Raw genomic sequence first — 60948 nt, 5'->3', positions numbered from 1 at the left:
TGGCCCCTTCCTGGCTGGTGGGTGCCTCTGTTTTCTGTTGGCTCAGTCTTTGCTCACCTCAAGCAATCCTGAAACCAGTATGAGAAGGGAAAGGAGTAAACATGCTTGCTGCTGTTTCCTCACCTGCAGGTATGTCTTTGCTATGGAAGCTTCCCAAATGGGCATTTCTTAGATTAAACTTTCCACTTGGAGAAAATATTGAAGAGATGAGATTAAACTACAATGTTACAGTAAAGGGGGTCTGTTTCTGAGGGGAAGGCAAGCATTATTTCCAGCTCGCTCTTTCTTTAGGGGGAACAATATCTACCAAAGAAGAGGATGCTGTTGGTTGGATTGTGTTTGATCAAGAAAAGGAAAGGGTGGTCAGCCCTAAACTCTTCCAACTCAGAGGAATGTTTGATGTCTCCCATCACACCCGCTGAGCCAGCCGTCTCGGTGCCCTCTTCATTGACTTCCATGTACGCCTCATGGATGGCCTCAGATATCTTCAGGCTCTCTGCTGAAGAGATGCCAGACAGATTGGCCGAAGGGCTGAACAGGTCGGTCATACCCAGGGCCATTAAGACAGATGTGAGGTTATATTTTTCCTCAATCTTCATGCGCGGGAGGTACACTTTCACTCTCTTCTTTTCCATCACATTGGGACTGGTCCAGTCTGTAAGTTTTTCAAAGCTGATTTTGTTCTCAAGCTGCAAAGAGAGGCAGGGAATCAAATGCCTGGGATGCAAATATAACTTCTTCCTACTATTCATTTTAATCAAGGCTATGATAAAAAAACCAAAGCAGAATGGTTCCTGAAGTGCATCCTATCAACATCCTTCTTGTAGTTTATTATTTGCCTCTACAGTACTGCCTGTGTCACTGTCCTTTTATTCAGTTCGTTACACAGCTGACACATCCCCTTCTGTCCAACTAGTCTTATGTCTCATGAGACACAACCCAACAGTTTCACAGCCTAGCAAATTAGTCAGCTTGTGAAAGCGATTGCAAAAATAGGCCATGAAAATTTACCTACAGTTGACAGTACGTAAAAAATGCAAACTCTTCTACATCTTTAATAACTCTACTTTATAACATAATTCCAAAAAATTGCTGAAATAAGAATAATGGGTTATATAATGCAGGCTGCATCACTTTTTCTTGAGTATGGATAGGTAATTAGATAACAGCTTGATAAATTTATTTTAAATGATTGACATTGGAATTCTGATTTTTTGCTACTTCTTTAAGAAATCCTGCATGAAGATAATCCAGTCCACCTGGCTGAAGAAAATTAAGGTTTCGAGTTTTGTTTCTCCCTTGCATCTGTCCATTTTTATTTCCTCTTTGCTGCTAGCATCCTGCATTCACTCAGTTGTTTAGCTTCATTTTCTTCCAAGACCACGACAAAAGTTTCATTTAATTTTGCACAGTCAGTAGATTATATTTGTGTTCTTGCCTCACTGCATACCGGTCCTACTTTTTTCTTTTTTTTCTTTAAAGGACAAAACCAATTTTTTTACTAGTTTTCATGCGTCTGGCAAAAACTGACTCAACCTGACTTAAAGCAGTTTTGATGTTTTCTTTTACTTTCTACGCTGTTCTCATTTTCTGTCCTTGTATGTTCATGGATTCTTTGTGCTGTTGATGTTCATCCCATTAGACCCAAGTTGCTTCTGTTTTCTTTGTTTGATGTGTAATTGTCAAATATCTTCCATGCATTTCCTTTCCATCTCTATATTTAAGACTCTTTGAAATCTTAACTGATGAAGTGTTATTGATCAGTTAGTTTAGCTTGATTTGTTTCACCATTTCAAAATCAAGAATATTTTAAGAACATGCTTTATCTAACCTTGTTTTTCTTTCCATGATGACATAATCAGAGCAATTTTTGAAAGCAGTCCATTTATCATGTTTAATGATGATTTTATTTAAAAAAAAAATCATTAGTGATTCCTGCAAAGAATGCCTAATTCTCACCAGTTTTAGCAACATTTCCACAACATTTTATAAGGGGAGGTGGGTGAAATTACGTCTCAATGAAAAGAACCATATCTGCCCATACATACATCCTATTCTGCAGGGCTACAGCAGCACTATGCTCCTTTACCTTTGTTTTATTAGATGGAGTCCAGGGCTCTCCTAAGAGGCCAGTCTCTGCCTGAGCACCTGGTAGCACCTGGGGGCTTTTGTGCTCCCCTTCCTGCCCAGCACAGCCATGGTGTGGGCAACTGGGATGTAAATGGACAGCAAAAGGTCTGATGGCAGCCAAGTCCCACTGAAATGGTAACTCTTCTGCTTCCCCTGCCAGGGCCATACCTGCTCCAGGCCAGAGACGTCGTCAGGCAACAGCACCAACATGCTCAGCTCTCCGCTGGCATACGGAAGCTCCAGGATCTTCATTTTCTCTGCAGCCACCGCTGCCACTTTGAAGGTACTGTTCTGACACATCATTTGCACAGGTCTGCTTTCTTGCTGCAAAAACAGAAATGTGAGACGATGTGACCGGGGAGCAATTTTTTCTTTAGGCAGGCAAATGTACAAGCCCTTTGAAAGGGTCAGGACTCAATGTTCAAGCAAGTTGCCTTTGAAGAAGAGCTGTGTCTCCATTTTTCTCTCTTGCCTGCTGGTGTGCCCTGGTCAGACACAGCTCTTGCAAACCTGACAGCGAGGGGCCCAACTAAATCACCTGGCCAATGACCACAGCATGTTGTATGTGTAACACCCAGCCTGCTGGCTGTGTGAGCCAACAGCCTGGCTTCCTGGCCAGAAGCTGTGTCTGTGCCCTCCTACCTCTGTCACGCTGAAGGGCACTTCCCGAGTGTGTTCTTCTTTAAATGCCGTCTTCCATATCCCTTTGAAGTAAATGGCATTAACAAGGACCAGCATAGTATCGAGATCAACAGAGCCTGGTTCAAGGAAATCTTGGATCTGTCCTTTAAGAAAGAAGCAGGGCAGAGAGTGGTAAGTTTCATAGCAGTAGTCTTGCATTTTAGAGTTCAATCAACATGCTGCTGCTTGACTTGACTTCCCCTTCTTCAAAGGTCTGCATGTGGAATTCAGGTTCATGAAGATGATGTAATACACAACGACTGGCACCTGGCCAGACATTTCTGCAAGAAGACAGGTAGGTTCAAGAGTGCTATACATCCCCAGGAATATTTCTAACCAGTGCTTGGAAAAAGATTTATGTAGAAAAGAAGGAACAGGAGAGGGAAGCAGCGATATAGATTTTCTGTTTCTCACTGTGCTTCTTTCTCACGCTTCACTCTTGTTTTTCCTCCCACCTCAGCACAATAAATGTACACAAGCTCCTGAATCATTCCTTTCCCACCATCAGCCTAGTGCATGCATTACTTTCTCCCCTGGAAGCCTGTTTCTTACCCATCCAGGACATCCTTGTAAAATTATGCCAATATTCTAGAGAAGCTGCAACTAACCTTGCAAGAGTTAAGCTCTCCAGACACAAGAAGTGTGCATATAAAGTGTGCATACCCTGGCACCTCTGCCTTTGCCAGACATGTTTAAAACACAGTGTCACTGCCACACAGGTGCAATAGAATCATCCCTTTCCACAGGAAGTATCCACTAATGGGGGCGGGAGGAGGAAATTTCTCCTCTAATGTTTAGTCTTTCCAGAAGTTGTTCAAATACAGTTGCGAGAGGGAAGTCTATTTCAAAGTCTTGTCTGACCTTACCGTTTGTCTGATTTTCCACCCAGGAATTAATGAGCTGTCTGGCTTGATCTGATGCTGTTTTGAAGTTGACCATTTCCAGACCTGCTCTGTACAGTTTCTTCACACATTTTAAGTAGATCTGTAAAGACAGCAATTGTAGTCACCAAACTAGTAATTTTTTAAAAACAGTGTGAAGGTGAAATAAAATATGACTAAAAGGATTTTTGTAGTGATGCCATGGTTAGGCTGTTCTCATTGTTTAATTCCTGGAAGAACCTGCTAAAACTGGGCCAGAAAAATTATTCTGATCCATGACATTTTCAGATCTGACATTTTTATTACTTGACCAGTTAAGAGTATATATTAGAAAAGTTTAAATATTTTCTTGAAGAAAACCTGATCCAAAACCACTGTTTCAGGTTCATTTCAGAGTGTTTTATTATCATTATGTCCACTCCTTTTTTTTTTAAAGCATTTTTTCTTATTTTTAAGATAAGAATTTTCTTTGATTTAGAATATTTGTATCTTTTGTTTTGAAAATGTCAAATGAAAGATCTTGACACTTTCAAAAGTTGTTTTTGAGGTGAGGTTTTCAAGTGAAGAAATGTGCTGAAGTAAAATTATTTCCTGAAAAAAACCAAACAACCTATTAAAATGAAAAGACTTTGGGGGAGCAAACAGAGAGGGGGGAATTACATTACCAAATAGTTTTGTTTATTACTCCCTTCATTTTCAAATAGGGCCATCTTTTTGCCTGGAATTGCTTTCCATTCAGGCTATTGTCAGGGCTGTGGCAAAGGGAAAAGCCGTGGAAGTCCACACCAGTGGGGACCACTGGATTAACAGATCACCTACTCTGGCGAGTCCTCCTGAATTACACGTTTATACATGGTTTAGCAAGAAATCACTCTAATGTACAACTCACCGGTAGGACTGGACATGACTTTTCAGCATAGAGTCTGTTGGCAATGTGGAGTGAATAATTGGCTTTTGGTGCAGTGATATCAGAGAGAAGTTCTTTAAACAGTATGTGGATATTCACAGACTTGCCACACTGAGTTGTTGATAAGAAGATAAAAAGGTATAATGGTTAGCTTATTTTACTAGGAAGAGAATTATTCATAAGGTACAAATAACATGGGAAAACACACAGCATTTGGACATTTGCAAATGAACATGTACTACAGTCTAAAAGCTCCATGGGAGGGATGTTCAATATAAGCAACTAGTGACGTAGAATTAATTCATAGCGCATGATGACACTCATTCTGGGTGATAACAAGCAGAAAACCTCAGTGATGAATCTGAAACCGTATGGCTCAGGAGTGAGGTGACAAAAAGAAAAATTCAAGTGTCAATGATTGCAGTTGCGAGTTGTCATAGATACAGAGCCTCTAGTTCCCAGCTTCTGCTTGCATTTTCATGCAGCTTTCCGCTGAAGCTGCAGATGGGAGGAGAGAGCTAGATGACAAGGGAGTCAGGAGGTGTCTCATAATATAGTGAAAAAATGGATCAACTGTCTAATGCCCCAAGAATAGTATTCTAGGTGACAGAGGCTAAGAGCATGTAAGAAAAATGCACAATGATAAACAGTGGCTAGGACTTCATTTTATGAGAAGGACAATTGTGTTGAACTGCTCCTTTCTAAATGCTTAACCAGCCACTAAATGTTCTAGCTGATATTACCTTTATTTTTCTTTATTAAACAAAAAAAAAGTCTTCTTGTTCTTCGCAAGTCCCACCTTGTGCTTGTGGATCCCAAGTGGATGGGGACAGGCCAGGGAGCATGGCTTGTGTTATCTTTACAGAGGCAGCAGATTAACACGGAGGAAATCACACAGATGGTATTAAGGTGCTGGGACCCCTCATGCTGCTCCTGGGGTAGCAGTGGGAATCGGAGGCTGGAAAAGTCCCTGTAGCTTTTGGAAGAGTGTGGTTACTTTTCAGCCTTTGAGGCTTCTGGGCTCTTTTCTGCCAAAGCATCTTCCTGCCCCACTTTGGAGTCTCAGCTGCAAGTCTGACTGCTGTACCCTGGCTCCAGGTGCTGAGCCCCTTTCAAGTGCTGTCCCCCAGCAGCACTTGCAGGTGTGCAGATGCTCATCTACACAAGAAGGTAGCTTGGTGCCCAAAGCATCCTGTCCTGTCCTGACACTTGTTCCGGTGCAACATGTGCAGCCTGTCTTCTTTTTCTGTTTTTTTTTTTAACTTACATCTCTTAAATTAAGAGCATTAGCAAGTGTTTGGGAAGGTGTTATGCCTACTTGAAGCACAGTCAGAACAGTCTATTCTCAGGAGAAAAATGTGAAAGAGAAATAAATGTACCTTAGATTTCTGTACCTTGGTCTGAATAGTTCCTCCAAGTCCTGCAATTTTGTCAAAGTGAAGAACCTGCAATTGAAAGTAGCAATAGAAGAAATTAAGTACGTGAAGTCCACTGAGAGTCACTGATGTTTGTGTTGAAACTATAGGTTTGGACTAACCAGGTCTGATTAGCACAAAGAGGAACTGAGAAGTTTCATGTGAGCTTTAAATCAGTTTTTTTACTGCATGTGCCACACTGAAAATTTGTGACTATGATCCTCAGCTTAGATCTCTTCCTTTCCAGTTAATAGTATTCAGTCTATAAACCAGCTACAACCTTACCGTATTGTATTTATAACTGTGACTCTTGTTTTCTGAATGTTTCATCTTTTGTATATTACAAGGTGTCCTTTCCACCTGGAAGGAATCCAGTCTCTGAGATAATATAAGCTGAAGCAAGAGGCCTACCTTAACCATTCTTCAAGACTGCTCTTTCTTAATGGAAACCAAAGGCCGTTCTTGCCCTTCATGGGGAAAAGCAATGCCAAGTGAAAACTCAGCTCCAGATCCAAACCTCACGGTTTGGAATGCCATTCTTTTTCTAGGCAGGTTTGAATCCAGTGCCAAATGTGACTATGTGACTTTCTCCCCTCAAATGGAGAAAGTCCCAAAGATGTAAATGGATAATCTGTTGCTGTGTTGAATGGGATCAAAAGGAGTTTGTATCCATTTATGTAACTTACCTTCTCCATCTGATACTCAGTGTTACCTCTTGCTCCCAGATAAACCATGGCCAAGGCTGCAATGATGCTCAGGGGGGAGTAGAAGATGTTGTCATTGGCATGGTGGACTTTCAGCTCTTTGAATACATCAAAAGAAAATTCTGCATTTGCTGCACTGATGGAGCCCATTGTGAAATCAGTGTTGTCTGAAGCAAACAGAAATATGACTGTATAGTGGTGATATGTAGCGCTTGTTATAAAAAGTACTGTCAATAGCCCAGAAGCTGCTAGTTCATTGCTGGTTTTGTGATGCTGAACCAATGAATGATGTGAAGCCTACAAATTGTGTGATCATTGGAAATATTGTAACTCCTGACCCATTTATCTCTGAATGCATGTTTGTTTTCTTTCAGCAAGATACTAGCTCATCGTCAAGATAGTATCTTGTACTTGCCTTTTAGGAAATAGATAGTTTCATCCATGCTTCAATATGATAAATATAACACTGAATGGATGAGTTTCCATATGGCCATCCAGAGGACTCTGAATGATGTTTGAGACAATGCAAACTTCATATTTCATTTCTTCTGTGGCTGCTCTGGACCATGCTCTTGATCTTTAAATCAAATGTAGTCAACTCACTATACTCTTAGTGTACTTCTTACTGTTGCTTAGTACAACCAGCCACAAATTTGGAGGTTGCTTTTCTGTAGTTTATAGGAATAACAGGAGTAAGTTGCTCTGTAAACCCAGCCAGTTACTTGGATGCTGAACTATAGATTTAGGGAGGTTCTTTCCTGTAGTCCCATTTTGGACATTTACTCTCTGCTGATGCTTTTTTGTTGAGAAAAAGCACAAGCATATATATTATAAACTCAGGTTTGGCAGTACAGCTTGAAACAGCGTAGAGCTGCATTCATTCAGTCAGGTGCGAGTCCTGTACATGCAAATGAATGTGACATGTTAAGGATATTCATTGAAACCCACAGTCATTCTCTCTTTTGACTCTGAGACCAAGAAAGTTGCATACTGTTCTTGCATCTCTAAAACAGTTAAAGTTGGAGGAATAGCAGCATATTCATAGTCTGGAGCAGATGTGGTTGATTATGTGACCTGAGAGGCATCTCGTGTTAATGACTGTGAAACGACAGACTCTGTGACTCGTCATACTGTACCTCACCTGTGTTCTCCAGAGAGTGAGACTGAGAAAAGAGAAATGCCTTTATTCCCAAAGTAATTATTAAAATTATAAAACAACGGGTTTAATGGGACACCAGATTTTCAACGAACAAGAGGTATTTCTACTCAAAGCTATGGTGTACAAACACTCATATTTTGCACACCTAAAAGTATTTGACAGTCAAACAGTATAGGATATATTGATAAGGCAAGGTAAAATTACTGTATATGCTGTCTTTTTACATATCTGTCTTATACTTACCTTAAAGTTCTTAAACATAATATCACTTTTTTCCCCATATTAAAGAATACAAATTAGAAATTATATTTTACTTGGAGAAATACTTACCCCACAAACTTCAGAGGCACGTAATAATCCAGCTTGCCAGCTGAACCTAAACAGATTCTCTGAGTTCTTGGTGATATATATCGTACCATTTGAGACACTCCCACTGTTAGCCTTCAAGGAGTCATCTTTTGAGTCACTACCTTTCGTCACGACCTTTTGATTCATTGCACTTTGAAACGTTGAGTAGACCAATGTTAGACTGGTACTTTATCTGCAGCAAGTCAACCTTTATTTACTGAAGTAAAACCTAATTTAAAAAATGAATTATTTAAGCTTTTTCTGTAACTTATAAGGCTGTACCAAAGCAATTGGAGTTCAAGTCTAAAACTATGTTTCATGCAGTTCTTTTGAATTTACACATTAATGTGATTGGGCCGTATTAGGTAACTAGAGCCAAATGAAAAACAAATGCAAAAATCTGAGGAAAAACAGTGTTACAAATACATCCAGCGGAACATAATGCATTTTTAATAAACCTAGCTGTAACATCAGATCAGGTGATTCTCACAGTCAAGTGAAGCAAAAGATCCCAAAATATTACAGGAAAATAAGACCTAGTCATAGTGCAGTGATCTGGGAGTGAGCAAACAGTTCCCACCACAGTCCATCGTTAGGGAGCATCGACGGATGTAGCTGAGGAAAGAGTCTTCTGTTACCAGAGAGTGCAAAAAAGTGCATCAGTCCCTGAAAACGTAGCTGTTTCTCTTCTTCTCACCTATGAGGCACTGTGAGTACAGAAAGCACTGTAACACAGTACTCCCACCAAGCGTGAAGGGACAAGTGGATACTGGGCTAATTGCTGACGGTCTGATATATATGCAACAACTCACTACAGCGTCTGTGCAGTGGAACAGAAGGAAGTTCCTCATGGACAGTGACCATCTGATGTTGCCAAAATAATACAATTCCAAGCACAGCCAGATGCGGGATGGTCATTCTATGCAGAGGGTTTTGAAATGGATTTTTTTCATGTGAGAACTAACCCAAAACTTACTGTTTATTTTTCAAGACCAAAATAGTACTGAAAAGTGTTTTGGTCTGCCAAAATGCAGAAGTGTGTTCCTGGAGTCCAAGGACTGCTGTGGTTTATAGCTTGTACTTGTTAAAAGCACAGCCACATCTATTTCTGTACCTAGGAGAGACCAAAGTTTTTTACCTGAGGTCAAACTATAGGGTCTACAGCATACATGTGTAGGAGAGGAGAAGGGCTCTGAGGAGAAAGCATGTTTTGCTAAAATTTCCTTTTGATGAAAACATTCAGAGCAGCAGTGTTGAGGTGAATTAGAGGTCTGAGGGTGGGCATGGCAGAGGAAGAGATTTGAGGAAGTCAGGCATTACGTATTTGCTGGGCTGTAAGTCAGACCTCAGAGTATTCAGATATTCAGAAACTGATTTTAACCAGTCAGTAGGATTTAAAGGATGACTGAGGGTCAGCTTTTAATTTTCATTCTCTGCAGGTCATGGCAACAAGGGCCATGGTACCTGCACAGGCCATTCTCATAGATCTTCACTACCTACCTTTTTACTATGGCAGGTGAATAAACTACACAATCTGTCTGCAGGAACATTCATGGTCTGCTAGACAATCATAATGCACAATATCAAATATAATTCAGTTGTAAAAAGCGATTACTCTTCATTGAATAATAGACTTGATGAGCAGTAAAGAAACAAATCTGGCATCTGTAAAGGCCATAGGGGTGGATAATAGAAATCCCAAATTTGTACACATTAAGTCACAGACCATACAGCAGTAGGTGCACCCTCTGTGAAAGGCAAAGGGAGCTACTTTACCCTTAACAGTGTGTTTTGTTTTGCTGAAATGCAGGCATGTACGTGCAGAGCCTGATAATTAGGGTGGCTTTCAGTTTCCCAAATCAGAATGAGCTTTTCGTCTGAGGATGTTACAGCAGTGATGAGGATGGGAAAATCTAAAGACAGCAAGCAGCTTTCCTCTCACCTTGTTCAATGTTCCTTATTCTGTGAGCTGGGCTGCTGTAGCTTTTACTTTATCCTATCAAACTGTTACTGCCCGAGGGCACAGGTTTTGTGTGGAAAGAGCTGTAGTGTGTCTTCTCTTATTCCCCCATTTTCACATATTCACATTAGAGTTCCAGCTACTTGTCAGCAGTTGCTCAAACATGCCTTTGGGGCTTCCGTGAAGAGCTTTCCTGGGCACCCACACTCCTTTGTATGCTCTGGTTCAATGTGTTTGTCCTGTGTGGACATCTGTGGAGCACGCACCTGAAGGACACAACTGGCCCTGCACAGATGGCCAGCTCTTTGCCTAACGTCCAAGATTTTCTCAACAAACATTTTGTTGCACCAACTCCTCTAGAAGAGGGCATGTAGGTGTTTCTGGTATGTTCTCCCAGCCAATATATTTGCTTTCTTTGTACACTCTACATTTCATACCTCTGCAGCAGCTTGATCACCACAGCAGTTCTCCACACAGGTAAGCTGGTTGAACGTCTGATAACTGTTCAGTTTCTGAATTATGCTAGCTACCTTAATGTGAAAAACTATTTTGTCAAGGCAGGCAAGATAGTTTAAAACACCCAAAGTAAATGAGCTCATGGAAGAGAGGAAGCTTGGTTCTGCCAGTAGTCATGGATGGGGCAGTACAGCTTCTCCAGAGAGTAGTCTGTCACTACACACCCTTCGGTTTGTTTTGTATTTTTTTCTACACTGAATGTTAGTGCAAAAGTGGTTGCAAAAGCAGCCTGTGAGTAGCTGAAAATTTTGATCAGAATAGGCTACTATATGCAGTCATCAGCAGACAAGTACTCTTTTGTAACTGCCTAGTTAGGGCATTGAGCCTGGGGAAATCAGATGCTTCTCCTGAAATTCAAAAGCTAAGAGTGTAGTACTGTAAAGCAAGACAAACCAGTTAAAATCTGTTCCATATCTATGTTTGTCCCAAGAAAGAGGTCAGCAAGGGCTCTGCTGCCCTTTGTGTCTAAATCAGTTCATGGCGTTTGCCCTTCTTCCCCAACATTGGCATAATCGAGGAGATATTAAGCAGCAGAAAAAGCAGCTCTTTCCAGCATTTCTCTGTTCAGATTTTCACATTTCATTTCTTATGGTTGCTTAGCAACTACTGTGCAGAATTTGGGGGTAATGTTTTCTTATACTTTGGATGGCCTGTCCACCTGCATCACGCTTAGCAGAGGCATTGGCATCTCTCAATGACCTTAAATGAACTGAGATGCGGCCAAAGAAGTCCCACTTACAGGATTTCAGATGCTTTTTATTCAGTCATGGTATTTGCTGTGTGGTGTACACACAGTCCAAGGCAGACTGTCATTGCTATTGGTGCTAGCGCTTTTAAGACAACCAGCACCTTGTATTAAACCTCTCAGAGAGTCAGTGTGTCAGGCCCAGGGTGAAGTTAATGCCTAATGTGTCCTTTCCCCTTCAGAGCTAATAGTAGCTGGTATGTCAATGTGTATTGTGTTTGCACAGCAACCCAAGGTAAAAGGAGGCCAAGCACATCCACCAGTCCTCTATGCCCCTTGATTGCTGGTTGGCTCCAGCAATAACTCAATTTGTTATAATAAAGCAGCAGTAAAATGGTGACTTTTTTCCTGCTGCACATGCTTGCCAAAAGAAAGGAAGAGGCTTGCCCAATTGCCACTCCTCAGGTAGCTGGATCTCACTCACTGCAACAGTGTCATGCTTGTGGTGCTCTCTGGCAAGCGGTGCTGCTCTTTGCCTGGTGCACACAGCTGCTGAGTAGCTCATCTGTGCAGCCTCTGAAGGGACCTAAGTTTATCAAGGCTTTCTTCTTTTTCTTTATAGCATTAGCTCCAATAAATGGCATTTGAAGCGATACCTTACAGAGTCTGAGTGCCTTTCTTACTGGGATCATAAGGAACCAGGACTTCCTGGCATAAAACCTTCTACGAGTTATAGTTTGAAGGAAATAAGCACTAGTCTTCATATGGGGAAAAAAGTATTACTCAAAACTGCTCTCTGTGGCTTTTTCAGTGACAACCCAAAAATCTTCCTCTGCTCTTCTTGTTCATCCATTGAAAATCTTTTGAAGATACAATAACAATTATGTTATACATAGGTACTAAGACACAGTTTAAAGGAAAGCAAAATATCAGAGAAAACTGAGGAGGACTGCAACCATCAGAGAGATTAGAGTCCAGTGGAAAGGTGAATATGTAAATTGAGAGTTACTCAGTAATCAGACCGTGGAAAGACACAGATCTGTCTAGTGTGGGACAAATGGGCATTATCTTTCCATGGATGCTCATGCAAATAGTATTTGACTTCTTTTGCTTTGCTTTTTGGCAGTGTACATATTTGTAGGCTGTGAGGTCTGCTGGTGTGGTTCAACAGGCTGTGCAGTAACACTTGGCATCAAGCCTGTCCCTGGGGAAGAGGCAGTGGCATCCCCTTCAGGATTGTGTCTGCTCCAGGCACCATTCAGAGTCTCCGGCTTTTCTCTGCTCTGCAAGCTCTGTTGTTTGGCATTGCACATTTACAAGCTACAGTTCCCCACAGGAGAAGCACTTGCTGCCAGAGTAGAGGGTTTGCCTTCTATTTTTAAGTAAACATCTCTGATTTTGCAGGAGCACTGCACTCTACACTAGGAGCTGCTACCACTACACTAGCAGCAGGAGGCTAGTTTCCAGCTCCTGGTTGTTTTCACCACATTTTTTAGATGTTTTATAAATTAAGATGGCAATTAGAAAAAAGATTATGTGAAGAGAAAATAGATTTTTTTTTTATTTATACTGTATTTTGTTCCTGGTTTTTGAAATTATCTAGATATCCCTGGAACAAGTTTAAAAAAAACACAATACAAAAATTGTAAGTGACTACTTCTGCTGGAGTAAGCTAAGTGACAATCCCTGTTTCAGCTACACCTTCTCCTTTGCTCACACACAGAAGTCCTTTTCCTGTTGTGAGACTCGTGCTCTTCGGGATAATATTTTACAGCACTTGCCTTTATCACATATGCCATTAATTGTTTTTCTTTTACATTTTATCTCAAAATATATAGGTCTGATTATGCAATCTAATACATTCTAACACTGTTCATTTCACTCTTTTTTTTTTAATGTAAGTAATTTATATTTGAGACAAACCAGATATACACAAAATACTGATGGCAGTTGTTGAAAAACATACATGGCTATTTTTTGCATACCCTATTCATCAGAAGAGCCCACAGCCTGTGTTTGGTGTTCTGTTCTCCTACCAGCTAATTGACATGAAAACTGTGCCTCTACTGGTAATTTTACTATTTCAGGCTGTATTTCATACTGAAATTGCAGCCATGTGAGACAGCTCCACAGACTATCATGAGTCTGCTTTATTTAGCAATTGAATTTGTGTTGAGTACTGCAATTTACTGTAATTTTTCCCGCATATCTCAGCATTTGGAAGAGCCCTTTGAATCCGCAGTTCTGAAATGGCACTAGTATGCTCCTAGCATTTACCTTCTTCCCATCAGCGAGCAACAGGAAAAGGAGAGTGAGTCATCAAAGAGGTGGAATATTTTTCCTTTAAAAGCAAGTATTTTTCATGTAGCTGTGGATTTTGGACATTCCCTGCTGCCAAACTGGGCAGGCTGCTCTCTTCTCTGTAACCCCTCACTATGCCTTCCCACCACCCACTCCGCAACATCCAGGAGGTTGCTTAGGGAACTAGGTCATCAGCAAGCAAATTAACTTTACTAAAAATTTTCCTCTTGATTTATGTGCCAGAGAACTGCTCGTCACCAAGTCAGGCAAGTAATAGTGGTGGCGTAAGGGAGGGAGCAGAAATACATGGAAGGAAGGAGACAAGGGGAGCAGTGTCCTCCTTCTCAATGGCATTAGACTGGCTCAGACATGTCCTAAAACTGCACTCTCAATTCCCTGGTAAAATCAAATGCAAGAGAGGAGCAGTAGGTGAGGTTCAGGTTTTACCTATCCTAATGTTGAGTTGTCCAGTGCCTAAACTTAGCATGATGAGTATTTAAAAATGGGAGGTAGACTTCAGTGTCATTTACATTTTTTGAAGGATTACCATTATTTTTACTTGCTTTATTAGACTATTCCTCTGTCCACTTAATTCTGCAGACTACTACATTTAATATTTAGTTTGCAGTGGTTTTATTATGATAAATGGAACAAATACAGGCTACCCATCTAAATACCATCACTATAGATTTCTTTATTAGTTTTTTATGCTAATGAGGAATAAAACAGATGGAACAAGAAACTCGTGGTATCTGAGGCACAAAGAGAGTGGGTTTTTAGAAGTGAGAATGGCTGATCACTGCTTAAAGTTTTATGTGGGAATTAAGTGTCTCATTCACAGCCATCACAGAGCAGGCCTTGTCAGAAAAGGCTTTCCATTATTCTGAAACCCTGTTTTTGTTACGTAGAAGTTTATGAAGAAATTGGAGAACTTTCTAGCACATAGTGTTTCTCTCAGAAAAAAATAAGCAATGGGTCTGCCCTGCTTGAGAACAAGCAAAATTACACCAGAAAAGTTTTCTGCTTTCTCTGCTCTCTGAGAACAAATCCCGAGAGTTCCAGCTTGAACCATTACCCCCGATCAACATTTAAAGGAGGGGTCCCACAGGAACACTTTGCTACTCCCACACAAAGTGACATTTTCCTTGAGACCTATACAGAGGTTGGGTAGGTCAAGCTAAAAGAGACTGAGTACCTGAGTTTATTCTTTTAATGCAGATCCCTATCCTCCTGTCTCCTTCATGTCGCAGAATGTATCACTCATCTTTAGGGCACTAAAATCATGGGTTTATTGGAGACATACTAGATTAGGAAAGGCTCAAAACAAGATTTTCTATGCAGTTGTCTCTAGAGGCCTACAGCTCTTTGGCAAATACCATGTAGTGTATTTTAAGGTAGATGTCATTTTAGTGAGGCCTCCTAAAAGTAAAACATGCCTAAAGTTGATGTTAGAAAGGAAATAGTTAATATTTTTTAGGTTTTTATCTCTAATTTGGATCTTATCAGATAGCCTTTTTTACAGCAAATTAACACATTAGGATAAAGCCTAGTGAAAATGTGCTTGTCTTTTGTCCTCAGTGCTTGCCAATGGGGATGTTAGTGGGGAGAAAGATCTAATTTCCAAAATAACCTCCACTTAAGGGGAAGAATATCTTCCAAAGAAGAGAATAGTTTTGGTTGGGTTGTGTCTGATGAAGAAGAGGAATGGATGGTCAGCTTTGAACTCATAAGAAATTGGGCGACACAGAGGCACTGCAACAAGCCCCATGGCACCAGCTGCTTCAGTGCCCTCTTCGCTGACTTCCACGAATGACTTCTGGATGGCCTTGGACACAACCAAACCATCTTTCCTAGAGATTCCTGACAAATCAGCTTTTCCCCAGTCAAAAACATTCATCACTCCCATCTCCTGGAGAGTTTTGTTGAGAACATAACTTTCCTCCATCTTGAACTGAGGCAGGTACACCTTCACTCTCAGCTGTTGCATCCTAGTCGAGCTGGTCCATCCTGCTAGTTTTTCATACGTGAGGGTGCATTCAAGCTGTAAGGCAGTATTGAAAATAATGATTGACACCATAATGAACGGAAGGAAAAGATAATAAGGTTCAGTTTTTCCCGCTTGTCTTCTGACTACACTGGAGCAATGTTAAAGTATTGCTCTGTTTGCAGCCCCTTATGTATGCTACTAGAGAGAAAAGGAAGTATTACCTGTTCTAGGCCAGTAAAGTCCTCACAGACAACTTCAGGAAGAAGAATGAACATGCTCAGTTCATTGTTAAAGTATGGGAGCTCTATCACTTTCATTTTCAATTCCTCTATGATGGCCATGTTAAAATAACCTTCTTGAAACATCATCTGCACTGTCCTTCTCTCATTCTGGAACACATGAAACATGTTGAACAGAAAATACAGAAATGATCACCCTGGTTTTAACTGGTTTCAGTATTGAGATCAGAGTTCAGTCCAGAAACTTTATTTGCACTGGTCATGGGTTTAATGTACTTGTAACATTGGTTCCTCTCTCTTAATTGTAGCTCCAATGAAGTTATCCATTTTAGAAGCATAAAACCTACTTTTCCATTTCTACTGCTGCCAGATTACTTTACTCACAACTCCCTCATTACATCCTTCTTTTTTCTGGCATGTCAGATGAGGAAACTGATACATCTGATGCAACCATGAATCTAAATTCTTCATGAATAATGTATATGTTCTCCTGAGATAACTTGTCTTTAGCTCATTTTTTCCTGAAAACAAACACTGTTCTGTTGGTAAATAGTAGCAGAGGAACAGAATCCTCAAATTCAGTCCCAAAAGCAGGCTATTTTTGAAACAGCATCCTTAGTTGTGAAATCCCCAACAAAGTTAGTGCATGTGCTCAGTGACTTTGATCCAACCAGGATCTCAGCTGCACAAGATCCACTTCTGATGTGAATTAATAGAAACAGTTACATATTTGGTTATCAAACCGGAGAGAAGTTGTAGCTTTCTATTGTTCTAGCTGAAGACCAGTGTTTTGTCTTGGGATAACAGAGAGGAGGAAAGCTCCCATCTGTTGTTATAGGAAGCAGACATCTGATTTCCATTCCCCAGCTGTTTCAGTTCCTGCCCATACTGTACCTTGTTCAGTTGGAAATATGTTTCCTTAGTGTCTTCTTTCTTAAATTCTACTGCCCACTTTCCTTTAAAATATATAGCATTGACCAGGACAAGTACAGTAGAGGGATCAATAAACCCAGCAGCAAATAGGTCTTTGATTTTACCTTTAAAAATAATGAATTAAGAAGAATTATGACTTTGTTCGGGCAATCAGCTGCATTTGACTATTAATAATAATTTCTGTAAATCTGAAAAGTAGTATAATGCTGTTAGACAAATAAAAAAAAGTTTATGTACAGCTTTTGAAGCCAAGAACTCAAGGCATTTTTGTGCTTCTGTGCTTCTTCCTACATTTATTTCCTATTGAGCAAAAACATGCAGTATATGTTTAACATATAAAAATCTTGCTACCTTTGGAAAAAAAGGTGGAAACTGAAATTCAGACATGATATTTCTAACTGGTTCAATTGCAAACCAAACAACTTGCACATTTTCTTCTTTACCTTTTGTCTCATTTTCCACCCAGAAGTTAATCTTCTCTCTGGCTTCTTCTTCAGTGTATTTAAAATTGACTGGTTCCAGTTCTGCTCGATAGAATTTCTTTGTGGAATCCAAGTATTGCTGGAAAGTACAAATGACAGAAATTTATCGCAATGTGATGACTTTTATAAGACAGATAATTTCATGGCTTCAGGATAATTCCATGTAGTAGGTCACCAAGAAAAGAATGAGTAAAAAGGCATATAGAAGAAATTCCTTGAAATAACTCAAGCATTCAGTTTTTAGAGAGAGAATATTTATAAAAAACATATTTGCAAATATATTTTTCTGTATTTTCAAGCTGTACTGAGCAGCAGAAATGTCTCAGCACAGTCAAAAATAACTAAGATCAAAACCTGGTACCTTTCTTTAAGCTTATATATCATTGTTACGCTGCCTATCTTCCCCCAACCACCAAATGAAGAAGGTTGCCTTACTTTGAACAAATAACCAGGATTGATAATATCACGATGAGAGATGTGTGTGTGTGTATATATATATATAACTCTACGTAGATATATACACTGTAAAACTTATAAATTTTATTAAGTATAAAACCTTGCCAGGCTGCTGGTCACCTTTTTCTGGCTCTGAAAATCTCTCTTTACCTAGAGAGCAAAGTTTTGGAAGCAAGATGAAATCTTGACTCAAAAAGAGAAAGGTGGTTACAGAGATAAAACAGCACTTTTTCTAGCAATACTCTTATAAACACCTTAAGTCTGGTTTCCTGAGGAAATTATTTGTATGCACTTGCATTGCCTGGCCTGTCAGTGTTCCACAGGAATGTTCTGAGATGGTCAATTCCACTTAAATTAGACTAATTGACAAAAATCTCAAAGATGCTACTTTCTTCCAAGCCTTGTTCGAAAAGGCAGCAGAAATCAGAGTCCGATATTCGCATAGACTCTGAAGGAAATGTGGAAGAATGAGTACAATGATTTTATGAGAAACAGAGAAGACACTGGGGGAGGAAAAAAGTCATCTTTGTTCCTTGGATAGAAATGACACAGCAAGCGCCAGCTCTGTTAGACACTGGGTGTGCGTGGCAAGGATATATTGACAGTGATTAATGCTATCACATTTTCTGGAATGCCCAGGGAGAGCTGTTACCATAGATCTGTTTCTTTATATAAAAGCTTTTAAGTCATGGCTTCCCAGTGCTCCGCTGTCCCCCACGTCTAACCACTGGGCAACTGAAATGGAAAAGCTCCCTGACTACAAGAGCTGTCTCCACAGCAGTCATTTGGCAGCACACCCTGACAGCACCGTTGTGTTTCATTTCCCTTTGTACTTTATGATGGAAGAAATTCTGCTAAGCTCATAACTCCCAGGAGCTGTTAAAATGGACACCACGGCCACTTACCTGGAAGAACGGATAAGTAATTTCTCCAAAGAGCCTGTTGGCAATGGTGAGAGAGCAGCCTGGTCTGGGTTCGCTGACTGCAGCCAAGAGAGCCTGGAACTGGGAATGGACTCCTCCAGCTTCTTCGCTCTTCAAACAGAAAACAGAAGTTTCATGGTAGGCTTGAGCTTTGCTATGCAAAGCTGGACCTGAAGGCGAATTGCAGCCTCTCTCTGTATGAAAAGCCTGACTCCACCTGGTTGATACAGGCATTGGAATAAATGCATCAGGACACCACCTCCAACTCCCCCTGTACCAGATGTACAGAATGACAAAACGATTCCACTTCAGGCCTGCACTAGTCCACCTCCAAATCACATCATTGTGTCCTACAGTGATGGCTCTGTGCACACTGAGCAAAAGTCTGCTGGCTTAGAGCCTGGGAGGAGCAAGCTCCAAGGTGTCTTTGGCATGCCCTGTAGACAAACCTTTGCAGGTGGCAATTTAAGCACTTATCACATTTTAGATTGGTACTGCTGTTTTGGTTAGAAACCTGTAATGAGAAGGCTTAGCTGTTGAAATGTGTGATCTCACAAGGCCCCTTAAATAACTAATAAAAGAACAGTAATAAGCAGGTCTGCAAATCTAGACAGAGAGGCTGCTAAGCCCTGGCGTGCTTTCTGATTAAGTGATCATTTGCAAGGAAAAGGGCTGACAAACCAGCACCTGTTGCTTCATCTCAGAGCTGCAACTGTGTCTTACCTTCTGAGAAGGGTATCTCTTTCCCTGGCTTGTACTGCTCAAAACTTCACTGAAATGAAATACCTGCAATGTAAATGTTGGGTGAATGCAGCTGAGTGACGGTACCTCAAAGCTAAAACAGAGTGTTGCAAGCCTATCCCAAAATGTAGCCAAACACAGTCAACGGGGAAAGTCCTGTTTGTTCTTTATCATGGGATCCCTGGAAGCAAACAAGAAGTTTTTGTAGAGGGTGAGCTCACAAAATCTTCAAAATCTTTCTTCTTAGGAAAGAAGACTTTGGGTATCCAGAGAAGGCAGAAGACCATATCAAAGGGAACCACCACTTCTGAGCCCTGGAGAGTGGAGGGATACCTCCAAAACACTTTCTTTAGCATTGAACAATCAATTACTGTACTAATCTTTAGTCTGAAAAAGTTTGGTATTAGGAACAGCATAAGAGAAGGTATTTTTAAAGGGCCCTCTGTGTGCATCACTCCTTTGGATGCTTAAGAACTGTATCAGATGGTACTATCAGCCTCTTGGGTCATATCTTGCCACCATCCCCTTTTCAGAGCAAAGGAAACCCACCTTCTCAATCTGTTTGAGTGTGTTGCCCCTGGCTCCGAGGACAACCATCCCAAAGGCAGCTGAGAGACTTAGCGGGGAGAAGAAGATGTTTTCATTTTTTTTTCTTTTGCTCAGCTCTCTGAAAAAGTCAAGGCAGAATTTGGCGTTGGCTGCGCTGAGAGAGCACATTGTGGAGCTGCGATTGCCTGCAACAAGGGAAACAAAGATTTAGGCTTCTCATCATTACGCCTGCTAAGCTTAGATGCCTTGGTAGAGCATGGTAAGGTTTTCTGCAGTAGCATGTCTGAATTGTTCAGCACTGCAGGGAAGATTCCTGATTCGCCACATTTGGGATTTCACAGTGAATCTGAAAAACAGTACCCTGAATGGCAGGAGAAACACATTTTCAGAAAGAGTATTCTGAGTTCAGCTGTTTCTCCAGCTCAAGCAATAGCTATGGCTTTGTCACTTAGTCCTAACTTTGTCCTAACCACAGTCCCAGCACACTTTGTCCTGATCTTTCTTGCCTCGAGTCCTCTAGGCATAGTACTTATTAATTATACCCCTTGATCATACTTTGTGTGTATTAATCAGCTGTGCCTCACATCATGTGTCCTTCTAAGGCTGGTTGCTTAACAAACGTTTAACATAAAATTGAACTACAGATAGGCTCACTTAGCAAGATTTTCAAGAAACGCACATTGTGTATTAGTAGAAAATTCCAGTCATATTTTTTATCTGCAGCTTTAACACTTTTCCCAGATATACTTCAGTTACAATCACCATTATTACTAGCAGATGATTTTGAATGTTCTGCAAAACTCTTCACATCTTACACCTAGGACAGAGTTCCTTTCTTATGAAAGCCTTTTCCCAGTGTCTTCATCCAGTAAAGTGATGTAGAGGCATCTGATCCCTTAGAAAGTCAGTTCAGTATTTTAGAGTTTCCACTATTCTAAGTCACTTTTGTTTTGATTCTAACTGAGTATGAATAACTTTCTCCACAGATGTGGAAGATACCTTTCCCCCATTACACAAGAAGAATTAAATTATCCGTATAAATATTTAAAAGATGGAATGGTGTCATAAGATTATGCTCTCATGAATTACCAATCTGGGTCATGCAGAAGTGGGAAAAGGTTTGGTTTTAATCTTCTTTAGAAACACACCTGATAAAGCCATTGTACAAGTTAAGCACAGCTTCATCACACAGCCCATACCTTTTAATGTAATCCAAAACATTGCACAGCATCTTGAAAATATTCTCACTTCCTCAAAATATATTATATACAGTATATATGTGCTAAGCAGATATGTACATCACTAATGCACATATCAATCTTTAGACATTTCATAGTTATGTCATTTGTAATGTAAAGGTTAGAATTAAAGATCAGGGAGATATTTACCTTCTCCTCAGGACTGATGGTGTCAAGTTGACTGTTGAGCTTGATGACAGGGCTTCTGGAGCAATGGGATATAAAGCCATTGCCACTCCCAGTGGCAGCATAATTTTCACTTATGATGAGTCACATTCCTGTCTGTTGCAACCAGTTAGTATAATTAGGGGACCTTTTGTGGAATCTTGACTTTTTCCTTATCCCTAGGAGTTCATAAAGTAGTCACAATTTTAAATACATACTGAGATGTAAAAAAAGTCTACCTAGTTATAAAAAAGAAAGCAAACTCCTAGAAACAAAGGAGATTTCAAGGTTTTTACCCGTAAAAAAATAAATTCTACAACATTTGATGTGTGTTGCTGTCAGAAGTGGCACCATCAAATACAAACACATATGGTTTTGTATTACAAATTAATTATTAAAACCTCTGCAGGTGGCACAGTAGCAAAGGAAAGAAAAATATAAAACATAAAAGTATCTATTTGGCCAACTGTGACATAAGGCAGTGGTTCCAGAGCGGCGGTAGGGCAATTCCCTTTGCCTGCTCCAGTTTTGTGCTTCTGAAGACTTCTCTCTTAAATATCCCTTCCAGGGAGCTTTCCCTACCTGTTTTCTTCCTCAACTGGCAATTTTGTCCTTAATGGAGAAGAGGAATTTAGCCGTTTGTTCCTGAGTTTGTTGAATATCCAACAGCTTGGACAAACAGTAGCTTGCTTTCATTTGCGTGACATCCTGGAAGAGCGGGCGCGGTGCATGCACAGTACGACTGTGCCAAGTGTGTACATTGGGTACGCTGCAGCTGAGCACTCTGAAATTGTTGCAGTGATGTGGCACAGATTGTGTGCATTTGTATCAACCACACAGCACATGCAGACTAACTCTGGTACACCTGGGATGCTATGCTTCCTGCAGAGACACTGCGGTTAGGGGCTCCCCCATCACCTGCATTTCCTTAGGTTTTCCTGATGGAAATCTGAGAGCCCTGTTCCTCTCCTGGGGATTCCTGATATTTCTACTGTAAGTGGGGAAGGCATTTGTGGCACAAGGGGCAAAACACAGAGAAGCTATCCCTGTCCACGTAGTCTTCTTTCAAAACCTTGCATTCTGCAGATGTGTTTACAGGAAAGCTGGATGAGTTTTGTCCAAGCAGGCTTTCCACAGGACACTGATGTGTCAGCTAGGTTTAGCCCAGGACTTCTCATTGCTCCTCATTTTTATCAGTGACTCTGGGGTAGTCTGGTCCTTGCCTTATATTGCTTCAGCAAGGCACAGGCAGCAGGGACAGAGCAACCTAATTATAAGAAGTAGCATGTTTCTGGGGTTATTTTCCTGAAAAAAAAATATTCCTTCGTACTTAGGTTGATGCGGTGTGTGAGTGGGCAAGCATTTGCATGAGTGTATGCAAGCACAAACACTTATAACACTGTTTTGTAAGAAGGACTTAGTTATTGCTACTAACATATACTTACATATCAACCCAATCAGATACTAGGCTTCTCTGGTATTTAGGAAGCTCTGAAGGCAGTTTCGTATCAGTCACAAGATACTCATGAGTTTATTTCTTTTCCAGTTTGAATTTTCTCATATCTTTTTCTTGGGGGAAATAACAGAAATTACAAATGCGCTGTTCATTCAAGCCCTGAGGACAAGAGGGTTAGACCTGCATAGATTTTGCCTGAAGGGAAGAAAGCTGTGGAGTCTGGTTTTACTTGCTTAATGTTGGGGCAAGAAAACTTCCCAAAGAAGTGTCTGTTTTGCTTTCCTGGTTTCTGCTGAGGAAGTGGCTGCTCGCCACAGTGTCACTTCAAAACCCACCTCCTGAGCCTGTTCCTCATGTTGTCGCCTAAAGGTAACTGCAGAGCAGAATCAGGCAGATGCTCTTCCCTTTCTTGCAGTGGTGGGCTGTTCTCTGCATTCTTATTTTTGGCACTAGGCATAGCACAGTTGGAGGAAAAATGTTGTGGAATATATGTTGTATTACATTTTGAGTTACCCTGAAGATTAACTGTCGCTCCTTTGCTCCATTTGGTGGAGGTTTTTTTCACATGGATCATTTTCTGTCAGTGGTCCAATTATAGCTAATGAAGTAGCTGGACTGGCATTAATTCCCAGAAAGGAACATTTTCTGCTGCTCTTCTAGTCTCTTCCTTTGATATTTTCTGCTCTTCTAGGTTAGTATAATGCAGGTTAGAGAGTGGCTTAGACAGGCATAGCTCTCTAATGGGAATGTCTGAGAAACACAGGAATTTTTGTTCAAGTAGATTGAAGGTTCTCCTGCATTGTAGGTTCTGAGGAGACTCAGGACACAAACTCCTGCTAGGAAAGACAAAGCTATAGCTCATCCTGCTTTTGGACAGGGAGCTGGACTAGGACTCGCAGCACTCCTGTCAGCCCTGTGACTCCCTTCTTGCTCTTGGAATAATGCAAAGGTTCGTTGTTGGCCAGAGGAAAATGAAGAGGATTGAAGACGGTCATGGTAGTCTCAGAATCAGGAGACTCTCTTTATTCCTTTCCAAGGATAAGCCTCCTAACAGGAAAGGATAAATAACAGGAGGGTTTTTTTGAAAGGTTACAGAGAAGTAGTTGCTGAGATGCATTGTGTGGAAAGGAAGATGAAGATGTGAAAGCACTGCAAGTATAAAAGAAGGGACAGATTTTGTTTCAGATAGTTAGACTACTCTGGAGAGAATGCAGATTTCAAAGACAGCCCTTTTAGCTGGTGGTCAGATGCTTGTCATGGTAAAGTTGCTTTCAGGCACAGAGGAGTGGATCACAGACTGAGCTGCTTCCTACCCCTAAAGTTCCCCACATTTAGATAAGACTGTAAATAGTGCCACATCCTTAGGGACAAGTTTTGTTCAGCACTGTTTACCTGTTTGCAGTCATTTTGGCTGAAAGTCTCAAACTTTTCCTTCACTTGCAAGGGACATTTCTATTACTGCTTCTGATGGCCTTGGTGCCAGGACCAAAGGAATGAAGACTTCTTTATATGATTTATAAATCACAAAGAGTTCTCATGACATGGATAAGATAAGCATAGGAAGGCCAAAATGAGGAACAAGAGATCCACTCAGTGATGTCAATCAGCAGAACACAATTTCACAGCAAGAAGCAACGACTCACTCTGTACAAAACAGACCACCAGCATGTGCCTTGTGATTATTCTTTGCTGCAGGTGGACACACTGCAGTAAGCCTGGATGGCTACAGTTCTCCCTTGGCTTTTCTCTCACCGTTTGCAGCCATGTGCTTCCCTTGCTGTCAGTGTCTGCAGGACGCAGGAGGGAAGCAGATTCTTGTTGAGGAGTCAGAGGCTGATCTCAAGCTTGACAGCAAAGGCTCTTCTTGTCCCTTTCATCTGACAAAATGCACATTCTGCTACCACTCTGAGACTGCTCAGGTGGTAATTACAGAATACCTGATGCGTCTGAGGTTGCCTGTGAGTAAAGGTACCATTGGATAAGTAGGGTTGCTGAATAGCAGGAACAAAACAAGGACTCCTGTGATTTCCACTGGGCCAAGGACCAAGAGGGCCCACCCTATTTGCCAGACATCTGCTATGTAAGCATCACAAAAACATAACAAACCTTATAAATCATATCAGAGCAATTAGAGTGATAAAGCATCTGTGGTGATCCACAGCAACTTTAGCATGACAGAAAAATACCTCTTGAAGTTGATGAAGAAGTGGGAGAGACTTCAGATATTGCTGATGGTCTCAGCTCATTTGGGAAGCACCACATGAGCAAAGTCTGATATTAATTCCTGTGATTTTCAGGCTGTAGGAGTCAAGAACCTAGTGGAAAGCAAGTATCACCTTCTAAATTGCACTGTTCTCTGATGACTCTCCAATACTGAATTTATTGGCAACAGAGTGCAGGAATTGATGAGTGTCGACTTTTCAGAGACTTGGGCCATCTCATACTGGTCATTCTACTTGCCAGGGAAAAGGTGAGCCCAGCACTTTTTTTTTCCACCTGAACTTCTTTCTGTACCAGAAGTCTTCCCATGATTGCAATGGACCCCTCTCCTCTGCAGGGAGATTTAGACATGAACTAAACAGCATCCAAAAATTCTTCATCTTTGATTCACTTATCTTATCAGCATCCAGAAAAAGCTCTAGCAATGCAGCCAGTTCTGCCTGTTGTACCTTCTCTGCTCACACCCTTTCTCACCTGCTCATGAGCCATGACTAACAGGAAATTACATTTGTAAGCAAGGATGTCTGCATGTGTCTTCTTAACTGGCTTCCACAGAGTAAGGGGTTATGACTAGACAGATAAATATTTCTGCATGATGAGCCCATTTTATTACGCCAGCTGATCCAGGCTTTGTGACTGATCTCATCTGCAGTATCTCTGGATATCATTCCTTTGTGGCAGTTTAAAGCATTTTATAAGCCATGTCTTTTTACTTAAATAAAAAATGCAGCATTTTTTAAAGCTGTGAGATACAGAATGTCCATAAATATTCCTCTCCCAGCTCTACCTTAAGCAGTTCAACTTCCATCCCTTTCAATGCATAGCTTTTCTTGTCAGCCAGCATTGTGAGGTGCAGTGAAGAAGGTAGTGGAAAACTTCCTTTGCATTTTAAAAAAGGAAGTTTTTCTATACTGATTAACTACTGAAAAAGATAATAGATATTTTCATGCAATGGAGCTGTTGTTTGGGGTTTTTGAAAGTGCAAAAGACATTGATTTGCATTTTGAAGTTCATTCCTACAAAGGTAGCGACTGGTTACATTTTCTTTAACAATGAAATGTATGCATGAATGAAAATTCTGCTGAGATGAAACGTCAGGATTTGGGCATTTCAACCTAGGCAACTGTCAATAGATGATATTGCAGTGGTCTCTCTGGACATCAGTTCTTATTATTTCATTGCTGAGACCCTTATAATCTTCCAAACCAGTCATTCTGCAGCCCAGAAAATGATGAAAACCAAGAGCACAAATTGAAAGTGAAACTTGCCTATCATAATTTTGGTGGACTTTGGGTACTTCAAGTGACAGAAATGAGAGTTAGGCATGTTTATACACTTGTGAAAAGGAAATTCCTTGGTTTTTATCACTTAAACATTTCTCCTTAGAATCCTCAAACTTTTTTCAATGTTACTGAGGACGTTGGAGAGTGATAAACTCTCATCACAAACATTTATTGTTTCATCACTGATAGAGGCATAGGTAATATCATAGAACAAGGTATATCTTCAGAGAATTGGGGATTACCACAAGAATTTATACAGTGCTAATTTAAATGAAATTTGATGAGGAATTCCCAAACATTTTGGAGAATGCAACACATTCAACACAGATCGGTGTTCATTTTCACATTGTTCTTGGAGCTGAGTTGTAAAGAACAAAGGACTGCTCAGAAACATTTTGTACCTGAAGAAATGGGAGAGACTTACTGCAAAATCTGCATTCAGCCACTGGCCACAATCTACATGGTGTGCAGACTCCTTCTTCTGGGGCTCTGGTACCCAACCATGGAAAATACAATGGATGGGTGATGGGTTTAGCACAGAAGAAGCTGATAATAAAATCTGTTGTCCATACGGCAAATGAAGTTTCCAAGAGTGACATGTATGAAGAAGGAATGAAAAATCTATTCCCACCAACAGATCTTGTAATAATTTTGAACAGATACATTGAGCAAATCTCTGTTGTTCTTTTGCAACTCCATGTAGCCATTAATTAGCTTTGACTGGAAATTACAGAAAAGTGTGGCTGGAAGGAGCCTTGAGATCGTCTAGTGCATCTGCTGCCCTCAGGCAGGATCAAAGATGTCTAGATTACACTTGACAGGTGTTTGTTGAACCTGGTTTTAGAAGCTTCTAGACAAAGAGTTACCAAACCTCTGTTATGTTTCAGTGCTTCCTTATCCCTGGAGTTTCAACTCATCTCTGTCTTAAATTGTCCTCACTGTAAATTAGAACAGTTATATCCAGGCATCTTTAAACTTTGACATATGCTACTGGCCAAGTCATGCAATTGCTTATTAGTCAATTTATTTTTTGCACAAGATGTAGTGTTTGGGAGTGTCTCCCTAGTCATAAAATGTAATTATTGTAGATGTACTCATGACCAAGAACTTGTTACTACACTAATCACACTACCCAAAACACTGTGGGTATTGTTAGCTACTGAGCTACTTCAACAAATTATGGACTTGGAAACCTGAAACGCCCTTTAGGGCTGCTCAGCCCTGTAGAGCATTGTATAATTTTCACAATTCTGAGGAGAAAGGTATTGCTTTTGGCCATCAGACTGGATGTTAAAAGTAATTGTTCTTCCTCATTCCCATGACAATCCTTGTGGTATAATTTCCACAGCTAGTCAAATTATGCAGTTGCTTGGTAGTCTAATCTGTTATTAGCATAAAAGTTAGTGTGGGGATGTTCTTGCCAGTCCTCACACCTAGTGAAATTAAATGTATTGTAGTCCAGAAGTGGAACGTAAGTGATAGCCAATATTGTGCACATATTGTTAGTGACCGAGTTTTGAAAACAAAATAAAATTTGGCAATACCCTTCCCAAGCTGCCAAGCCCTGTGAGGAACCGGCAGGCATACAATTTGAAAACACAGGGTGAAATTTTCAGCCAGTGTAAACTGATTCAACTCCAGAGGAGGTGTGAAAAGAGATTTTGTTCCCATGGAAAAAGGCTCTTCTTCAGGCTACGGAATAATGTGGATGTGCAAATGGTATGTTTTCCCCATCCTGCCATGGAATTTGTATAATATATCATTTCATCATTCTGCAATTCAAATACCCTATCTTCATGCCTGGGGTAACCAAGGACTACTGAACTGTCCTGAAAATAAAGTTCTCTACATCTCTGCCCATGTCTGCTTTCTCTCAGTTGCACTGATTTTTACCATTGATAAAGTTGTTGCTCTCATATTGTCCTGGATAAAATTTGACAGCCTCTTCATTTCTGGCCTTCCTGTAACCCAGATACATCACCTTCTGAATACCAGATACTTGTATCCCAGCTGGTTGTAAACATTTATGTATAATCTAATGTAGAACGTGTGACCAGTATCACTTACCAACAACCTTAATAAAACAAGATACTTTTACTACACAGAATAAGATATTAGAGAAAAGCTGACTTTAAAGCAGTATGCTTCCATGAACCATTATTTCATGCAGGATATGCAAAGTAGTCCCTGCTGTTTCAGTCTTGCATGCTCATTGGATGTGAACAAGAATGCCTTGACAGAACATGATGTCCAACAGCTTTGGTATTTGACCTGGCACACCTGTGTGAAATCTATTCACACACAGAAGTGTCTCACACTGTTCCAGATGAAGGCAGGTATCTAACTATAAAATGCTGATGAAGGGACATTAAGGGTGCCTGGGAAATCACGACACAATGCTTTCCATGCAACTATCTGTTTGTGGAACAGTGGAACAGTGTCCCTGTGGTACAGCAGCACACACAACCACTGCTGCTGCTGGTGGAAAGTACCATTTGACTCTTTTCCTAAACCTCCGTCTTGTACAAAGTAAACTTTACCACTAAACCACAGGAGGTAAACAGGAGCTGGAACACCGTCAAATGCTTGTGGGGTGACTTCAAAGCTCTGATCCTGCCAGCAAGCCTTCTCATTTGCGAGTGGGGAAAGCCTGCAACTACATGCCTTCACTCGCAGAGCTGCAGTTTACTATATATTTAAGACGTGGTTCATTTTTTTCCATTGCATTTGGAAACCAGCTACAGGATGTGCTCATAAATATATTCTCCCTTTGCCTGCCTTTGTGCTACATGGAGAGACACAACAGTGTGGGTTCATTTCTAAAGTGAGACTTCATGATGGCCCTTTTTTCTTCCTGGTATGCACAGGTGTCTGAGCAACTCAGCTGGAGACTTGGGGCTGAATTCTGTTCTCAGGCATGGGTGTAAATCTATCATAACTCCCCTGATATCAGTTCACTGATATTTTAATAGCTTATAAATGCATACTGTGTAAGTGCAGAAAATTGTGTAGGCAGAAGAGACCAGACTTAGACCAAATTTAATTTTGCGGTACAGCTCCATTCTCTCTGTCCCAGTTGTGAATCTCAACAATCAGGACTGCAGGTTTCCAAACTTTGGAGTTACTAACATTCACTAAAACCTACATGTATTGCAGTACTTCACTCACTCTTGTACAGACAGAAAATGAGCTTTGCTATGCGGAAGCAAACGGAGTAAACTGCACAAATACACTTAGATAACAATTCTTATCACTGAAAATCAGTAAAGACAAATTTAATGATTCAGCCTTACCTGAAGTGGGTTTTGGCACAGAAAAACACTCAGCTCACTATTTCATGCTATATTATAAAATGGGTATTAAAACCTACGAATACTACTCAAGAAAAATAAAACAAAAAGATTGCCACGTATTTGCTGTTTTAAAATACTTCCTTTTGTATTACCACATTTGGCAAACTGCAGCTAAACCCTGTGCTGTGGGTTGACCCCAGCCAGCAGCCAAGCGCCCACACAGCCGCTTGCTTGCTCCCCTCCGTCCCCAAAGGGATGGGGGAGAGGATAGGAAGAGCAAAAGGAAAAAAAAATGTGAGTTGAGTTGAAGGCAGTTTAATAGGCAAAAGAAAGAGGAAAAAAACAAGCAATGCAAAGGCAATCACTCACCATCTCACACAAGCAGGCCAATGCCCAGCCAATCGCTGAGCAACAGACACCTTGGAAGCAAAAAAACCCCCACTACCCCTTCTTCCTCTGCCCCAGTTTTTATTGCTGACATGATGTTATATGGTATGGAATATCCCTTTGGCCAATTCGGGTCAGCTGTCCTGGCTGTGTCCCCTCCCAGCTTCTTGTCCACCCCCAACTTACTTGCTGGGGACAGGGGCAGAGTGGGAAAAACAGAAAGCCTCAATGCTGTGCAGGCACTGTTCAGCAACAGCCAAAATATTAGTGTTATCAACACTGTTTTAGCCAGAAATCCAAAAGACCACCATACAGGCTGCTATGAAGAAAGTTAACTCCATCCCAGTCACACTCAGCACACTCCAGTACAGATATGAGATGATTCCACTAATATATTCTGAAAATATGATTTGGAGTATATGGTACTTTAGAGGCACTTCCATCCATTATGAAATTCTGGATTGAGAAAGCCTTTCCCCTCAGTGGTCGCCCCTCCATCATTTAGTAAGATAATTTCCCACTCATCAGGCAGATGGCTGTAGAACTGGCAGGATGAGAGATTACAGACTTAGAACAATCTTCCTCCAAGGCCAGCATCTTATGGTCTTGAAGGAGTGTGGTTTTTCAGGCACATGTCAAACACTGGAGCTTTGGGGAAGGGTTTTCTTTGAAAGGTTTCCCAGTGATACTAAAAAAAAACCCCACCTTTCACATCCATTATTGTTTTTAGAATGGCAAGTCAGATAAATGCAGGTGGAGGACATTTAAGTTCCTGGTGGTGGTAAATTACACCTCACTGTACTTTTAGTTCGTGGATGAAATACAACAGGCAAGAGACAAGACATGTGGCAAGATGTTCAAAAGCGTTGAGTACCTAAGGCATCTTTCAAATCAGGATTCAAAAAGCCAGACCAATTAAATGCTTTGAATACCTTTATTGCTGCCACGCTTTATGGTTCAGGAAACTACTACAGTTTAACAGGACTACTATAGTTAAAATCACTTCTAAGCTATAGTTCATTGCTGTAAATGCATCAAGCTTTGGAAAACCACACGCACTCATGGCATGCAATGTGTCAGACCATGTGTCTACACATGATCTACAATGTATCTACACATGATGCTTGCAGCAGGAGAGAAAAAAGGGGAAAAAAGCAATATTCAGCTTTCCCCGGAAAAAACACACAGGCATGGCTCAGCTGAGGACAAAGGAGGTGCAGCCAACTTTTTGTGGTCAGACAACACGTCACTGCAGCGTTTTTGGATTCCCTCTGAAACCTGCCCAGGCTTTGTCAGACAGACAGATGGCATCATTGTGAAGGTGTTTGTGGCTTGGACTTGCACAGCAGGGAAATGGGACTGCTCTGGTGCCTTTAGGAACCCCTTATGGCATGACATTGATGAGCCTGCACTCCCTCAGGAGGTGCTGCATCACACTGCAAAGGCTCACTGCCGAATCACAGCCAGGCAAGGATCATAACCCCCCCAGGGCCCACCAGAGAGGAGAAGGACTTCTCTCCTCTGTGCTGAATGGGAAGACCAGCTACCTCTGCTCAGGGATAGCTTTTGTATCTCTACCCCTGTGGGAAGGGCTCTTGTCGCTTCAGAGGTCCTTCCCAAAGGGGAGGGCTGGAGAGGGTACCTGAGAGGAAGAGTGAGGGACAAATGCAGCTACATATCTCCAAGCCCAGCATCTGTGTGGAGCTGCACTCAGGACATGAACACGACCTGTGGATTTCATTGCCATCATGGCAGCCAAGAGCCTCCCCTCATGGTAGTGTTAAAGCACTGGAGATGGGGTTGCTGGAGACACGTGGGAGGAAAGCAGGGGGTTCAGCACTGAGCTGTCTCTGGCTTGGGACCTGGGGGCTAGGGAAGAAGGTCTGCAACACCTTCTGGAGGCTGGCCCCACCACCAGCCTTGCCATACAGTTGAAGAGGGGAGGCATCATTTTGGACTTCTTATTTATACAGCACTTCACCCAACTGTTTAGACAACCCGACTCCAATGAGAGTTTTCATGGCTAAGAATGAAATAAGAATGAAATAAGCTCCATTAGCGTTGTTCTCTCATATAAGAAGAGCTCTGAACAGGAAAGGCCCTTCATAATTTTTACCAGTAGTCTTGCCAAAGCAGCTTGGTGTTTTTTCTTGGGACCAAGATTATGGATATCAGGAAATGCCAGTGACACTTGAGAGCAACATGTTGTTTATGCCTTACTCCTCTCTACCACAGTATTGTGCTCTCTTTGGGAAGAAAGAAGTAGAACCTGCTCTACCCTTAGGGGGAACAACATCGGCCAAAGAAGAGAATGTTCTTGCTCAGATTGTGTTTGATCAAGAAGAGGAACAGGTGGTCAATTCTGAACGCGTAAGGAATGTGGAGGCACAACGGTGTTATAGTCACCCCTGTAGCAGCAGCTGCCTCAGTGCCTTCTTCATTAACTTCCACAAAGGACTTGCGAACAGCCTTGGAGAGGAACAGCCCAGGCTCTCTTGATAGCCCAGAGAAATCAGCTTGTTCAAGGATGAAGGCATCCCTCATCCCCAGAGCCTGCAGTACTGGTGTGAGCTCACAGCTCTCCTCCATTCTGAACTGGGGCAAGTATACTGTGATTTTTTGTGGATACACATTCTCCATGTTGGTCCATTCTGCTAATTTCTCATAGGCGACAGCACTCTGTAGCTGCAAGGAGAAAACACAGGGCATCACGGTCATGAGAAACTAGATCAAAATGCTCACAGCAACACTTTCCTTTAAGGAAAAGCCTGGTTTTCATGACAAAGACAGAATCTGTGCCCTACAGCTACTGACTGTGAAATCAGGCAAATTCAGATCCAGCCTTCTCAGAGGGATCCTTCTCATTTGTTTGGATTTTTACCAGACACCAATACAGCATTGTGTCTTGATAACTTTTGCAAGGAAGAAGTAAGTTCCCTTCGCTAGTGCTACATTTCGTCCACTGAAATATGCATAACTGAATAACTCCCTTGGAAAGGCTAGGAAGTGTTGCTTTTGAGTAGGTTTTCTCAGTCTTTCTCTGCTCTTCTGAAGCAATCTATGTAACCATGAATCTCTGCAATGTTTACACAGGCAACAGGATTTCACCTGTGGAAAGCAAAGTAAAACCCATAACAATGAAAGATACAAGCCTGGCCTGCATGGCTGGAAAGCATCTTGTTTAAGTACTGGATGGACAGGTGGTTTCTCCTCCCAGGAGCAGAGACAGGAGTGTTACCTGTTCAAGGCCAGTAGACTCATCACAGATGTTTTTTGCAAGAAGAATGAACATGTTGAGCTCTTCTCCAGTGTATGGGAGCTCCAGCACTGTCACTTGCTCTTCTTGTCTCCCAGCTAATTTATATTTTCCTGTCTGACACATCATTGGTACATTCCTGTGCTCTCTCTAAAATACAGAAAGTCAATCAATAGTCAGAAAAAATACAGGCAAAATAAAGCAGGTAATAAATCCCACAGGATCAACCTGCTTGAAATTTCTTGCTCATTTTCCATGAACACTCCTCAAACCACTATATATTTTTGCTGAGGGCATTGGCAGAGGCTCGAGTTCTGTGAAAGCCATAACAGTCGCTCTAAGGGCTTCTTGTCCTCTGCACTGTAGTTTGTACTGCTCCTCTAACTCTTCCCTAAAGGATAATGACAACTTCCACTGCAACCCCTGGGAAAGGCTGATGTGCCCTCAGCAAAGTCTCCTCTATAACTTAGCCTCTCCAAGGAGGTACCAAAGCTTGCCTTCACACAACCTCTGTCGTGGAGGCACTTGGGAAGAGGATGCTGCTTTCCCACTTCACAGGGTGGAGGCTCTTGGCTTGGATAAACTGGGCCCCCACACCTGAGCTGGGCAGAGACTTGCCCTGCAGACAGCAGAGCACAGGTTACCAGGACTTTCCCTGCTTTCCCCTGCTCCCCATAGCTCTTGTCCCAACTGTACCTTGTTCAGCCTATTCCCTGGTGGTTTTCTCCTCAAATTTTATAGCCCATTGCCCTTTGAAGTATATAGCATTGACCAGAGCTAGCACCATTGTGTGATCAATAGAGCCAGGAGGGAACAGATCTTTAATTTTCCCTTTAAAACAACAAACAAAGGTGAATTATGCTTTCATTTTGACCATTGACTGAGGATGATCCCATTACTTCCTCACTTGGAAGAATTGTCTGCTCACGGCAAGAATTGATCCGCAGCTTTAGCAGAGTCAGAGCTCCCAGGAGCTCAGGGCCATCTTATGCCCCAGGCTACTTTTACAGTAGCCACAAGTGAAATGAATCACTCCATAGCATTTCTAAATGTTGCTACACTCAGGAAAAGGAAGAAACTCAGACACCAGGTATTGACTTCTCACATGGTCCTGATGCACACTCCCCAGGTAGCCAAGCACAGGCCTTGTCCTTACCACCAGTTTGCTTTTCCACCCAGGAATTCATCTTCCCTCTGGACTCTTCAGCAACATTAATGAAGTCCACCGCTTCCAGCTCTGCATGGTACAAGGCCCTTGTGGAGTCTAAGTATTGCTGCAAAACAGGGAAGAGAGGTGGCTCTCATGATGGTAATCGGGGAGCTACTTGACCACAGGGAAAAATAGGAGTCCAAGAAATGGGTGCCAACCTGTAGGTCAGAGCTCTGTGCGGGGCTACTTCTTCCAGTATTAGTGTCCTGCATATGCACTGTGACTCTTCAGGAGAGACTTTTGGGGTACGAGGAGGAGCCAAGCAATCAGTTCCTGGGACACCTTTCACGTAAGAGAGTCCCAGCTCCGCTGTCTTTTACACTTCCTGTTCTTTGTGAGATGGTGTTTTGCTTTTTCACCACGACAACCATTTCAGCAAGATAGCTGTTGGGGAGGGCAGGGCACGACCCTGCCAGCCTGGCCATCACCCATGGCCCCTGCTTCCCTGTCCTTGCAGAGCAGCCTCCCCACTGCTGCTCCCTGGCCCTGGTTGCAAGTTGGCCCTCCCTTCTCATCCCATTGTGTGTGGAGCCCCATTCACTTCAAAGTGCCAGCAAATGAAAAATAATATGCAAGGACTTCATCTCCCCCATTGTGCACAGCACAAATGAGCAGAAAGAATGCTCTGGGATCAGACCATTAAAGTCAGGTCTCAGTATATGCATGTGTGTGCAGAGAGAGAAAAATGATGTGAACTCTTTCCCCAGGATCCCAGTTTGCAGCCTGGGCAAACTGGATTTTTTCCCTTGTCTGGAACAATGATTTCTGTGGAAATGCTCTGCACTACACTACTAGTCAAAGATGCAAACATGCTGCAGCATTTTAAAAAATGTAGATGAAGGGTGCCAATTCCATCTATATCAAAGCATGAAGAAACATCATTTTGGTGAAAATTGCTACCCAGGGCTTTCAAAAGTATTCTTATCTCCTCCACAGGAAAGGCAGGCCCTTTTCCTTGACTTTGCACAAGGCCTATTTAATCTCGTAAATTGCTCTCTTTATACTCTGCTCACTCTGTGTTTCATCCGTCTGTGAGAGCTTGCTTTTCTGTCACAACAGCAGCAATACAGAAACATGCAACTTGATGTCCTTAGCAGATGTTCAAAGTGTAGTACAGAAGTTTTTCAAAACCACAAAACCTGTAAACAGTTGTCACTTACCTGAAGGAACTGAAAAGTCACTTTTCTGAAGACCCTATGGGCAATGCTGAGGGAACATGTGGCACCAGCTTTGCCAAGGGCAGACAGAAGCTCCTGGAACTAAGAATGGGCTCCTCCGGCTTCTTCACGCTGTGAGCAGCAGGGCAAAGCTTTCTTTAGCAAGACGCTCTCCCCTGGAGCTCCACTCGTGTGTCCTCAGGCTGAAATCATAGTCACTCTCCCCAAATGCACTTGTGGGGCCAAGGGGCATGCAAAGACCCACAAACACATGTCTGGGCTTCCTGACCATCCAAAGTCACACACTTGTCTCCCTCCCCTCCTGTAATTTCCACCTTGAAAAAGGATCATCCTGTTTAAATCTGGCAACACTTTACAGAGCAAAGCAACAGGGTCTCTTCTGCACATGCACACAGGTTTCAGAGTTTGATGAGAACAGGGCTGAACTCTGCTCTTACCGTGCTTTTGGATGAAGTACTGCCATTTAGCAGGTAAGTCTGCCTTGCCCTGCTTCGCTTCATGATACAGTTCAATGTTATCACACAGTTCAGATACTATCTCACCTTTCCAGTGGTGCTCTTGGTTCCTGGACTTGCCATGCTCAGCACCTTATAAGTATGAAGCACCTGTGATATAAATGCAATATAAATCTTTGTAAATAGATTAATGAAGACACAAAGAACGCATTGAGGCTGCACTGAAGCCTCACAGGCACCACAAGTCATATGAGCGTGTTTGGAAAGGAGAGCTTTGAGACCTGTAGCTGCCACCTCTTTCAGTTCGCTGTTTGTGAAGAACATGGCCCAGACTGCCAGAAGGCTCCTGCCTCTTTTCCATTTCCAAATGTAAGCCTCTAATAGCAGTTCCCAGGAAAAGGGAAGGAAACTCACCTTTTCCAGCTCTTCAGCTGTGTTGCCTCTGGCACCCAGCTGGACCATGCTTAGGGCAGCTGAGATGCTCAGCGGGGAGAAGAAGATATTTTCATTTCTTTTTACTTGGCTCAGCTCTTTGAAGAAGTCCAGGCAGAACTTGGCGTTTGCTGCACTGAGGGAGCCCATCATGGTGTGGCCAAGGCCTACAACAGGACAACTATGTAATCCATCTCACAAACATTGCCACGGTCAGAGCACACAGTATGGAGAGAGCTGGAAACACAGAGCCTTTGTCAGGAAACTCAGCACCCCAAGCACAGACTCTCTCCCGGGAGCAGGTTTCAGACCACACTTAGCACTTCATAGCAAAGTGCAACCCACACCCTGACCCGAACAACCACCTCTGGGCAAATCACCCCTTTAGTCATACTCTTGCTCTTCCCCTGTCTGCTCTGGCTAGCTCCACACTCACTTTCATGCCCTCGATTTTTTTTCTAAAGGCTGTACACTGTGTAAATATGGTCACGTAGTCAACATCCTGTTTTTCTTGCAAGAACTGCTACATGGTTTACAAGCATTGGTCAACCTTCAGACACTGTGCTTCACTGAAGTATATTGTATAAAAACTTTTTTTGTTTGTATATTGTGTAAAACATGAAGCACATTGTATGAAAACAACCAACAGAGAGACCAGCAAATTGGACTGCCAAGTCATAGCCAAACAACAACAATGTGGAAAGGCCTTTTTCTACCTCCTGAATTTGAGGTAGCAAGTCCGTACATGTCCCAGCACTTCAAGATAACTGCCTTGCCATTTATCTCCTTTTGTCGTTTAAGGGAATTACCAAATTCCCTCCTGCTGTTGAGTGAGCGTGTTCACTCGAGCAAAGAATTTGGCTACATACTTCCTACATCCTGGGATTGTCACATCCATGAAATGTGGAAGTCAGCCCTGTAGGCACAAATACCGCAGCCTGCCTTTGCGCATGGCTGCAACACACTTTGCTCCCCTCCAGCTTCTGTTTCCAGTACTATTGCTACCCTGAGGAAAGCCAAAGCTGAGAAAGTTACCTTCTCCTCGGAAGAGCTGACTCTGACAGCTTCTTTGCTGATGGAGGGCAGTGTCCTGCCCCATCTTAAATCAAAACCAACCACTGTGTCGTCTGGCTCCCTGCCCAGTTTATTTCTGAAGAACAAGCGTGCCTGGGGAAATCAAGGGCCAAAAGACAGAGTACCAGGAGAATGGCTTTTCATGTCCCGCAGCAAAGTGGGAGACACAATCCAGTCTCTTCTGGTTTTCACTCTCTGAAACAAGTAGTGAAAGAAGGAAATAGATGTTTTTCCCCTCCCAGAGAGGAGGTACCCTGTTGATGCTGCTGCATCTCATTAGCTTGCTCTGCTGAATCATCTCAAAGAGGTGGCAAGCATCTGCAGAAAGCATACAGTAACAGCAAGAGGGAAACAGAAACAAATCAGAAAATAAAAGTCTGATACGCAGCGTTCAGAGAGGCACCTCTCCCTCTCCCTGAAGTACTTATGTGCATCTGATTGATAACCTCTGTCTCGTGGGGAGCCCTGACAGTCCTGCAGCAGATGATAGAGCTGGGCCCATAACCACAATATGTTATTTCTTCTTTAACCCAGGCCTTCCTGGAGAGGTGCAACGATCCAGACTGTGCCCCAGCAGCTTCTCTGCCTGAGGGCTACGCTTAGCTGGGGCTGCCTCAGCATGGGCACTTTGTCTCGGGGATCCCAGCATGTTTTTCTTCCTGTCTCAGCACGAGCAAGAGAGCAGAGGGAGTACACGGTGGCCTTCAGCAGCAGATCCCAACCTGAGTTTTGAGCATCTCCTGGACTGTGGGTCAGGAGGTGGCAGGCCTAACCAGGTGCTACAGGACCTGGTCCAGAGGGCAGAAGGAGTCCCAGTTACACAGCTTTGGCAACAGATCCTGGCACCGGGATGCCTCCATATGGCGAGAATTTTAGTGAACAGGCTTTTTCCATTGACCTCATGCAGGAAAAGGGCAAGAGGAGGTGAAGTGAAGGCACCGCCAGCCCCACTTAGGAGAGCTCACTATGGCCAGCACTGCTGGTCACGTGCAGGGAAGAGCACTGAGCTGGAGCAGTTCCTTCGTTCAGACAGGTGCTCCTTGCCCCTCCAAGGCTGGATGTGGATTTTCCCCACGACACCACAGAGAGTTAGACACTGCAACAGGAGCACTTTCAGCTGAGGTGCTCAGCTCTGAATATTTGCTGCTGTACTCCAGCTGTGGATCTGGTTTCCTAACCCCTAAGTCTAGCCCACATGTTTCAGCAGAACTGTGTGGGGAGCTTGAGGCATCAATGGTTTTGGCTTGAAATGCATGTGGGGCTCATGAGGCTTTTGTTGAGCTCCACGGTCATTGTCAGCCTGCACCTCTGGATGGCTTGCACGAAACAACAAGCAAAAAAGGCAGCAAGGTGGAGTTGCTCCTGTCCGGGGGCACAGGAGATACACCAAAGGCCCCTGGGTATGTCTGCCAGGCTCCTTCATATTCATCATCACTCATGAACAAGGAAATGGGCACCATGCTGCCAAGGCACTTACTCATCTTTTGACCCTGGAGGCTGTTCTGCTTCACAAGCAGCAGTCAGCTTTTTCGCAATGTTTCCCACTGGTGTCTCGAGGCTGGTTGTGGGGTGAGCATGTGTTTGTTTTAGGCCAACAGGCACTGTGCTCGGCACTGCTCCAGGCAGAATATCGTACTTCTCAGAGAGGACCAGCAGCTGACTCCATTGAGTGAAATGCAGCTAAGCCCCCATATAGATATCACATGATGATTGCATTAATATAATCTGAAAATATGATTTGGGGGACTTTCCCCTATTACGAAACTCTGGATTGAGAAACTTTCCCCTCAGTGGTCGCCCCTCTACCATTTAGTAAGATAAATTCTCACTTGGCAGGCTGAGGGCTGTGGAAAAGGCAGGACTGGTCGTTGCTGGCCTGTGTTTGGGACTGCTTCGTGCTGACAGATTGCAGGGGAGAGAAGTGACAGGCAGCAGAACAGGCTGCGGTGGGGGTCTCTTGGAAAAGGAGCTGTCAGGGGTGTGAGCTGAGGCAGAGCTGCAGCTAGCGCTGTGAGGTTGCAGGCTGCAACGAGTGCTGTGCCAAAAGCTAGCTGCCTCGTGAGCCGTTGTGCAAGAAAAGAAGACATCCATCAGGATATGCAATAGAGGTCCTTCAGTAGTGTTTTTCCAGCGTGTTAGTAACTGTCAGTAAGTGTATGGAAAAGCTGGACCCTGTTTCCAAACTGTAGCAGTCAAGTGAGGGAGTAATGTGAAACAATCTTGGAGCTGTGTAGGTGGCAGTGCTCTTATACAAAAGCTGTGACACACCATCTCATAATTAAGAATATATAATTTCATGCCTGAGGATTCGGATGAAAAAGCTGCACAGCAGCACGCTCTGAAGAGCTGAACGGAAGCTCACAATTGAAGTACTTTATTCACTATTTTCTTCTCTAGGCAGATATTAAGAAAGTGAGGAAAAATTCATGCTATCAGAAAGATATAGACCAAAATACTTCTATATCATTATTGTTAGGATACTCCCCCACATATAGATACTTTTTTTCTGTGGTGCTGGATTAAAACAAGAATAGTCCTGGGAGCAGAGACTGGAAAACAGAACTCATCTAGAATACAGTTATTGAACTGCAAAGTTATCAGTCCTTGAGTTCTCTTCTTGTGTCATTAAGCTGCATTCATTCAAGTAAGGGCTTCAAAAGGAAGGTGGGCGGTTTTCCCCCCCAGCCTATGCTAAAACCTAGTGCCTGATAGTGCTTGGTGCATTCTCCTGGGAGACTCAGGCTTGAATTCCAGCGAGGGTATGGGATATACTGAAGAAAGCCCCTTCACCTCCTGAGCCACATGAATTTCTCCACTACAGAAGTTATGTACCATTTTCACTTAAAAAAATGAAGTCACTCTAATGGCATTTTCAGGGAGCCCTATTTGAATAGCTTGCACGAGGTCTGCTTTGAATGCATTCACTAGATGTTCTCTGGTGACTTGCGCCTCATTCCACCTTGTTCCTGAATTTCAGCATGGGCAAAGCACCTCATTGCTCACGTCAAGGCAGTTCAGAGCAAGCAAAGAAAAATGCTAGCTGCTAGAGAATTTACAAAAGGTGAAAATAAAATGCCTACAAATTTTGGATACTTCCACATGCATAGGAAAGGAGAGTTTTTCTTTCAGATGGCTTTTTGGATGTACATGCTTAAAGCCAGCCTATGTTCTGTTTAGGAGAGCCACATCATTATTTTAGTGTTGCTTCTCCTTTCTGAAGCCATCTATAATTCTGTGCATTAAACATGTTATTCACCAATTCACCATTACATATACACAGAAAAATACAGTTAGGAAGTGTGACTTCTGAATCTGGTTTTCATAAAACCTATGAATATTATGATTTAGTACTCACTAGAAGTGATTATAATTCCATATAGAAAATGACTGTACTTTACCAAGAAAATAAAGTCAAGGATCTACTAAGAGACAATTTTTTAATAAATATGGAAATTAAAGGTCTAGATTATCTTGCTGCCATTACTGTGTGAGTGACTGTACAGCTGGAGTAGAATAGCACCTTGTACAGTACAGAAGGCATGAAACTACTTACATTACCATCAGTCAAGGCCAGCTCTTGATGTGTGGTAATTTTATATTGTATCAAATACTACATTATTATAATTAATCTTAATAAATTATAACTGAATAAAAGTTAACCTATTTATATTTATAATAAATCAATGTAATAAATTATGTACCATTTATATTGTATATCATACCGTGGTTGAACTTTGAATTTTAGTCCTGATAATCTGTTTATAATACCTTGTGTGGGTCTTAGCCAGAAGATGCTAACTAGTAGCACTGCCGTCCAGCTATCCTTCCATCAGATTGCATATTTCCTCCCTTGCTGCTCTGTTCGAGGGGAACAAGCCCCAATATTATCTGAATATAGATAGATGCTACTATACATTTACCTTGCTAAGTTGACTCTACTTAGCTAACGGAATAAAATATGGTATAACATGGAAGTTAAAAAAAGAACCGAATTCAAAGCATTATTTCTGGGTGATTTTCTGAAACCATCCAAGAAAGTGAGCTGGCACTTCCATATGTGTGTTGGAAGTGTGGGATGGATGGTCCATGAGAAAGGCAATGGAAGTTAATAAATACTGGAGGGGAGACTGGAAATGAGAAGTTTTACAATATGTCAGACTATTTTTTTTGTAGGGTTGGGGATTTAAGAATATTTGTAAGAAATCAGTGACAGGATTGTTTCTAAACATCATTTGATTACTGTTAGTATTTTTACTAATGATACTGCTGTGTTCAGTCTTAAGATCAGAAGGAATTACTATACTTATCTGAGTTTCTGTCTAAAATAGATTAGTCTCTAGCAATCCATAACACCAAGGCCAAAACCAAAAATGACTGAGAGCCAAATTCTGAGAAGTTCACAGGACAATTTAGGAAATAACAGGTCAAATAAATCCTGCAAAGTAGCGTCTCTTGAAGTGTACTGGTTGAACCTTTTCTGGTTTATTTTTTAGCCTTTGGGGTAAAGCTTTCCCCAAGAGTCAAATCAGTGTTTAAGCTTTCTACAACAGTACCTCTGGGCGTCTTGACTCCTCTGGAAACTTAAGTATGCTGTCTTTATTAGATTTGAAATACATGTTGAATTGGTTTCTAAAGTAAAGTTTAACCCTCTTTGAAGATAAATGAATAATACAAATAGTTGTGTACGGGGTAGGCATTTCACTTTACTGCTCATAAGGTTCCGACTGATTTTGTGATTTAAGGGCCAAGTTGTGGCCCTTCCCTCAGTTGATACCAGGGAAGATGTGAGTACCTAATTCAGTGAGACGATGAGCACCACGTGACAGAGCATCCACAGCTGCTAAGGAATCCTCTAAGAAGGCCTGTGGCCCCGCAGCTTGGAGAAGAAAGCTGAAACACTGTGCAACCTGAATGCACCGTGCCAAATTGCAAGAGGAGAGGCAGAGACTTGCTGTGTAAATTTCTACTGCCACCACTTGCCTTACACCAAGAGGAAACCAGATGCAAAGTTAGCTCAGACTGAACACAAACATTAGAAGCGATACTGTGAAAGTGAAACTTTCAACACTGATCACGTCTCTAAATCCAGTCTCAGGCTGTGAGCACTGAAAAGTAGTATTTCTTCACCTTATAGCTTAAAAACTATATATTTTGCCAATAACCATTATTCCAATCACAGTCGAGTTTCTCACACTTCCAGTTCCAGACAGGAGTAGGAAAACAAGGCAGATCCTACACAGTTCAGTAAGTACAACACGGGATATTAAAGGCAGGAGAATTTGAGGTTTTTAAATGTGCATGTATGTTTCGGGTCTAAGACACAATACCTAATAACTCTTCCATTTTTTATTGACTCAGATATTTCGTGATACAGCGTGGTTACTATAAACTAGTTTGACCAGCTGTAAATCAGTAACCGATCAGAGCTCAGTGGAGTTAGCCAAATCCAGCTAACCAATGTGCAGGACACAGAGCCATAGAGTGGGGTTTGGGTCAGAAAGGACGTTTAAAGATCACCTAGTCCAAACCCGGGGGCTCAGGGCAGAGGAGCAAACACATCTGAACCTTGCCATTTGCAAAGGGGATGCCTGCTCCCCTGGTGAGCTGCGAGCTGTGGGGAGAGAAGAGGCATTGGACCTTGTTTGCACGGATGGGGATTGGCAGAGAGAGGCACTGCCTTTGGTAGAGTTTGCGCCAAGAGGAAAAAAAACGTAAAAAAACCATGTTGCATAGACATTTGGGTTTTTCCTTCATGACATCAGTCTTCTTTTCATAGTTCATGAGATTGTGGCAGTAACAAAATCGCTGCTATTGTGTGTACCAGAAATGGCCCGGACACATCCCACACGTCTTCACTGGTGCTCTGGTGGCACAGGAATGGCCCAGCTTAGCCAGTGCTAAACGGAGACTTTTATTGCAAACCTCCCTCTCTATTTCCTTCACTTTCAGGACTAAGCTCCTGCTTTCTTCACTGGTAGCAAGTGCAGATCCATCTCCCTGCTAACCCACAGTGTCATCAGAAACTCCTGTTTTAACTCAAGGGTGCCGAAAAAGGATATGCTGGGGGTTGGGGACTGTATACTCATTTCTGAGAACAGACAGGAATAAAGGGAAGGGTTTTTTCCCCTGTGGCATTTGCCACTTCATCACAGGAATCCCCGTCCCTGCATTTACAGAAACATTGTTGATTTTTGAGGCTGCAGTGCTCAGAACTTCCCTGGGGAATGTAAACACTGTATGATGACAGCTTTAGGTAACAAAAACATCGTCTGATAAGCAAACTGGGCTGCCAGCCTCCAGAAGGGAAACATGGACACAGCCTGGAGAACTACTGCTGCAGCTGTACTGCACCTTCAGATTAAGCAGTCAAGAGTAGTTTGTTTGTTTGACTCTTTTATTGTCCTGCTCCTGTCTGTTCTTGCTCAGTTATCATTCACTCTTATTTCCTAGACTTTCTTGTCCAAAGGGCCCCAGGTAACTTACAGTGCATAAGCTATGGTAACCATGAATGCAGAACATGAGGGTGCTTTACACCCAATTATATGGCGAATGACTAATATATATTTTCCTTTTCATGGGTCATAAAGCACATTGCAAATGTTAATTTGTTAAGTCTCATGCAGAATCCCTCTGAGGAAGAAGTTACTTACGTTAAACCAGCAAATTAGCAGTAATGTCTCCCTATCAGTCAGCAGCAAGTTTTATTTTTCTCCCACAGACTAAAAACCTTCCCAGGTTATGTTTAACTGTGATTTCTGTGATTTACACTGCCCTTTACAAAACCTTTCTTCATTTCTCAGAGCATGGAGAGCGCCCTGTCTTTCAGATCTGCATCTCAGATCATTAAAATTCACCAGACAGCAGCATGCGAGGAAGAAAACACATTTCTTGAAAGTTCATGGTGACAGTTTTCCATGTCAGTAACTTCAATGGGGTGCTTTAGACCATTTTCCTCCTATTCTTTGAGACTGAAATCACTTATTTATCCCCATATAAAAGGCAGCCTTCTTTACTATGTAAATAATTAACCATCTTTAGAAATGTGTGTTTTCATATCCTGTTCCTGCAGACACCATGCATACAAAATTCTCTTTGGAGTCATTTGAGAACTTAGGGGGCACTTAGGAGAGGTTGTCCAGAGAGGTAGTGGAGTCTGTGTCCTTGGAGATATCCAAAAGCCATCTGGACATGATCCTGGGCAACCGGCTGTAGGTGGCCCTGCTTGAGCAGGGGAGGTGGACCAGATGACCTCCAGAGGTCCCTTTTAACCTCAACCGTATCATCACCATCACTAATATGCAGGAACGCATATGAATGCAGGAATACAGGAGCATATATGGGCATCGAGGAAACAAAACGTTATTTATATCCAGTGAGGTTAAGGCAACATTTACTCCTATTCTGGATTCAGATCAATATTTGCAATTCAAGGAGCCTAGCGGCAGAGCGTCCAGTTGATGGGTTCTAACCTAAACTGGTTGCAGTGATTACTTTGAAATACAAACTAGCTGTCAAAGGATTAATAATCCATTGGGAAAAAAATACAATTTCTGATTTTCATCCAAGTGTTTCTCACAATGTTAGAAAATGGCCCTGATTTTAAGGTGAGCAGAGTTTGCCAAAGAAAAGAATGGCATTGGAAGGATTGTGTCTAATAAAGAATAAGAAAGGGTGGTCAGCCATAAACACCTCTGTGAGAGGAAGAGACCTCCTCACAATGGCAGCTCCTGTACCAGCTGCTGCTACTGTGCCTTCCTCGTTGACTTCCACATATGTCTTATGGACAACATTTGACAGCACCAGAGATTTTGCAAACGACATTGCAGAAAGATCAGCTTTTGATTCAGTGAAGATGTCAGTCATCCCCATCTCTTGTAATACCTCATTGAGGTTAAAGGTGTCTTCAAGCTTGAATCGGGGCAGGTATACCTCCACTGTTGTCTCAAACATGTGCTCTGAAGAGGCCCACAGCATTAAATTTTCATAGGTCATTGTGCTTTCAATCTAGAAGATGGGGGAAAAAAGAGTGTAAAATAGGTGGGCAGCTTTGAAAAGTTTAGATCTTCACCCAGCCTTAATTCAGACAACGAACTTTCAGCCATAGTCCGTGGTATATACTGCCTTACCTGCTCCAGCCCACTGGTAGATCCATCAGCCATGTCACCTGGCAGCAGGATGATCATGCTCAGTGACTTCTGAGCATAAGGGAGTTCAAGGACCTGAGCACCCATCTCCTCAATGTAGCCTAATTTAAATGTGCCTTTCTGATACATCATCTGCACAGGTTTTTTCTCATTCTATTTAAAAGACAATTATACAGTCACTTAAGCAATACAGCTCTTAACATTTAAACTTATTATAGGTGTAATATCAGTAGTCAGGGTTTCAGCAGTAATTGTTAGGCTAAACGTTTTTCTTTATTTTGTTGCATCTATAGTGACACACAAAACATCAGCTTTGCCATGCATAAATAAAGGGGATAATTCTTTGGAAAAAAAACTATTTCCCTGCAACTGATCAGATAGCGAAGTTGCTTAATAGTGTTACACTTCCAAACAGGCTGATGCTGGTTGGATTTGCAAGTCCTAACTTGGACTGGGATAAAGCAGAAATACCACTGCAAGAATCAGGCTGTCATTTATCAGACTGATTGTTTAGACAGGAAGCAATAAATAGGTTAAGAGCAAAATCATAGCCTTTCGCAGGCATCCTCTTCTAGGTCTTGTTATCTTGCCTTTTACGTGATGGGGTTGTTTGAAAGCTTTATAAAGGCTCAAGTTTCCTTTTACAGTTAGCTAACTTCTTAGCTAACTTCTAAAGCAGTGAAAGAAGACTTTTGGTAGGTGACATTTTCAGCAAAAATCCTGCTAGTATTGATTAGCATATGAAGAAAAATCTATGCAGCTTCTCCTATCTCATAATTTCTCCTACTGCAGCAGTGCACCAAATGTTCTCAGCTATAGACCGTTGTCAATATCCACATTCAAAGAAGATTTAAAGTCACAAATATAAGTATCCAATATGACAGTTTCTTACCAGTGTCTTAACAATGGAATGCAACACGATAACTAGAAATATATGTTTTTCTGACCTTTTCCTTTGATGTATGAGGAACACTCAAAAGAGACTTTTTCCCATGCAAAGCTCTGCAATTTAAGATCAGACCTAAATCTGCTGGATTTTTTTTCTTTTGTTATGGATGAGAACTAACAAAATATTGGCACAACATACGGAAAGAAGACAAAACTGAATTAAATGAAAGTAAATGGTTTTGATTGTCTTTTTTGATAATATCTGTTAGACTTAAAGGGCACACACAATACTTGGAGGAATGTGCTTGTTAAAGAAATAACTTTACAACCATATTGACAATACCTTAGTTGATGAAGGCTTTGGTGATATGCCTATGGCAGAAAAAAGGGCTAAAAATCAAAATATATTTAAAATAAACTTTCAAACGTTGCAAATACTATAAATAAACCAAAATACCCTATAAGAATTTCTCCTTTTCCAAATTGCAACTGTGTTTTTGTAGTTTGTTACTATCTGGCCTAGTTTGTTTGGTCTGTTTTAATCTCTCAAATGCGTAGCTAATGTTAAAATGTATTGAACATATAAACACCAGGATGACCCCTTGGAGCCTACATGAAATGTGATGTTCAGATTTGCTTCCATCCATGACAACTATCTGTAATGACTACTGTGTTCAATCAGGGCTAACACTTGTGTTTTGCCAGTCACCAAAGCAAAACTCTGAGTTGTTGCAACTTCTGCATCTTGCACATTTTTTCCGTAAAGACGATGCTTTTCTGTGAAAAACCCTCCTGCCACCTCTACCCAACAGGAGAGGCACGTTAAGTTCCCAGCACACCCACACCTTGCTCACAGGGCAGCTGAGCCCCGGATATTGTGCTTCTGTGTTATGCTTGCTGCAATGCTCACAGTATCTAGGGTAAACAATGTTAAGATTTACAGAATGCAGATGTACCTGATTCAGTTTAAAATCTCTCTGTACTGTTTTTTGTTCCTCAAACTTGTGTTCCCAGGATGCTTTGAAGTAGATTACATTCACCAGCACCAGCAATGCATGTGCATCGATCACACCAGGAGCGAAGAGTTCCTTGATTTTACCTAAAGGAAATTTTGGAATACACAAGTATTTGTTAGTTGTCATTAAGACTCTGGACTGAAACTCAACTACTTGTCTGTGAACTTAGTTTTGGAGAAACTTAGAAATCCAGTTCTTGGTTTGTTCAAAAGACGAGGAAAATATAGGCAAACAAATGGTAGATTCCTCTGCACTGTTACCAGCCAGGGAGGACAGGGGGGAGTGGGGGTCACCAAATTAGCCAACTGTCCGTGTCAGTGACCATACATATGTGCCAGGTGACATTAACCACGGGGAAGGAGGGAGCACCATTAATCACATATTTTGGTTTACATGAGGGCATCTTTCCCTTTGCACCAAATGCAGCAGTTAACCAGCTGTGGAGCTTTAGACTTTCTACACAGAGGCTGAAGTAGGAGTTAGCAGGTCCACAGGCTTCATATGAGCACCCAGAGCAACAATGGCTCCTAACCCTGTGCAAGGTGGCTCCTGAACCATCAGCCCTCTTACTGGGAGCCAACTGGGGTTAACAGCTCTTTCCCACACCAGTCACAGGCCGCTCTGCTAGTGCAAGGACAGGTTTGGTCAGGAGATGGGCAACTGAGAAATTACAGAAGCCTTCAAATCTATTTGCCTGTCCCCCAGTAAGTTCTGGTTTATGTTCAGCCAGCAGATTTAGAAAATTTTCATCCCGCTGCTACTGCAGCTCTGGCAAAACTAAAGGAAAATGGCATATATCACATTTAGCCTAATCAGCAAGAGCCAATGACCCCTGCTAGCCTGTTAAGGGCAAGAGCTGGTTGATTGTCACTTCTGATAGGGATTCTTGCTGGTGGTCACATCTCTCGTCTTTGTGGGCATTGCTCTACATATAACCAGGTCTTCAGTCGTCCTCCTTGCCAGCCCCCCCTCTCCCCCGACTGTTCCCAGTCTCACCATGAAGCTCACAGCTTCCATCCCCTGCTGTCCTGTATCTGCATTTTTGGCTGTTCGTGGAAGCAATTTGTCTGGTCAAGCCTTATAGGTATTATTGCAGTTATCATGCCAGGCATAAGGGTGGGAATACAAAAGTATTTGACAACAAACACACCTTTAATTCAGAAATAATTTAGCTGATAACTTACTCCAATATTTCACGAGTGGATGCGAAGACAAATTGTCTTTAAACAGGATACGACTGAACACTCAGAAACGTGAACAAGTCTTTGCTTTTCATACCCTGGAATTTCTTTTGCTGAAGCAGTGTAACAAGGCAGTGATAGTATGGCTATGGTTTTGCTTTGTTTTACCTTGTGTCTCACTTTCAACCCAAGTGTTAATTTTTATTCTGGCGGCTTCAACAGCACCATGAAAGTCCACTGTTTGCAGCATTGCTCTATACAGTTCCTTAGCGCACATTAGAAATTGCTGTAAAGTAAAATAAAGATTATGATTTGGTCAAATCTGTTAAGCACTTATTCCCTTTTGAAAGAAATCAATGGTTCAGAACTATTTTAGAAATGGTGAGGGACCTGTTGACTCCATGAGGCAAAACTTCATTTTGGAAACATCAACTGTCTGAAGTTTATTCAGAGAATCTTTGAAGAAGAGATAATTATTCTATTGCATAGGCAAAAAAAGTAAATAAATAAAAAGAAAGCCAGAAGAAAGAGTCTTCCCATGGAGAACTGCATACCTGAGGTCCAGATAAAAATAAAAAATTAGAGAAGATGCAAGATGTGTTGTTTAACGCTTAAGTATCCAAATCATTCAACAGAAATAATTGACAGAAAAGCAAAGATGTGACTAGCAAGTTATCCATACTAGGTAGTCTGGACACCACTCTGTCATCCAGTAAGAAAGGAATAAAAAGCTCAGCACAGCAGCCCTGCGCATGAAATTGTATAACATCTCAGGTGATAAGCCCTCTCCAAGCTTACTGCTGCCCCAGCTGTGCCACTTGCAAGCCCAGCAGTAAGTAGCTTACAGGCAGCTTGAATAGGCCATTTTTGGCTGTAGTCACACCTCTGGCTGAGTGTAGACATATGCCAAAAGCAAACAGACTCCTGCTTTATTTTTGCTTTATAGCCATTGATATCCACAGGGTGGTTTTTTCTAAACAAAAGAATTGAAAGCTGACACTCCTGTGTCTTTCCCACCAGCCCCAAGAGATGTGGCTCCAAGAAGCACATCAAGTGCTCCAAAATACACGAGGGGGACAACAGCGAGACTCACAGTTACAGGGAAGCTTGAGGTCAGGGCCACAGGAGTTAGCAGATACAGGTAACTTACCTGCTGGAGTTCAAATCCTTGTTGTATAAAGAGATTGTTGGCCAGAGTTAAAACGTATCTTTCACCAAGGTTTTGTAGTTGTAAAAGCAGTGCCTGGAACGCTTTATGGTTAAGGTCCCCATCCTTGTTACACTGGGAATAGTATAAACACAACAATTATAACTATTCCTCCGTATAGCATTGGTTGTTAATTTGCATCCTAATTAGATTACACTATAGGGCTAACTCCTGCTGTATTGATTTTTAAATCCAGCTAGTCGAAGCTTTGTAGCCTGATCCTCCTTCAGATGAGATCACTGAAGGCTTTGGTATTGACTTCATGGAAGACTTGGCCCTTAATAAAATAACACCTTGTATCAGGCATTTCCTAGTGGATTAGGCAGACTCTGTGTGTGTGATCTTGACTCCCTCCAGTGGCAGACTCCAGTGCTTTATACCTGGTAATCTACCGTGTGGTGAAGAAAAGGCTCCAGTGCTCCCCACCCAAGGACGCACCTGTGAGAGGGAAGGCTGTCTCTCCTGGCTTCGTTCTGGCTCCATTTCTGGGGCTGCACTCTCAAGATCAGATCCAAGGCTCATTTTTCCTGCAGCTTTCCTGACATGGAGCACCTGCAGTTGAAGATGCCAAATTATGGCAATTGTAACTGGGATAAAAGCATTTTCCTTGTTTAAAAGATTTGCTATGCTGTCCTGGATAAATGGTGTAGATTTATGAAAGATATTTTCTCAGCTTCAGTCAGGCTGAAATGACAGACTTGAAATTGTTCGTATATTCATGTTCAAATTCACATTTCTATATTAGCAAACCAAGAAGAACTTGCACTTAATCCCTCAAAATGTTACTCTCCACTACCTCAAAATGTTTACATTTGATTTGTATTTTTATTGCTACAGTTACCTTAAATTTCAAAACAAAAAGTTGCCTCAGGCAAAGAGTTAAAAATAGTTTTCTTTGAAAACATCAAAACTGGCTTTTTGCAATCATTCGTAATCTTTGCATCAGCTTAGGAAATGTATCAAAATGACAGTGCTCTTAATGGAAACCAGTCCTTGTTTCTAATGTGCAAATATGTCGCTGAAAAATTTCCAGCAGCTTCTCCATTATAATAATTTTGCATCATACATAGACTTAATCTTTTTTATTGGCGATACTGGATCCCCATTGCTTTCTTAAAATAAGCAAGAGTCCCTGTGTATTGGGTTTATGTGGCAAGGTTATGGTAGCCAGGGAGCTGCAGGGGTGGCCTCTGTGCAAAGAAATCAGGGGCTGCCCCCATGTTGAACAGAGCTGGTTCCAGCTGGCTCCAAAATGAGTCCAGTCTGTTTTGCCATGACAATAATTGGTGAGTGATGTCTCTGTCCTTATTTTGACCCACAAGCTTTTTCATCTTATTTTCTCTCCCTGTCCTTGTTGAAGAGGGGGAGTGTGAGAGTGGCTGGGTGGGCACCTGGCAGCCACCAGCCAAGGTCAACCCACCACACCCTGGAAACCTCGTGAGGAGGGCTTGTCTACCTTGGCTGTGGGTGACCCAGCAGTCAGACTGTGCACATGGCAGTGTTAGGATACAATGGATGAAGATCTACCAGTACAGAGCCAGCTACTGACAAGAACCTCTCGCTTAGGATTATTGGTCTTTTACCGCTTGTGGGCACAAACAAGAAAAGAGAAGAAAGATTGTAGAATGCGGAACTTGCACTGCAGGGAGTAAAGGCGCAGTGATCGGAGGGGTGGCCTTCTTCACCTCCTTCCTGCCCACCTGGGTCCCTGTGAGCTCTGCAGGTGAGACATTTTGACTCTTGAATGACATAAGCGATGTGAGCTAACGCTTCCAGCCACCCAGGTGCAATCACTTCAGGTTTCTGCAACTCTCCTCACTACCCACTCAGACTCACACCTTCAGGATTCGCATAGCAACCATGAGAGGAAGCGCTTCCCTGTCATTTTGAAACAAAGTCTGATATTCTGGCAGCAGGCTGGGGGAAAGCCAGAGTGCCCCGTTGTGGTGTATCGCCTCCTCTCATTCAGCTCTTGCTCCGTGCTCCTGAGTCTGCATGGGGGCACGGTGCAACTCACACGAGCAGATGGCAAGGATCATAGCGCATCAACCACGACTGTGAAGGCACCACTTGTGCTTGTATTCATGCTTGTTTCCTATGAGACCCTTGCACACATGTTGTGCCAGGATGCCCAACATTTCCATTAAGGGAACAGCAAGCAATGTGGAAGAATCTCGGCATGTTTCATTAATACTTACTTTTTCTATCTGAGCAGCAGTGTTGTTTTTTGCACCTAGATGGACCAGGGCCAGGGCAACAGAGATGCTCATTGGAGAGAAGACGATGTTTGTGTCCTCTGCATTTCTGTTGAGCTTATTGTAGAGATCAAGGCAAAATTCAGCAACTGGTCTAGAAATGGAGCCCATCATGAAGCGGCTGCTGACTGGGAGCACAAAAGAAAGAAGAAATTTAATGCATCTTGTTGCCTAGCTAGATCATACTGTGAAGCATCTGTCTGCCTTGAGATTGTCCCATAGTTGGTTGATGAATAATAGAAGTTTTCTAAATTCTGAGAGTTTGAAACAGCCAACCTTGCACACATCTGTCGGTCCATGCTACACAGCAGGAGCAAGGACACAGCAGATCTGGAAAAGGGACTCATGCTCACAACATATGTGAATTCCTCAGAAAGGACCATTTTTCTGTCTTATCCCATGGTGTATCTTATTTCAGATCATGGTATTGAAATCAGTCAACTGTGGATTAATATTTTCCTTCCCCAAACTGGTTTGATGTATACAGTTATATCAACTCTTTCCTCTTGTAACAACGTACAATTAGTGACAGAAACTTGGTGACAGAAACTACACCTGCATGTAACCATGTCTAGTAACCAGAGCTGTGGTATGAGGGTTTCAAACAACACGTTTATAAAAATAAAATCACTATTAATTAAATGTTTTCATATATGAGAAAGGGTCATTAACAGCTATGGAGACTGAACTACATATGGAAACATGAACAGTTTGAAATACACTTTTTCCCTCCTCATGAGGGTGGAGGGCTCATTTCAGGAGCCACAGATTCAGGCAGGATACATAATTAAAATTTCCAAACAAAGCAATAGCTCAACAGCCCTGAAAAGAAGTCTGTAAATTCCTGCTCAGTGATATGACAAGATCTGCATCACTCTTTTCTTTTGTACTAGAAGCATTACAGTCTGATACCCTTCCTGTGGGTCATCTACCTTAAATCCACTCTGCTAAGAACAAGTTGGTACCAAGTTCCAGCTTGGTCCTTGCAAGCAGGAGACCATCTAGAAAAAAGGGGGTTAGAAACTCCTTTCCTGTCCCTTAGAAGAGCTGTAAAGCTGTTGTGTGGATACCAGTGGGATCACATGAGCTTTTCTGGAATCATTATACCCAAAAACCCGCACATCACCTTCAGTGTCAAACAAACAGTATTTTGGACAGCACACCAGAAAAATGTGTGAAAAGCAAAGCATACACTCCTGTTTGCTTGCAGATGTAGAGATGAGTAGCTGTGGCCTGTGTTCCAGAAAGGTACTTTATTTAGGGGAAAGTACACAGCCACAGTATGGGGAGAAGGCCTTCATGTCTCCCGCGGCACAGATCTGGCTGGCTCTAGCTTCCAGCCTGCACTGGGACAAGCATGGGTCGGGTCCATAGCAAGGTGCCAGAGCTCCTCTCGGTTGAAAAGATGGGTGAGTGCACAGCCAGGTCGTTATTCCCACTGCCCACAGAAGGCCACGGCACAGCAGGCGATCTTTCTCAGCCCTGTGCTGCCTAGCTGCTGCAGCCTGCAAGGCCAAGTTATGTGAGGGTCTCCAGCCTGTGTCACCAGAAGGCTAAGGGTGGGGAGAGGCTGGTGCAAAGCTGAACTTCAGGATCTTTCATCAGCAGAGCCCTTGTACAGCCTGTCCTGGACTGTCGGTGTCCAGCAGACCCTTTGAGAGGGGTCTAGAGCCTTCTTGGGAAGGGGCTGCCTGGTGCCACGAACCTCCATCCCCTTCCAGCCAACGCTCTCCGGTCACCCTGCTGTCCCACTGAGGGCCCAGCTCTTCTACCACAGCCACAGTACCGCCCTCACAGAGAGCCTGCCCTTCACAGAGTTTTCTTTACTCAAGAGCTACTCAAAATGTCTTGCGTTGTCCTCAAGATGCAGAGTGCACGCTACCTGTCGCTCAGCCACGAGCCAGACACCAACTTTTGCATGAGAAGCTGGGGCTCAGGCGCCAGAAGAAGTTACCAGGGCGCCGGGAGTTGATGTGGCTCAGCTGAGATGCAGCATTTGTCTGCACAAACCATCTTAGCCCGCAGCAAGCACCAGACAATGAGAATGAACTCAGCCCACAGGAAAACAGACTTAGCCTAAGACAGATTGCTGCAGTGGCTTGGAAGAGCTGAAAAGTGAAGTTGCTGAGTATAGGAAGGTGCCACGTGTGGCAAACGCAGACGTTTCTTGCCTTTTGACTAGCTTGAAAAGCACAGCAATAATCAATGCTTCATCATGTTTCTGACTGATGCTCTGTGGAAAGAACCTGCGATGCTGAAAGAAAAAGTTCATATATGTTTCATATCGACACGTTTGTTTTACCCTGAAGTCCAGAAGTACTTCACATAAAGACCTAATACAAATGGGCAAAACAGAGGAGAAATGCCCAAAAGGTTCTCTGAACAAATTAAGGATGAGTTATATCTCACTAATTCTGAAAACAGCTGTTCTAGCTCTGCTGTTTGCGTCTTTGTATGAAGCATGGTTTTTGTTTTCCTTTTAATAACACAGTCATCTTACCACAAGAAAAAGACATTGCACTAAATAATGATTTCTCTTTTCTTCCACCTTCATTACCTACTACCCAGAACCTTCTGAAAACAAAACTCAGTGCTACTTTAGTGCTGAAGTTTGTATTGCTCCATTTCCACACCTCTTGAAAGATCTGAAATGGAGCTGTGAAATCCTTCACTGCGAATGTAGGTCATGAGGCGTATTGTAGGTGTGCCTAAACCTCAGAACGAGTCAAGGAGAAAAAAAGAGTTAATAATAAACTTCCTCAGCAGGAAGGAGGCACCTCCACCCCACCCTGCAGGGAGAGGACCGACTGCCAAGCGTGGAGGGAGAGCCCAGGAGCTGGGAACAGGTTTTAAAAGCAAGTGCCTGGTGTACCAAGGTGGCCGCTCCTTTAGAAAAAGCAGCAGGCTGTCCTCAGGGAGCCGTCCAGGTGCAAACACTGTGGCCAACTCCGTGGTTTTGTGAGTGGGAACTACTTAGAGAGCTGCCCTGGAAACCCAAAGCAAGGGAGGGGAGGTGTGGGCTGGTGGAGAAACTTTCTAACTGCAGAATGAAAGGATTTAGTGAACTTTCTTAATCTAAATTGGGGCGGGCACAAGTGTATGAATGATTCCACACCATAAAGCCATGTGTGTAAGCTCTGTAATCATTCAATCAGTGAGAGCTTTGGAGTTACTGCAAGGACAGTGGAGTTTGGAGAACACCTACATGGTGGACAACAAATGGTAACAATACTTTTAAAAGATCTTTGAGCGGTAAGGAGAGAAGATATAAGTTCAAAAGAAGTGTTCCAGAAAGATCATAGCTGCCATTCTGCACTAGCCAAAGCGTCTGCACTGAACATCAGCAATAGTGCAGAGACAGCAAGCAGGGTTGGGGCTTTATAGCTGATGAAGGGACATGCTTTGCATGATGGTTCAGTAGCTTTTAACATAGTTCAGCAGATGGAAATTGCTGGCACTGTTATATGTGAGCAAGAAGCTACCCAGGAAAAGAGCTTCCTTTGGAAGAAACCGCTGTATACCAGAGACCTTGTAAAGATGACAAACTTCTTCCATGGCTGTGTGAAATGAAGAACACTCCTTTTCTGTAACTATTCATGATCTGTTCTGTCTTTACAGTTTGTTTTCAGCTAAGGGTAGATGAAATCAAGACAAAAACTCTCAAAGAATAAAAGGCTGTGCTCCAAGCTATCATAATTAATAGGTGTATTAGATTATATTATGGAGTCAACAGGAGGAGGCAGTAAATAAGGCAGGGAGGCTAAGAGACCTGTAGCCTTGTTTTTAAGGTAATTCTGTATTGAATACAAGGTAAGCAAGAAGGAACCTGTTTTCCCTGATGCCACATGATAATTCCCATTGCATGTTTCACTTATTCAATCTGCCTCCCATTAAGATGCTGTCGTGGTTTAACCCCAGTCAGCAGCCAAGCACCACGCAGCCGCTCCCTCACTCCCACCCCCCCAACCCCCACTCCCAGTGGGATGGGGAGGAGAATTGGGAAAGAAAGTAAAACTCGTGGGTTGAGATAAGAACAGTTTAATAACTAAAGTAAAATATAATACTAACAATAATAATAATGAAATATAGTAATAATAATAATAGTAATGAAAAGGAATATAACAAAAAAAAGGGGGGGGAAAAAACCCAGTGATGCACAATGCAATTGCTCACCACCCGCTGACCAATGCCAGAGCCACGATCCGTGCCTCCTGGCCAGCTCCCCCCTGTTTATATACTGGGCATGATGTTCCATGGTATGGAATACCCCTTTGGCTAGTTCAGGTCAGCTGCCCCGGCTCTGCTCCCTCCCAGCTTCTTGCACACCTGCTTGCTGGCAGAGCATGGGAGACTGAAAAGTCCTTGGCTTAAGATAAGCACTACTTAGCAACAACTAAAACATCAGAGTGTTATCAACATCATTCTCACACTAAATCCAAAACCCAGCACTGTACCAGCTACTAAGAAGAGAGTTAACTCTGTCCCAGCCGAAACCAGATGCTTTATATATGTCCTTTATAAAGGACAGATGCTTTAATGCACATTCATTTCTCATACACAAAGGAAGACAGAATTGGCAGAAATGACAAGTGTCTATCCTAGAAAAGGAGCACGTGCCAGATAGTAGTCTCCTCACATGAAAAATCTATCATTGGTAGAAGTGACTCTCTTATTTTTCATGACCATTCATACAAAAAGATGTTTCCAAGTGTTTCTGTGCTGATTTGTAGTGAAAGGGACAAAGAGCACATAAGAAAAATGAAATTTCCTACAACACAGAAATTCTAATCATCTGTATGTGACACAAAACATTTCCAAAGTAACATGCTGTAAATTAAAACCCAATATATTTCAGTACAAAATAACTTTTCAAGGGAAATGTTACCGAGTTCATTTTCCAAACAACTTAGCCTCTCAGGCTGCTACTTTTATGCCAGAAAGGGCTTTTTCTGACTGCTTTTATTATTTTGCGTCAGTACCTCCAGTATCTTTTCTACCTCTTTCTAGGCCAATTATTCCTGCATAAACAGACATGGATGTACATTGGCCTGTTAGAGGCTGTACAGTGGCAAGTTATTTGCTATGCCTGTGTGCAGGTTCATAGGCTTCTCAGCAAGCTTCTAAACATCGTTGTCAAACCCAAGAGCTAATAAGTTGATAGCGAAGACTAGCATCCCCACTAACAAAACAAAATCTGAATACCACTCCACCCCTCCTATTTTATATAGTCATTATTTAAGAACATAAACAATCCCCCAGCAGCCGGTATCAGGATACAGGGGAAACATCTAAGCATCCAGTCACAGACTTGCATGCCCTCTCTCTCATCTAGTAAACATTTCAAGGCTTTTTCTTGTGCCACGGAAACCTGAGTAAAGAAGGGAAATTAACCTTTATCTCCCACTTCGTGGGTGAGTTTGCCCAGGTCATCAGCACCATTACTTCATGTGAAGCCCATTTCTACCAGAGTGGGTAGAGGTGCTCTGAAAGAGCCTGCCCTTCAGCCCTTCTGGAGATATAGGCAGAAAAGCATCTACTTTCTGGTATAAGCCACTGAGCTGATCAGTCCTGTGGCAATTAGAGCTTTCTGGATGGGCAGAGAGGTCCTGCGGAAATTTCAGATTCAAAAGTCTGTGAAATTTAGGCAAGAATCTTTAGATTCATAGCTTTGGACATGTGTTCCTGAATTCCCCATTTATGTCCCGCTGAAGACCAGCTCCCTTTGTGTGAGCTCTTGAGCCACCTGAATTTTAGCAGTGTGTTTTGCTGCCTGTAGCCTGTAAAGGTATCTCCCCCTCTGTCCCATCTGTAAACATGATGTTTACTTTACCAACCTGTAGACTACTTTGGATCTGCAAAAAAAAAAAATCACAAGTTATTTTTGGGGAAAAAAAAAAAAAAAAGAAAGAATTGTTTACCTTCTTGCCTGAAGAGGTTAAATGAAGAGCACAACAGCTGAGCTCTGGAGCACGTTCTTGTGAATACTGTATTACAAAAATCTCCCACTCTCTTGTGGGAATGTTCAGCCTCTGACCAATTGTTGATGAAAGCAGCATGTTGCAATTTAATGCAAATGCCATCAACATGAAGCTTTCTGCAGAAGACTGGGAAACCTATATCTAGCAATATGCTAATAGTATTTCTCTCAAAGCTGCCCAACAAGTTTGGCAGGCAGTATCTGCTGGCAACATCTCCTGATTGCAATGCCAAGTCACCCTCAGCTGGAAAACTGTACATTAACCCTGGAGATCCACGGCTGTACTGCTGTGCATAGTCCCTTTCAAATTTGATGGCATCTGGCCTGGACACAGGGGTGTGCAGGGTTCATGCCAGGATTCAGAGAAGCCTTGTTTGGAGCTGAGCTTTCTTGCAGAGATAGAGCACATGAATGGGAAACCCATGAGCTTTATGTTGCCTACAGCCATCTGTCTCTCACAGGTAAGGAGTCAGCTTTATGCGTATGGAAGGAGCTTAATTAGAGAAGGGAAGAAGTGTTTCCTTGAACTGTAACAGGAATCCCCAGCCAGGGGGTATTCTTTTAAATCGTTGGAGTTAAGAATAAAAGAAAGCCAGGAGTGGTTGATCACATAGGTTATGTTACCAGCATAAAGTGAGATGGAAGTAAAGAGATGGGAAGCATGGAGCTGCACCAGCACAGTCTTTGATCTCCCCTAATCAGCACCACTGAGCCCAGGTGCAACACTGGGTTATGGCAGCTGGACTTAGGAGTCAAAACTAACTCCTCTAGGGTTGTATGTGGCTTTGCAACCCTGAAAATTCTCCATCTGTCCTTTCTCACCTCTTCTTTCTTCCTACAAAGCATAAAACTGGCTTTGGATTCATAGGATATTTGAGGGATCAGACATGGTGAGGGGAGAAAGGAGGAAAGAGGAAGATCTCCCAGCACCATATTGCCCTTCCTACACTTCCCTTCTAGTGCTGAAGCTGGGCCACCCTCTTCCTCAGCCACAGCTCCCACCAGCTTTGCTGTTCCTTGCTCTTCTGCCAAGGTCTCAGCCCAGTTGCCCAGGCTCCAGTGCTCCAATGCCCATCCGAAAAGAGGGATTTGTAAACAATGAAAGATACAATGATAAAATGAGTGTTCTTGTTAACCCTACTCTTTTCCTCGCTTTTTTGCTTCCATTTACCATTCACTTCTTTGTTTCTGTTTTTCCTTCCCGCATGTTTCTGTAGTGTTCCTTAGTCTTCCTCCTCAGTTCTTTCTCTTTTTTTAATCTGTTTTTTTTTATTTATTTCTGCACCTTGCCTTACCATGTATCTTTTCTTCTGCTGCTTTTGAGTCCTAGCCTTTTTTCATTGACAGCCTAAGTATTTTTGAGTATCTTTCAAGACTTTCCTTCTTCCAATCTCTGTGCTTTCTCCCTCCCTCCTATATTAACATCGTTCTTCCACTGATGTATTTTACTTGCTCTGTACATATATTCCCTCAGAACTTCCTCGACATCAGTTTAACTGCTTTGCCTCAGGAAATGTCAATGTATGTGCAAATTCTGTCTTTTCTAGGCCCTTAGGATAGTATATTCAGGGTTCAAAACCGTACTGCTTTTCCAATGGGGCCAATTGGCTCTACGTATCATTTTTCAAGTTTCAAAACCAAACTGCTCTTCCCCACAAACAACTTGTGTTACCACAAGACATTAAGATGTATCCCTTCTCTTCTACAAAATGCTGGGAGCAGGAAGTGGGCAATGACTGTGCAGCTGAGCAAGTGATGAGATGACTAGACACGTAACACTGCAGTTTGCAACTGCCTGCAAAAGCCAGCCACGGCTTGCTTTTTTCCATCAGGGCTGTCACACATCACTGGATAGTAATGCTCTGTTGAAAGGTGAGGTGGAGCAGCTTGGCGATCTGAGCAAGTCCTCAGCTATGTTCACTTTCTCCATCGTAACCGACACCTTTCAGCACGTAAGTGTTCCTATACACAAGCTCCCACACACGTTTTCCCATGTCCTCCCATGCAATTTCTTGCCCAAGGCCCAAAGGCCAGCATGGGTGGAACCGAACAATAGACCATAACAGCATTTCTCACACCAGCAGGAGCCTTACTGGTACTTCTCCCTCATATGCTGCAAGATGGATAGGTTTCATACTGGGACTGGTAGAGAGAAGAGGCAGAAGTGAAAAATGAACCTGAGCTTTTCATGGGCAAGCTACCCTGTTTATAAATGACCAATAAATGGCTTTGCCTTCTGTAGACTAAGACAGCTTCGTATCTCTAACATCTGCTTGCCTTGCATAGGCTGGGATACCTCAGCATTAGTCAGGAGGCAGAGAAAGATGGGCCCCACCCTGAGGCAGTGTTTCTCTCTGCTTTCACGGGATAACCCTTCCTGGCAAAGCTATCATCACAAGGAACTCTCTGAGAAGACATGCTTACGTAAATTTGTGTGGATGTGCTAAATGCTCTGATCAGCATTAAATAGAGTATGACCTCCACTGAATGAAGACTGGCTCTTGGACTGGAATGTCTTCAGAACCTGCAAAAGCTGAGAGCGATGTCTGAGCTTTTCTCCTCCAGGAAATCTCATCCAGGCAGAAAAAGAGGGATGGGGCAATCTGCCAGAGGTTTTCATCACTTTAGCAGATCAG

At 42.4% G+C, this 60948-nt stretch overlaps 3 protein-coding genes and 1 pseudogene across 3 annotated transcripts; all 4 read right to left on the bottom strand.

Moving 5' to 3' along the window:
• Window positions 1-287: 287 nt before the first annotated feature.
• LOC127030002 (ovalbumin-related protein X-like) lies at window positions 288-6868 on the bottom strand. The gene is made up of 7 exons (XM_050915901.1): window positions 6701-6868; window positions 5994-6044; window positions 4582-4710; window positions 3678-3795; window positions 2773-2915; window positions 2299-2454; window positions 288-689 (listed from the first exon to the last, which is right to left on the bottom strand). The coding sequence occupies exons 1-7, from the start codon at window positions 6866-6868 to the stop codon at window positions 288-290; spliced, it is 1167 nt and encodes a 388-aa protein (XP_050771858.1).
• Window positions 6869-15323: 8455 nt separating this feature from the next.
• LOC127029997 (serpin B4-like) lies at window positions 15324-20165 on the bottom strand. The gene is made up of 7 exons (XM_050915898.1): window positions 19998-20165; window positions 19431-19493; window positions 18690-18818; window positions 17290-17407; window positions 16808-16950; window positions 15896-16063; window positions 15324-15728 (listed from the first exon to the last, which is right to left on the bottom strand). The coding sequence occupies exons 1-7, from the start codon at window positions 20163-20165 to the stop codon at window positions 15324-15326; spliced, it is 1194 nt and encodes a 397-aa protein (XP_050771855.1).
• Window positions 20166-32319: 12154 nt separating this feature from the next.
• On the bottom strand, window positions 32320-36723 carry LOC127029998 (leukocyte elastase inhibitor A-like; annotated as a pseudogene).
• Window positions 36724-45243: 8520 nt separating this feature from the next.
• LOC127030004 (serpin B12-like) lies at window positions 45244-52455 on the bottom strand. The gene is made up of 7 exons (XM_050915904.1): window positions 52279-52455; window positions 50519-50632; window positions 50024-50155; window positions 49042-49159; window positions 47633-47775; window positions 45771-45941; window positions 45244-45648 (listed from the first exon to the last, which is right to left on the bottom strand). Exons 1-7 carry the CDS (start codon window positions 52447-52449, stop codon window positions 45244-45246), a joined length of 1254 nt encoding a protein of 417 aa, XP_050771861.1. The 5' UTR covers window positions 52450-52455.
• Between the last annotated feature and the right edge of the window lie 8493 nt (window positions 52456-60948).

The sequence above is a fragment of the Gymnogyps californianus genome, chromosome 2 (genome assembly GCF_018139145.2).
Source record: "Gymnogyps californianus isolate 813 chromosome 2, ASM1813914v2, whole genome shotgun sequence".
Lineage (NCBI taxonomy): Eukaryota > Metazoa > Chordata > Aves > Accipitriformes > Cathartidae > Gymnogyps > Gymnogyps californianus.
This window is presented reverse-complemented; position numbering and strand designations above follow the sequence as displayed.

Bases quoted from the DNA above. Each gene is read 5' to 3' on its own strand.
- LOC127030004 (XM_050915904.1), bottom strand. From the start codon at position 52,449: ATGATGGGCTCCATTTCTAGACCAGTTGCTGAATTTTGCCTTGATCTC. The intron at 50,156-50,518 runs GTGCGTCCTTGG...TACTATTCCCAG, and splicing joins GACAGCCTTCCCTCTCACAG to TGTAACAAGGATGGGGACCT. The intron at 47,776-49,041 runs GTAAAACAAAGC...AATTTCCTTTAG, and splicing joins GGTTGAAAGTGAGACACAAG to GTAAAATCAAGGAACTCTTC.
- LOC127029997 (XM_050915898.1), bottom strand. From the start codon at position 20,165: ATGTGCTCTCTCAGCGCAGCCAACGCCAAATTCTGCCTTGACTTTTTC. The intron at 16,951-17,289 runs GTAAAGAAGAAA...TTATTTTTAAAG, and splicing joins GGTGGAAAATGAGACAAAAG to GTAAAATCAAAGACCTATTT. The intron at 15,729-15,895 runs GTAATACTTCCT...ACTGCCTTACAG, and splicing joins ACTTTACTGGCCTAGAACAG to CTTGAATGCACCCTCACGTA.
- LOC127030002 (XM_050915901.1), bottom strand. From the start codon at position 6,868: ATGGGCTCCATCAGTGCAGCAAATGCAGAATTTTCTTTTGATGTATTC. The intron at 2,916-3,677 runs GTAAGGTCAGAC...TCTTTCTTAAAG, and splicing joins GGTGGAAAATCAGACAAACG to GACAGATCCAAGATTTCCTT. The intron at 690-2,298 runs GTATGGCCCTGG...CTCTCTTTGCAG, and splicing joins ACGTCTCTGGCCTGGAGCAG to CTTGAGAACAAAATCAGCTT.